Source organism: Arvicola amphibius, chromosome 1 (assembly GCF_903992535.2).
Source record: "Arvicola amphibius chromosome 1, mArvAmp1.2, whole genome shotgun sequence".
Lineage (NCBI taxonomy): Eukaryota > Metazoa > Chordata > Mammalia > Rodentia > Cricetidae > Arvicola > Arvicola amphibius.
Genome location: NC_052047.1, coordinates 107,548,733 through 107,620,653, shown reverse-complemented (window position 1 = coordinate 107,620,653; position 71,921 = coordinate 107,548,733). Strand labels below are relative to the sequence as shown.

General features: G+C 39.5%; 2 protein-coding genes, 1 non-coding gene and 1 pseudogene across 3 annotated transcripts; all 4 read left to right on the top strand.

The window, feature by feature from the left end:
* Positions 1-12,641: 12,641 nt before the first annotated feature.
* Positions 12,642-13,685, top strand: LOC121677037 (annotated as a pseudogene).
* Positions 13,686-51,757: 38,072 nt separating this feature from the next.
* On the top strand, positions 51,758-51,864 carry LOC119806001. Its single transcript, XR_005284058.1, has one exon. It is a non-coding gene; the product is annotated as a U6 spliceosomal RNA (small nuclear RNA).
* Positions 51,865-53,930: 2,066 nt separating this feature from the next.
* LOC119805110 (interferon-induced very large GTPase 1-like) lies at positions 53,931-61,214 on the top strand. Its single transcript, XM_038316965.1, has one exon. The coding sequence runs from the start codon at positions 53,931-53,933 to the stop codon at positions 61,212-61,214; it is 7,284 nt and encodes a 2,427-aa protein (XP_038172893.1).
* Positions 61,215-70,116: 8,902 nt separating this feature from the next.
* Mrpl17 (mitochondrial ribosomal protein L17) lies at positions 70,117-71,516 on the top strand. Its single transcript, XM_038345085.1, has 3 exons — positions 70,117-70,317; positions 70,583-70,651; positions 70,961-71,516. Exons 1-3 carry the CDS (start codon positions 70,144-70,146, stop codon positions 71,246-71,248), a joined length of 531 nt encoding a protein of 176 aa, XP_038201013.1. The 5' UTR covers positions 70,117-70,143; the 3' UTR covers positions 71,249-71,516.
* The last annotated feature ends 405 nt before the right edge of the window (positions 71,517-71,921 follow it).

Sequence of the window (71,921 nt, the reverse complement as noted above, 5' to 3'; positions counted from 1 at the left end):
AGTAATGTTTCTTTTACATAAATGGGTGCTTTTATATTAGAGGCATAGATATTCAGGACTGAGACTTCATTCTGATGAATTGTTCCTGTTATGAGTATAAAATGTCCCTTTCCATCTCTTCTGATTGATTTTAGTTTGAAGTCAACTTTGTTAGAAATTACTATGGCCACACCCACTTATTTCTTAGGTCCATTTGCTAGAAAAACCTTTTCCCAACCCTTTACTCTGAGTAGGTGTCTGTCTTTGTGGTTGTGGTGTGTTTCTTGTAAACAGCAGAATGTTGGATCCTGTTTTCGTATCCAGTCTCTTAGCCTGTGCCTTTTTATAGGTGAGTTTAGTCCATTTATATTAAGTGATATTAATGACCAGTGGTTATTAACTCCAGTCGTTTTTTGTTTTTTTTTTTGTTTTTTTTTTTTTTGGTAGTAGAGTTTGTGTGTTTCTCATCTTCAAGTTGTGCTGGTGAAGGCTCGCTAGATGTCTGAGTTATTGTGGGCATTGTTGGGTTCCTTGGATTGTGATTTTCCTTCTATTACTTTCTGTTAGGCTGGATTTGTGACTACATATTGTTTAAATCTCTTTTTGTCCTGGAATATCTTTTTTCTCCATCGATGGTGAATGCAAGCTTTGCTGGGTATAGTAGTCTAGGCTTGCATCCATGTTCCCTTAGTGTCTGTAGCACATCTATCCAAGACCTTCTGGCTTTCATGGTTTCCATTGAGAAGTCAGGGATAATTCTGATAGGTTTTCCTTTATATGTTACTTGAACTTTTTCCTTTGCAGCTCTTAATATCTGTTCTTTATTCCGAATGTTTTGTGTTTTATTATATGGCACAGGGATGCTTTCTTTTGATCCAGTCTATTTGGTTTCTGTAGGCTTCTTGTACCTTCATAGGAATATCCTACTTTAGGTTGGGGAAGTTTTCTATAATTTTGTTGAATATATTTTCTGGGCCTTTGAGTTGTAATTCTTCTCCTTCTTCTACCCCTATTATTCTTAAGTTTGGTCTTTTCACAGTGTCCCAGATTTCCTTGATGTTTTGTGTTAAGAATTTGTTGGATTTGTGTTGTTCTTTAATCAGTGAGTTCATTTCCTCTATAGTATCTTCAGAGTCTGGGATTCTTTCTTCTATCTCTTGTATTCTGTTGGTAATACTTGTCTCTGTAGTTTTTGTTCATTTATCCAGAATTTCCATATATGAAGGTTTCTTTTGGGCCCAGTATAACTTTAGTAAATGATTCCATTTTCTTTCCTACTTCTTCAATTCTGTCCCAAGCTTTCAAAGCTGCTGCATGGCATAAAGTCAGGGTGTAGTCATCAAAAAGAGATTGCCTTTGTACATTAACATAATATCTCTCTCTCTCTCTCTCTCTCTCTCTCTCTCTCTTTCTCTCTCTCTCTCTCCAAGAATCTGATCTTGGGAGATTTTCATACCTTTAGCCCTCCTTTGTTGTTCAGTGGTCTTGGCTTCCTTTTTCCACAGATCCTCCATTGTAATTGAGGACTAGGCTCCTAGACTGTTGTAACCAAGTCTCTCCAGTCTTGAGGGACAATTCTATTACAAGTTGTCCACGATCTTAACATCTGCTTCCCAAAAGGTAAATGCATGCCATATGAGACTATTGCTTCCCTCAATTTCCTTAAAACTAACATTTCCACAGGAGTCCATTCAGCTCTTGCACAGCCTTGGGGGATATCTATCATTTGGCAGTTGTTCCTGTAAGATTACTGAATAAATTAAAGTTGGTTGTTTGAAAATCTTAGGCTGTTCCTCTCTAACCTGATAATGCAACACTGGAATTGGTTCTTTAAATTCCTCTGTCTGGATCTGAATAACTCTGTGATTTGTTTTAATAAGTTTTTCTAAGGCCTGCATCTTGCCACTCATATCAATCAACTTTTTAAAGCATAAACCAAGAATTATCAAACCAATGACAAAGATCATCAAAATGATAATTAATGGTCTGTCAATCCTGGTTGATTATCCCTTCATTTAATTGTTCCAAATTTAAACCATGCATTGCATAATCATACAGAGACTTAACTCTCTCCATTGTAATAGTATTTCCCATTTTGTAACATGGGAAAAACTCTCTCTTTTAACTAATTCCTCCCTTTAAGAATTCCCAGTTGTCTCACCAAATCTGCCAACAATGACGGTGAAATATGAAGCATAGCAGGTCTGAGCAGAAAACGCAGGCAGTGAACAGCCTGGCTGAGAAAAGCTGCAGCTGCTAGCTTGCTGTGAGCTCAGAGTGGGTGGCTGTTACAACAGTGGAAGACTGATTGTGTGTCAAGGCAGCTACCTAATATGGCAGGGGCCTGACAAGGAAGTTCAGAGAAAGCCCACAACCTCATGGGGGAGAGGGAGTGGCTTTTCAAAACACACACACAGGGGATTGTATGGAAGAAGCACCTGTAGTAAAGTGAGAGGCAGGAGCTGCCTGAAGGCAGAGCCAGCAGTCAGTCTAGAGCAGGTGAGCCCAGTGGCCAACTTTGGAGCCAGCCAGACAGGCTAGAGTAGGAAGTCCAACAGCAGCCTTTGGAGTCCAGGTGCCTCTGGAGTTTGGGGTCTGTGGAGTTTGCTGCAAAGAGGCTTCAAGAAAAAATAAATTCAAAACTCTCTCAGAGGCTTGGGGGAAAAAAGAGAGAAAAACCTAGCTGACAAGGCAGTACCTCCGGCATAGGCTCTGCATGCAGCTCCAACTTGTGCCAAGGAGTGTAAAGCAACAGGCAAGTGGCTTTTTCATGAATTTGTGCCCCAAAAGATGTAGCTGGAATTCTAGTTGCTCTTAATAATAAAATCTCTGAGTCAGATTATCAGAGTAAATGCATGAAAGATCAGAGCAATAAAGGAGCAAGTCACGGCCACCTCTTAACCTAGTTAACTTCTCAGCCAAAAAGGGCTGAGCCCCTGTCTCTGCCCCACCTATCACTTCCTCGCTCTGCCCAGCCATATCACTTCCTCTTTCCTCCTCTCAAGTGCTGGGATTAAAGGTGTGTGCCACCACTGCCTGGACTCTATGGTTAACTAGTGGCTAGCCCCACACTCTGATCTCCAGGTAAGTTTTATTTGTTAGAGCACAGACAAAATATCATCATATAAGTCTTTAGTGTAGCCATTGACTGTTGGAAGGAAGAGAGATAGGGATGGAAGGAGAAAGAGAAGGAGGGAGGAAGGGAAAGAAAGGAGAGGTAGTGAAAAATCAAAGGCAGAACACAGTAGCTTAGGTAAGGTCATTTTACACAGTGAAGCTCAACTCTACCCCAGAGGATATTTTGGCAGCTCTTGGAACTGAAAGGAAATAGCTTTAGTGACAGAACAAAGTTTATCACCAGAAAGCATTACTTACATAAATCCTTGCAAGTAAGTTCCTCAAACTTTGCAGCTAAAGATGGAATAAATAGCATGATGTGATAAGAAACTGAATTGAATACAATTATAAATTTTCATTCAAATATACATATCTTACTACATATTACAACAATATTGGAGACAAAGATGGTAATATAAAGTTTAGAACTACATTGAGAAACTGTGACCATCTTTTTAGCATAATACAAACCTTTGTAAGACCCATTCAATTCCCCACAGACATTATCTATGCTCAAGAATTCTACAAGTAGAACAAAATAGCAAGGAGTCGGGAAGGAAAGCAAATAACTTTGAATCCATAAAGAATATCTAATGATGTGTATGATAGAAGAAATTTAACTTTTACAGAGAGGAATTTCATGATAATAAACAACTCTGGCCAGGTGTGGTAGCACACACTTTTCTAGTATGTATGGAAGGGATAAGGGACACATTTTCGGAGCACTGAGGTTTTGTTTTGTTTTTCAGGAAGACAATCTAATATGATCTCATACTGTGACAGTTAATGTTGATTGTCAACCTCAGAGGATCTGGAATACAAAGAGACAAACCTCCAGTTATGTCTATGAGGGACCCTCTGCATTAGGATTATTAAAATAGAAGAACTCACCCTGAAGTGTGCAGCACTGTGCCATAGACTTCCTCCTAGACAGAATGCTAGGGCATTCTCTGAGCGGGGTGAAGTGTGATCTGCCACCTCCATCTCCAACCATCACAACACCCTTGCCATGACAGACTGTATTTCCTTGAGTTTCCTCCCTCAGATTGTTTCTGTCAGGGATTTGTCACAGCAACAGGATACTAACTAATAAGCACCTCTACCTCTCTCTCTGATTTGCCTTCAAAATATGTCATAATTTCAACCATTCCTGTGATTACCCACAGTGATCTTTCCATTTCAGGTCAGTAACTGCTGGTCCATCATTTCCTCAGGATTCGGCTTTCCAAAATGGAACGCACTTGGAAAGCATTCCTTCTTAACATCCTTGAAGACCTTACGGAGGAAGAGATGGAAAAGTTTAAGTACCAACTGAAAAATATAGATCTTGCTAAGGAATACAGCCACATTAAACGAGGTACTCTGCAGAAGGCAAACACAGTGGCACTACTTGCTGATACACTGATCCAGCACTATGGAGAAGAATACTCCATGACTGTAACCCATGATGTTCTGATAGCCATAAATCAACAGAATTTGGCAGACCTGATCATTTCGCAAATGGGAAAGTGTGAGTCTTAAACTAATCATCCCTCTCTTTGCTAGATATGTTTAAGACATTCCCCAAAATCACCCCAATAATTCAAGAGATGTTGCCAGCATGACATATAAATGGAGCTATATTGCATGGTGCTTTTAAAACAATAATCTAGGGCCAATCAGCTCAGTGGGCTAAACACTTGCCATACAAGACTGACAACCTAAGCTCAATCCCTGAAACCCATGTAAAAAGGTAAAGGAAAGAACTAACTCCATTAAGTTATTCTCTGACCTCCAGATTTATGTATTGCAAGGACAGACACATCATCATCATCTATTTAAAATAGTAATAAAAATTAACTGAAATTCATATAATATAAAGCAAACTATTTTAAAAGGAACAACTCAGTGCCATTTAAATTTAAAGAAAAAAATTATACCAATATAAATTATTCATATATATATCATTTCCTCCTTTAATTGTAAAAGAACATTATGGTGCAAGCACCATCTTTGACTAGTTTCAGAAATTTTTTATAACTAAAAAGCCATACTCAACAAGGGGTTTCTCCCTACTCCTCACTCTCTATTCTTTCTATATCCTAGAAACAACCAATGTTATATGTCTGTGTGTTCATATATTGTGCATATTTCATCCAAATGATGTGTTGTAGTGTGTGTATGTGTAACTCTTTGCTTTTGAGCTTCATGCATATTGTGATATCCATATTTTATAGCTGATTGATATTGTTTGTATATATTTCTAACACTTCATTTCTCCATTCAACTGCTGATGGATATTTAAGTTGTTTCTACCTTTTGCCTATTGTGAATAGTGCTATTATTAATATGCCCTTACAAGTACTGGCTAGAAAGAGGTCAAACCATGATGGGGATACCCACTGAAACAGTTTATCTGAGCTAATGGGAGCTTACCAACTCCACCTGGACAGGGAAGGAACTAGTATAGGTCCAAACTAGAGCCTGTGGATGTGGGTGACAGTTGTATGGCTGGGGTAGACTGCGGGGCCATTGGCAGTGGCACCAGGATTTATCCCTACTGCTTGTATTGGCTTTTGGGAACTCATTTTCTTTGGATGGATACCTTGCTCAGCCTAGACATAGTAGAGGGGCCTTGGTCCTTCCTCAAAGCAATGTACCTTACCCTCTCTGAGAAGTAGATGGGAGTGGAGTGGGAGGGTAGGTGGAGGGAATGGGACCCAGAGGGGAGGGAGTGGAAACTGGAATTGGTATGTATATATGCATGCTTGAGAAAAGAGACCTCAAAGGCCACCTCCACAGTAACGCACTTCCTCCAACAAGACAACACCTACTCCAACAAGGCCACACCTCCTAATAGTGCCACTCCCTTTGGGGATCATTTTCTTTCAAACCACCACATCTAACATATACTATTTTGTTGGTGCTATGGCTCCGTGGGTAAATATGTTTGCAATGCAAGCCTGACAACCAAAGCTCAATCCCCAGAACCTACATAAAGATGGGAGGAGAGAACTCACTCCACAAAGTTGTTCTCTGACCTCCATACATGTACCCTCCCACTGCCCAAAAATGACAAGTAAAATCTGTTTTAAGAAAAAGAGACATATACATACATATATGTATGTATAAATATATATATATATGTTCCTAAGAAAACATCAAACTTTTCTACAGTGACTGAACAATTTTGAATTCTCTCTAGCTACATACAAATTTTTATATTTTTTACCACTTCTCTATCATCTGTTATTTTCCGTTTTTTGATTATAGGAATTCTATATGAGGTGTGAAGTGCTTCCTGATTGTAGTTTTAATTTGCAAGAGTATTTTATGCACTCATTGACCACTTTTTTTGGACAAATGTCTATTAAAATTTTTACCTATTTTTTAAAAAAGGTTGTTTTAGAATTTTATTTTGTTTGCTATCAAGTTATAGGAGATTCTTAAATATTTTAAACATTAACCCCTCCTAAGGTAGTTTGAAAATATTGTCTCTCCTCACATATGTTGCCTTTTTACACTGCTATTTCCTCTACTATTCAGAAGCTTTTAATTTGGGGTAATCTTATTTATTATTATTATTATTATTATTGTGTCATTTTTATGACCCACACCCCTAATCTCATGAGATGATTACTTATATTTCCTAACCATTCTTTGGGGGAGGGTTGGAGTGTTTGTTTGTTTGTCTTGATTTTTGAGACAGGGTTTCTCTGTCCTGGAACTCACTCTGTAGGCCAGGCTGGCCTCAAACTCATAGAGATCCACCTCTTCTGCCTCCCGAGTGCTGGGATTAAAGGCATGCACTACCACTGCCCTTCCTAACCATTCTTATAAAATAAAACATTCACGTATTTTCTTGGGTCACACCTGAGGAAAAAAATTACTATTAAATTTATTTGGGCTAAGCTGATTGTGTCAAAGAGATTTATAGGTAGGTATTTTAATACTGTCTTAATTATGAAATTAATGAACATTATTTTACCCTGAAAGCTGGACCTTCCATGGGAATGTCTACAAAAAAAGGAAAGCAAGAGAAAACAAGATAATGAAGCAAAATCAGATGAAGATAAATGGCCAAAGGTATGTAAATAACTCTGGGCCAAGAATTTTTGACCTTGAAAAAAGTGAAATAGCCAGATTATAAAGATGTCCAGAATCTTAAGAGGCCTGGGACAAACCGAATCCTACAATGTACCAGAGTCAGTCTGTGTTATTGCCAACATGCCTCCAAGGAGTCGGATCGGGAAGAGAGCCAAGTCCTAAAGAAATGTAGCTCTCTGATCATTTGAGTGCCTATGTACATAGTGCTTAATTTTTCTGAGCCATTTTTCCAATGATAATTCAAATTATTTCAGAATAATATACAAAATATGTAATGAATATCTATGATGTGATAGGTTCCTCTTCTCTTTAGATTCAGTTTTAGTCCCATGAACTTTTTCTTTTTATCTGCTACATCAGTTTAGTAAAGTCTTTCTTTCCCTTTGTGTCACAGGAAAATCTAAAAACTACTTTTTCTGTTATAAGTGCAATTTGAATTTGTTGTCATTATGCCTTCACTTGCATAATAGTGCAGGCTGGTTAACCATATACTCATTTAAAACTCTTTTTTTTAAGCTCTTCAATGCTGAGTTCTGAGTTGTTTCATTCCATGGTCAAACCATTGCCTAACAACAAGTGAGCTAGATTTTATAACTAGTAATATATTCATGCATGCATAAACTATAGGATTAAACAAAAGTTTTATTACAGAGTAATAACAAATATTATCAATATTTCTGTTCCTTTTTAGAAGATTCAAAAATTAATTACTTCAATGAGACCCAATGGATCTACGGCTCATCCCACAAAATCTCAAACAATCAATAATATAGAAGAAACAAATAAAAATCAACACTTTGATGACTTGATCCAAAGGCTTAATCTAGAATGTTATTATTCCAAGAAGATGACCAAAATGAACTTTCTTACAATAAATAAGATGTCCTTCCTAGGAATTCAACCAAGAGCTGAGAGGGAGCTACCATATTGTTTTCTGGAGAAACTATTGGTAATGGATTATAATTTAAGATTCCTTGTTTACAGAAAGACAATTTCTAATCTGCCCCAGGCAGGGACTATAGACTCAGAAAAAAAAAACTGTCAAGATTTGAGGATTTTTTCACAATTAAGGAAGGACATTCAGCCTCAGTACCAACTTGCATTCACCCACTAGACATCCAAATGGCAATTTTCCACTGTGCTGACGACTTCACAAGACAGTTTATTTTAACCAAACTTTCTGTTTGCCAATTTGCTCTTCCGTTTTTGGTGCTCAATCCTTGCAAGTCCCAAGTTGAATTCCCTCTTTGGTCTCTTGAACAAATCAGAAAAAAACTGGACGGAGGTGGAAAAAATAGGTTGGGAGACAAAAATTAAAAATTATGACAACCATCTGATTAGCTCACAGCCTATACACATTGTATCATTCATAAGAATTGGAGATTTTGTCTTGACTTCTAAATCACAGATTCTGAATTTACTCCTGAGTAAGGGCAAACATGACCATTTTTTTCACAATAATTTTAGGAAAGGCAACAAAAACTGTCTCTTAATGGCAGGGATGGTGGAAATCTGCTGGTTCTGTCCAGGTGGAAGAGCTGAGGACAGATTTGAAAACTGCATTGCCTTCACCAATCTCCATGGAAATGCTGAATTACATGAAAAACAAGTTAAGTTCTTGCATGAGGTCTCTTCGGTCACTGTACCCCTTCTGTCCGCTTCAGAAAATACTTCAGGAAGTGCAAAATTGATCACACCTATTCTCCATGAATTTTGGAATCCACACAAACCTCTCATCTGTCTGTTTGAAAATGTAGAAAACATTCTGGATGAGAAGTATGCTCCTCACAAAGTGAGAATTGGCATCAAGGATCTAAACAAGGTAGAATTAGCTGATAAAATCACAGTTACATTAACACAGTTACTAAACGAGTCTACATCACCATGTAGTTTGAATATCTGTGCCGACATTGCTAGGAAGTATGGTTTTATTATTGACAAAGACCAGAGACACTTCCAGGAATCAGGGAGGAAAGCAGACAGTATTGTAGAACTCTTAAGAAAAGTGAAATTATCTCAGATAAAAGAAAGCCTACTGCCTCTTCAGGGACAGCTATGGCATGAATGGTGCAAGAAGGACAAGGAATTCTACCAACTTAGAGAAAAGGGGAACAAGAACATTGAACAATACAAAAAGGAGCTTGAAAAGGAAAAGCAAAATATACACTGGGAACAATATCACAAAGTAGTTAACCTTAGTGACCTGATGGAGTCCTTCCATCAAAGTCTCCAGTCACACCCAGAAAGTCACACTGAGCTCTACTTCCTACAAAGGCTGAGTCTGTTAATAGAGCAACTAACCAAGACAGACTTAGAAAACCTGCACCAGAGGCACAGTTTTCTGACGACCCAGGTGCAGAGAAACTGAAGCAATCAAAGACAAGCTCCCTCAGACGTTGGGAGGCTGATCTAGAAGCTGTTTCCAAAGAAATCCATAATTCTACCCTGGGATCTGAGCACCTTCTGAGAGAATTGGGCCAGATCTATGAAGCTCTAGAAGAAACTTCTTCCCAAAAAAAATACACTGTATCTGTCTGTTCCCCAAATGGCTGCAGATCTGATGGTGTCTGGGTTTCCTATTGAGCTCATGGATGGGGATGCTTCTTATGTGCCCTTGAAGTGGATAGCAGCTGTTTTTGACAAGATCGCCGAGAAACTTGGAGACAAAAAGGTGTTTGTTCTTTCTGTTCTTGGCCTGCACAGCTCAGGGAAGTCCACTCTGCTGCATGCTATGTTTGGGCTGCAGTTCAGCCTCAGCACAGGGAAGTATACTCGGGGTGCCTACATGCAGCTTTTGAAGGTAGAAGATGTATTCAAAGAAGAGCTGGGCTTTGATTTTTTGCTTGTTGTGGACTCAGAAAGACTGAATGCTCCACAGCCAATGAACAAAGTGCAGAGTAAGGAAAATGAGCTGGCAACCTTTGTCACTGCACTTGGAAACTTAACTCTAGTCAATATTTGGGGGCCAAACCTATCAGAAATACAAGCTGTTCTGCAAATAGCTATCCATGCCCTTCTTAGGATGAAACAACTGAATATCTCCCCAAGTTGCCTGTTTGTTCATCAGAACACAGAAAAAACCATAGATACAAATCAAAGCATGGCAAGACGACAGCAACTGCAAGAGAAATTGGATGGAATCACACTCGCTGCGGCTCGATACGAACAGTGCTCAGATGTACACTGTTTCAATGATGTCATTAAGTTTGACATCAGAACCCACATCCACTATTTTGCTCATTTGTGGGAAGGCTATCCCCCAATGGCCCCTCCTAATCCCTGCTACAGCCAAAATGTCCGGGAGCTAAAAAGCAGGATTCTTAAGTTTGCCAAGGAAGAATCTAAGGGAAGTATTTTGAAGATATCAGAACTTAAAGTCCGAATACAGGATTTATGGAAGGCCTTGATGAATGAGAATTTCATCTTCGGATTCAAGAACACCCGGGAAGTTGTGGCTATGGATAAACTGGAGACCACATACAATGGTTGGACCTGGGAGCTACAAAACTATGTGCTGGACTTGCAGAATCAGCTAGCCAAACAGATTTGGAATGGGTTAATTCAGGAGATACTGAGAAGTTCAGATGAAAGCCAGATTGTGGAAAAGCATGAAGCCATTAAGCGAGAACTTGAAAAGTATTTTCAAGAAGACCAAGACAGAGATATATTGGCTTCTTGGAAAGGAAAATTTGAAGATGATTTGAGGACTCTTAAAAATAAACTTGTAGTAGAAACCATCAAAAAATGTGATGATTTACTAAACAGAAAGAAAATTCAAGATCTTTTAAAGGTACAAAAAGTAAAAATTGAACATAAGTTGCAAGAAAAAGTCAGAGAAGTGGCCACATTTGTCAAGAGCACTGGATTACAAGAGAAGGAGTTGAGAGACATGTTCAACAAAATCTGGTCAGAGAACATCTCCAGTGTTCTGCCTCCCTCACTCTCATTTGCTGACGACCCTGACATTGATGTTGACCTAGAGAACATTCTGCTGCAGCATTTTAAACAGCATCCTAATATTGTCAGTAAAATTAGATATCGTGGCACAAAGAAACCATTTTCTATCAACTATTCTAAACATGTTATTAGTTCTCAAACATCACAAGTAAATGCACCTTCTGTGGAAGGTTTTGAGAAAGACATCATAATGAACACAACAGCTCACATTATGAAAGTGGTTAAAGAAGTCATAAATATAAGAGAACAAAGTAACCAAGGGTACAGCTCCAGTTACTTCCATGAAATTCTCCAAGTGATTGACACTGAGACCGCGACGGCAACTCAAGGGCTGGCGTTTGTGCTGAGCAACAGATATAAACTAGAGCTTGCCTTGGAGCTGGTCCAAGAGGCAGCAAAGAGTTTTAAAAGAATGTCTATTGCATTCAAACAGGCAAATAACCCTGTCCTCTATCTAGAGAGTCTAAAAGAGGAAATTTTTAATAATTTTAGGTCATCCCACAAAAACTACTCAAACGTTGATTGATTTCCTCTGATACAGAGTTTCTCCTGTCCTACAAATTAGTATAAATCTTAAAATCCTTGACAGTTGCTTGTCAATTTTCTTGTCATCTGTTGTATTCTCTTCTGTGATGAGCATTTTTATAACACAGACAATTAAATCCAACCAACTAAACACAGCTTGGATCTATCCTAGGAGTTTAGAATTAGTTAATCTTCTGTAGGCAATCTCCAAACTACTATTTTACCAAAAGTTCAAGTTAACTGTTCATTAAAATACACAAAATAAGCTATTCACTATTATATCAGACAATGAAAAAGTATAAAGCAAATGTAAATAATAATAAAGGGGCTGGAGAGATGACCCAGAGGTTAAGAAGACCCAAGTTTAATCCCTACCACTCATATCAAATAGCATAAAACAACCTGTGACCTCAGTTCCAGGGAATTCATTGCCTTCTTCTGGCCTCCACAGAGACACACCACACATTCACACACACACACACACACACACAGAGAGAGAGAGAGAGAGAGAGAGAAAGAGAGAGAGAATAAATAAATAAATAAATAAATAACCTAAAAACATAAAATGTTAAGCCTGGTGGGTAGTGTACCCTTTCCACACCAGCAGCACTTTAAGAAGCAGGGGCAAGCAGATCTCTGTAGGTCAGCATATTATACAGAGCAAGTTCCAGGACAGCCAGAGCGACGTACAGAGACTCTGCCTCAAATAAATAAATAAATAAATAAACAAACAAACAAATAAGTCTAGTTTAATTTAAAAATAAAAGTTTTCACACTTACTGCCGCTACCGCTGTGGACTGTGGACAGCGGCAGGCTGTCTCCCAGGCGCTCCCCTCCCCTCTTCCCTCCCTCCCTGTCCCTCCCTCAGCAGCCGCTTGTCAGGGGACTCTGGACCAGGCCTTGGTGTGCCTGCGGGGCGCCGTGGCGGGCTGAGGAGAAGGACACCCGCGGTTCGAGCTTCGCTTCACCCCACTCCATGAGGCAGACGCCACTCACCTGCTCCGGCCACATACGGTCCCATGGTGGATTTGGCCTTCAGCGGCATCACCCCTTATGGCTACTTTCTGATCAGCGCTTGCAAAGATGGCAAACCAATGCTCCGCCAGGGAGATACAGGAGACTGGATTGGAACATTTTTGGGTCATAAAGGTGCTGTTTGGGGTGCAACATTGAATAAAGATGCCACCAAAGCTGCCACAGCAGCTGCAGATTTCACAGCCAAAGTGTGGGATGCTGTCACAGGAGATGGACTGATGACCCTGGCTCATAAACACATTGTCAAGACTGTGGATTTTACACAGTTGTGGATAGCAACTACCTGTTAACTGGGGGACAGGATAAACGGCTGCGCATATATGACTTGAACAAACCTGAGGCAGAACCTAAGGAAATTAGTGGTCACACTTCCGATATTAAAAAGGCTCTATGGTGCAGTGAGGATAAACAGATTCTTTCAGCTGATGATAAAACTGTTTGTCTTTGGGATCATGCTGCAATGACTGAAGTGAAATCTGTGAATTTTAGCATGTCTGTTAGCAGCATGGAATATATCCCTGAGAGAGAGGTCCTAGTTCTCACTTATGGGCGGACTATTGTTTTTTTATAGTGCAGTAAGTCTGGAGTCAATTAAATCCTTGAAGCTCCTGCAACCATCAATTCTGAGTCTCTTCATCCTGAGAAGGAATTTCTTGTTGCAGGTGGAGAAGACATTAAACTGTATAACTATGACTATAACCGTGGAGAAGCATTAGAATCCTACAAAGGTCACTTTGGTCCCATTCACTGTGTGAGGTTTAGTCCTGATGGTGAACTCTGTGCCAGTGGTTCTGAAGATGGGACATTGAGGTTGTGGCAAACTATAGTAGGAAAAACATATGGCCTTTGGAAATGCTTCCTGAGGAGGACAGTGGGGAACTGGCAAAGCCAAAGTTTTCAAGAGACAGTTGAAGAGGAGCTGGAAGAAACTGCTGCAGAGAATTCAGATTCCATCTGTTCTTCAACTCCTGAAGTCAAGGCCTGAGCATCAGCTGTGTGCCATAGACGCCGTATAGTTTGTGGACTAAACAAACAGAGAAAAGCATCAGTCTTCAGAGTGACTCTCTGCCTGTGGCAAGGAAGGCAGAAAATATTGGGGAATATGAATTAGCTCCAGTGCACGAACAACTACTGGGTGTTCCTGTGAGAGAAAGTAGCTGCGTGTACGAGGTGCAGGCAGGAGGGTTGTGCTCATGTAGTGCCACAGCCTGCTGTCTCTAATGAGCAAGCCAACGTACAGTTTACATTTTACACTTACATTTCTTGTAGCTGTTTATGTTTTGGAGAAGAAAAATATATTGGCCTATTTTTGTGACTTCTCCCTTAAAGCAGAATGTCTTCTCTTAGTTGGGAAGAAGAGGAATTACATGATAAAGTAACTGGTTTAGTCTCTTTTATTGTACACTGATTGCTTCTGAGCATCTAATATTTTTTAATTATCTAAATAAAATGCCTCTAAAACAAACAAAAAAGTTTCCATAGGCCCTCTGCATATATGCTACAGTTGTGTAACTTGGTCTTTGTGTGAGATTTCTATCAGTGACAGCAGGGACTGTCTCTGACTCTATTAACCTATTTTCGGGACCGGTTCTTCCTACTGGATTGCCTTATTCAGACTTAATAGAAAAGGAGATGCCTAGTCTCACTGCAACTTTATATAACATATATAACATGGCTGTTATAAATGGGAGGCCTGCTTATATTTGAAGAGCAATAGTGGAGGAGGAGTAGATGGAGGAAAAAAGGAACTAGGAAGAGGAGAGGGAAAGGAAACTTTGGTTTGAATGTAAAAACAAAATAAATAATTTAAATTTAAAAAACAAAATTCATAACTGTGCACATATAGAACAACTACCTAACTTACTTCTTTGCTTTTCTTTTTTTTTTTTTCTTAATCCTCAGTTAGTCCCTACTATGGGGCAGGGATTTGGGTAGGGCTTGAGTTAAAGAGTAAAAAAGGGCACAGCTTCTGGGTGTTACTGTGAGCAAAGGACAGGTTCAGTAATAAAACTCCTATGTGTTGCTCTACTGCCATCTTGTGATCATTTTTTCCTCATCAGCCTCAAGCACCTCTATCCTAATATTCACATGTTTTGTTTAAGCACTGCTAGGAAGAAAGAAATAAAAATTGCTCTGGTGACTAATAATGACGTATAAGAGCTGCTATTGAGATGGTTAACAGTCAGAAGAACAAAGTAGGGCTTAGCTTGGTCTTGCCTTGGAGAACCACCAGAGAATACCTTTCAGTGCAGGAAGGGGAGGTCTGTATCAAACCTAGGAGAATGAGAATTATATAATTTATTATTAAATATATATTAAAATTTCCACCTCCTCCCACTTCCCTCCTCTCCCCCCACTTCCCCTCCCCCTCCCCCTCCCTCTCCAGGCCAAAGAGCAGTCAGGGTTCCCTACCCTATGGGAAGTCCAAGGTCCTCCCTGATCCCCCCAGGTCCAGGAAGGTAAGCATCCAAACAGACAAGGCTCCCACAAAGCTGGTCCATGCGGTAGGATCAAAACCCAGTGCCATCGTCCTTGGCTTCTCAGTCAGCCTCCACCATCAGCAACATTCAGAGAGTCAGGTTTGATCACATGCTCCATCAGTCCCATTCCAACTGGCCTTGGTGATCTCCCACTAGATCAGTCCCACCATCTCAGTGGGTGGACGCACCCCTTGCAGTCCTGACTTCTTTGCTCATGGTCTCTCTCCTTCTGCTCCTCATTTGGACCTTGGGAGCTCAGTCCAGTGCTCCAATGTGGGGCTCTGTCTCTATCTCCATCCATCGCCAGATAAAGGTTCTACAGTAATATGCAAGATATTCATCAGTGTGGCTATAGGACAAGACCAGTTCGGGCAGAATGAGAATTTTTAAGCAGAAGAAAATTTCCAGGACATATGTTGCAATATAAGGTGAAACAGGACGATTGTACATGGGAGAATCTTGATATAGAAAACAACAATGAAAAGAACTTGAGTGTCTTAACTTATTTAGTTGAAAGGTGATAACAGTGTTGAGAAAATGCTGATGAGGACTAAAGACATGTTACTATAAGGGCTTGACTAGGAAAACTAGAGAGTAGGAGTTTCTGCATGAAATTAGCACATGCTGGGGAGAAGTGCAAGCTTGAGTGGCATAACTTACTTCTGGAGACTGAGAAAAGAAATGGGGAGAGGAGAAGGGAGGGAGGGAGAGAGAGGAGAAAAATGGAGTGGAGAGAGGAGGAAAGGGAAGGGAAAGGTAAGGAAGGGAAGAAGGGGAAGGTAAAAGGAAGGGAGCAAAGGGGAGGGAGCAGGGGGATAAACAACAGTGTTTGGGAAGATGACATTATTATTAATAATAATAAGTCAGATATAGTAGCACACATCTTTAATTCCATCTCTGTAAGTTCAAAGCCAGTATGATCTACATAGGGAGTTCTCAATACTCAATTTTTTTAAAAGGGGCAGGGGGTGCTGGAGAGAAGAAATAATAACAATAAGTAAATCTTTAAAATTTAACCTGGTCGCCAGGCAGTGGTGGTGCATGCCTTTATCCCCAGCACTTGTGAGGCAGAAGCAGGCGGATATCTGTGAGTTCGAGGCCAGCCTGGTCTTCAAGAGCTAGTTTCAGGACAGGCTCCAAAGCTACAGAAAAATCCTGTCTTGAAAAAAAGGAAAGAGAGAGAGAGAGAGAGAGAGAGAGAGAGAGAGAGAGAGAGAGAGAGAGAGGAAGAAAAGAAAAGAAAAGAAAAGAAAAGAAAAGAAAAGAAAAGAAAAAAGAAAAGAAAACCTGGTCAAAAGGCAGAATAAAGTTCATTTCTTTCTCATAGGATTTAGCATTTAAAAGTTTATTCACTTAGAGGAAAACTGACAATGAAATCTAGATATATAATTTCCCTGTCTTTGATGGGATTAGTTAACAATGTTTCTTAGGCTTTTTTATTGCTATGAAGAGATACCATGATCATGGCAACTCTTATGAAGAAAACAATTAATTAAGGTGGTAGCTTACAGTTTCAGAAGTTCAATCCATTATCATCATGACAGGGACCATGGCAGTACCCAGGCAGATGTGCTGCCTACATCTTGACCAGAAGCAGCAGGAAGTCAACTGACTGTCACACTGAGTAAGGCTTGAGAAGAACACCATGCCCACCTCCACAGTGACACACTTTCTCCAACAAGACCACACCTACTCAAACAAGGCCATATCTCCTAATAGTGTCACTTCCTTTGGGGGACATTTTCTTTCAAACTACTATATTCCACTCCCTGGCCCCCAAAGGCTTGTAGCTGTATCATAGTGCAAAAATGCATTCAGTCCAAATTAATAGTCTCAACTTATTTCAAAGTCCATAATCTCTTCTGAAATGCATGATAATCTCTTAATCCCCTTGTAAAAATTCAAAATAAAAAAAATCAGATCTCATACTTCCAATATATCATGACACAGGATATACATTGTCCTTCAAAAATATAGGGAAGGAGCATAGTGAGGAAATACCGGACAAAAGCAAAACCAAATCCCAGCTGGGCACACTCCAATCTTTGCATCTCCACGGTTAATGTCAAAATGTTCTTTAGATCTCCAACTCCAATGAGGTTTGCTGCAAAATACTTCTTTCTCTTGAGCTGGTTCCACTCCCTGTTAGCAGCTCTCCTCAGCAGGTATCCCACAACTCTGGCATCTCTAACATCTTAGATTCTTCAAGGCAGTTCAGGCTTCAACTTCACAGCTTCATGCAATGGCCTCTCTATTAGGCCTCCATTCAGGGACACCCCTGACACATGCCTGGCCTCAGCAGCTTTCTTTAAGTGTGGAGAAAAATTCAACAACACATTTCTTCTTTCTTTAACTCCAGAGCCAGAACCATGTTGTTGACTGTGGGCCAATTTGTAGGCAGAGGCTGCTCGTTTGTAACCAACTACCCAGACCCAAAATAATCACACAGAAACTATATTATTTGCAATACTGTTTGGCCAATAGCTTAAACATATTTCTGGCTCACTCTTCTAAAGTTAACTCATTTCCATTATTTTATATTTTACCGTGAGACTCGTGGTTTACCAGCAAAGTTAAGGGTGTGTCTGTCTCCTGTGGTGGCTACATGGTGTCTCATTGACTCTGCCTACTCTCTCTCTCTACATCTGTTTGCTTGGAACTCTCCCCTTTCCCTATTCTGCACTGCAATAGGCCCAAAGCAGATTCTTTATTAATCAATGGTATTCACAGCATACAGAGGGGAATCCCACATCACCATTGTGACCAAAGCTGACAAGTTCTGCTTACTGGGGCTGGAACATGGCTCTCTTGTTCAGTTAAATCTTCACCAGCTTTCTTTAACTGCCTAAGCTTAGCTGTCCTGAAACCCAGTTCTGAGATTAAAGGCATGCACCACCACACCCAACAATAAGCTTTTCTTCCTTGTTTTTTTTCCACAAGTTGGAAATCTTGCCCTGAGGTAACCACTCCCTTTATTCCATTTCTTAATCCATTTATCTCCCTGAACATAGAATTTAGCTCCATTCCACTCTCTGGTGCTTTTTTTCTCCTCAAAGTATACTTTTTGTAATTTATTGTGCTCAGTTTGCTACTTTTCATTATAAATCTTCATTAGAGTTACCACTAATATCCACAAGACAGAGTCTATACTAGGCTGTTTTGAGATTTCTTCTGCCAATGAAATTAATCCAAAATTCTTCACATTAACCTCAGGCAGACTCTTTGGACAAGGGCAAAAGGAAGCCACTTTCTTCACCAAAATATCACAAAAACTATTTCTAGGTAACATAATAAAAATCTTCTCTGAAACCTCTTGAGCCCCTAACAGTTCATTAAGCAGTGTTTAAAGCATTCCACTGCTTTCATAACCCAATGTAGCAAAGTTTAAGTTCCTCCAAACAAACACATGCTCTGGCCTATCACTGCAATATCCTACTTCTGGTACCAACATCTGTCTTAGTTAGGCTTCTTTTATTGCTACAAAAAGACATCATGACCATGGCAACGCTTACAAAAAAAAAATAATTGAGGTGGCAGCTTACAGTGTCAGAGGTTCAGTCCATTATCATCATGACAGGGACCATGGCAGCACCCAGGCAGATGTGGTGCTGCCTACATCTTGACCAGAAAGAAGCAGCAAGTCAACTGGCTGTCACACTGAGTGAAGCTTAAAAAAAGAGACCTCACAGTCTGCACTCACAGTGACACACTTCCTCCAACAAGATCGTACTTCTTGATAGTATCACTCTCTCTGGGGGCCATGTTCTTTCAAACCACCACACAACTGTCAGGTTTTTTTTCCAGTAAAATGCAATTTTGTGTTTTGAAAATGTTAACGAAAGTATTAAGCATTGTATGCCTTATGGGAATAGAATACAATTGAAGAAGACATCCACAGTTCACCTGATGTCATTCCTCTCTGGTGGGTGGAAGCCACGCACAGGCCAACCTGGGTCCTCAAGGTTTGGACTGATAGGAAGACATGGTAGATGCCATTATAATGTGTGGTGGAGAAACGGGAGAAAACGAGAAGCAAAATGGTTCATATACTGTGGAAAGATGGGGGGAAAAAGAAGTGAAGGTGGTGAGGATATAAAATATATAGGGTTGGGAAGCCTGGATACAAACCTTAATTTGCATTAAATGGCATGCTCCTATCACAAGGCTTCATATGTGGTAGTAGAATCCTATAGCAGAGCTCCTATCCCAAAACTTCTAGCAGGAATCTGCCAATGGTCAAGCTAAAAATAAATCAGGCATCTAACTTAGAGACAGCTTTCAAAAAGGGTCAGTCCTCCCAGTCCAGGGACATTCTCCAGATAAGGGCAGGTAGAGAGCAGTAAGTTTTACTGGGGAGGGAGGAATCTCCATGTCACTAAGCTTTTGGAAAAAGCTGCCAGGCCATGATAAAGTACAACCTCTGACCAGCCAACAAGGCCTTCCAGCATCGAAGGGCCAAGCTGCAACTGAGGTCATGCTGATCTGAGTGGCCTGTGCTGCCACCTGGGGCCATGGTGATATCCAGGCGTGGGATTCTGAACCATGTCTGGGTACATAGTCCTACCACTGCCAGTGTCTGTGATGCAGTATGTAGCCTGTGTTGCCACCAAAGGCCACATGGAAGCCTGGGATCTGAGCTGCAAGCTATGGCCTTGTTGAAGTCTAAGGGCCATGCTGCAGCCAGTGCCATATTGGTCTGAGTGACCTGTGCTGCCACCCAGGCCATGGTATCATCCAGGCCCAAGCTGCTGATGAGGGCTATGTCTGGGTCCACAGTCCTGCTGCAGTTGGGGTCTGTGTTCATGTCTATGGCCCATGTTGCCACAGGGAACAATAAGAACCATGTGTGATGAAATCCAAGGACCAGGTTGAGTCAGGCTAGCCCTTTGAAGGCCCTAGGAAAGCCCTGTGTTACAGTAGACACTACAGCAAGAGAGCTGGGCCTGATCCTCGTGGGAGAGCTGGCCCCTACACTCAGGAGAGATAGCCTAACCCCTCACCACAACCATAAGAAAACTGGCCCCGATGGCACGTATATAGCTAGCTCCTCCACCACTCACCTGAGGAAGGTGGCCCAATGGCCCAGACTGACCAGCTCAGTGACCACCCAGGCACACATCCAGAGCTTTGGGTTGATCCATCCTAACACTTACCCCATCTCTGTCATGCTGGAGTACAGAAAGGAACTAGTCGAGTGGAGCAACAGCTGCAGGATCTCCATGACTTGGAGCAGCCTCTAGATATCTGAGAGGAGTTTGGTGAGGATCCAGTGATGATGGTGTACCAGAAACCAGAGGCTTTGAACCAAACCAATGATTCATTACAACAAACATTTGCAATCAAGACTGATCGTACAAAATGGTACACAGTGTGTGGTAGTTTGAATGTAATTGGCCCCCATAATCTCATAGGGGCTGGAACATTTAGGAAGAGTGAACTTGTTAGAGTTGGTGTGGTCTTGTTGGAGGAAGTATGTCACTGTGGTGGAGGGCTTTGAGGCCTCTTATATGCTCAAGACACTGCCCAGTGTCTCAGTCCCCTTCCTGATGCTTTCTGTTCAAGATGTAGCAAGCACCATGTCTGCCTGCATGCTGTCATGTCCCACCATAATGATAATGGACTAAACCTCTGAAACTGTAAGCCATTACCTCATTTAAATGTTTTCCTTTATAAGAGCTGCTGTGGTCATGATGTCTCTTCAAAGCAATAGAAACCCTAACTAAGACATTGTGTGACACACTGTGGATCCCAGTGTCACTAAGATAAATGAAGAGGTGTTGGAGAGGCAAGAAAGACAGAAGAGGGAAGAGGTTTTATGTTTATTTGGTTGGTTGATTTGATTTGGTTTGTTTTTAATTCTTTTAATTTTCTTTTGCAGGGGATGCTGAAAGAATAAAAGGCAGATATGGGACTACTAGGAGATGAGCAGAATTGGGGTGTATGATGTGAAATTCCCAGAGAATCAATAAAGCAATTATGTTAAAAATTTAAAAAGCACAACTGAAGATACTAGGAAAGAGAGAAAGACATATTGGCAAATATCTAGGAAGGTGAAAATGTTGTGGATACTGTTAGCCATGGCATACCATCTTGTAAAGCACCTCCATTTCAGTTAAACAACTTTTCCCTGAGATAACACACTGCTTCGCACAGCTTTCCTTCCTAGCAGAACTCCCTGCTCTGATCAAGTCTAACTTCTCTAGGTGACACCCAGTTCCTTTTTCTTTGGAGGAACCCTGATTTTCCACTCCTATACCCCTGGTCCAGGGACACTAACACTCACTGATGGCCATTCTTCACTTCCACATGGCCAGGCACCTACAGAGCTAAAAGCCTAGGAACCAGCCAATGCTTCTCCCATGGAAAAAACCACAGTGCCTCCATGTGTATTGCCTCCAGGCCAAACTTCCAGATCAGAACAAACACTACATCCTCAATCTACACAAAATGGTTAAGTCTATATTTACTCAACCCACTTCATTACTGACTTGTAACTATTCCTTAGAGCCTACCCTACCTGATTAATTCCTTGGGTTAATATTTTTTTAAAGCTAAATTATGTTCAATACTCGGACTTCAACACAACTTAAACAGTCAGCAAGAATTCCTTCAGCTACACTCTTATCCATTCTTCTCCTCACCACCAAAAGAGAAAAATCCTACCCTGCCCACATTCTTCCCTTGCTCTTCCGCTCTCAGTCACAAGTGAAGAACAATATTAGTGTGCCATGAGCAGCAAGCCAGTTAGTACCACTCCTCCATGGTCTCTGCATCAGCTCCTATCTCCAAGTTCCTGTCTTGTTTTGAGTTCCTGCTTTAAGGATGAATACTGATGTGGAAGTATAATAAGCAAAATAAACCTTTTCTAACCCAAGCTAGTTTTGGTCATAGTGCTAAATCTCAACAATAAAAACCTTAACTAAGACAACCTATAAGAGGAATATCCATTCTCCCATGGGGCCCTGATCTCTCCTCAGAGCCCTCTCCATGGCATTAATATCTCTTCTAACAAATCTCTTTTTAAAAAAAACAGCAAAAAAAAAGAAACAATTCATGAGCTGGGCACAGTGACACATGTATTTAACCCCAGTCCTCAGAAAGCATAGGCAGGCAGATATTTTTGAGTTCAAAGCCAGTCAGGCTTATATAGAGAAATACTATCTCAAATATTAAAAATAATAATAATAAAAGGCAGTCCATTTTAGTATTCTCCTTGAAATCTAAACCTGAAATCTTTCAGATATGTTAACATCTTTCAAGGCTAATTTTAAAAACTTAAAGAAAAATTTTTACACAAAGCTTTCCTTTAGATATTAGGTTAATGTTCACTTTCTGAATTGAAGCTGTTTCTTAACTCAGTTATTCAGCAATTTATCTAAACTAAAATTTGTCTATGGAAAAATATAATGTCTATATTCTGCTCATCTTTCAGCAAATCAATCTCTCTCTCTCTCTCTCTCTCTTTCTCTCTCTCTCTCGGTTTTTCAAGACAGGGTTTCTCTGTAGCTTTGGAGCCTGTTCTAGAACTCACTCTGTAGACCAGGCTTGCCTCAAACTTGCAGAAATCTGCTTGTCTCTGCCTTCCAAGTACTGGAATTAAAGGCATGCGCCACCACCGCCCAATTCAGCAAAACCTTCTTAAAGCACTGCAAATGGTCAACGTTGGTGAGTTATTAATAAACAAAGTGTTAAAACACTAAATTTAGGATCATTCACATAAACATCAAAGGTGGAAGTGAGAAGCTCATACTTGTAAGGACGATTTATACCCTGATCTTTGAGCATAGCACATAAAACACTTAACTGCTAATAATTAATGAAGAGATAAGCACATTTTCTTCTTCTCTGATGAAAATAACTGCCTTTTAGAGTTCTTATCTAATTCAAATTTCAAACCGTTAAAGCCAATTAAACTGCTTCATATGCCTTCTGGTGAATAATTTTTAGCCTTGAGATCAATAATCACACCTTTCTCTCATATCATGCACAACAACATTCAGAAAATGTCTGATGTATTTTAGATACTCAGATAAACTCTATTTCTAATTTAAAATTTTCTCACTAATTTTTAAAATATTTTCAAATCCTTCCCTTATCAAAGCACTAGTCTTCTGTTACTTAAGAAGGTCAAAGAATACTACAATAAACACTTCAATGCTGGCATGGTATTTGTATATAATCAAAGCTGCACCACCCTTTTAGAGTAATTTTATGTTTTGTTTGTTTTACTGTTAAATTTTAATGATCTTTGGTCCACCATAATTATTGTATAACAATACAGTTTTGTTAAGAATCTAAAATGCTACCAGAGCAATGAGGCACATTTTTTAGTTGATTCACAAAGGCATCAAAAAACTAAAAGGTACAAAGATTGCTCTTTCAAAAGTTCCTTGGTAAAGGAAAATGGGGGGACTTTTTTAAAACAAATATGTAAAAGGTTTAGTAATCTAGGAAGGCAGCCACGTTCTCTCTATCCGCAAAGATACTTTGGATCTAAGTACCCTTGGATCAATGAATCTTGTGTCACTGTGCTCAGCACATGCCTAAAAACCATTGACGTGCAGAAGAATCAAAGCCCAGCGCCTTTGTCCTTGGCTTCTCAGTCAGCTTCCACCGTCGGCCACATTCAGAGAGTCCGATTTGGTCTCATGTTCCATCAGTCCCATTCCAACTGGAGTTGGTGATCTCCCGTTAGTTCTGTCCCACCGTCTCCATGGGTGAACGCACCCCTCTTGATTCTTCTGCATGGACGGGCTCTGTGGGAGCCTTCTCAGTTTGGTTGATCACCTTTCTGGACCTGGGGAGTTGGGAGGACATTGGTCTTAACATATCAATGGAAAGGTCTGCCAGAAAATTAACAGAGAAATAGGGGAATTAACAGATGTTATGACTCAAATAATCTTAACAGACATAGAACATTCCAACCAAACACAAAAGAATATACCTTCTCAGCACCTCATGGAACTGTCTCTAAAATTGACTACATACTCGGTCACAAAGCAAATATCAATAGATACAAAAAAACTTGAAATAACCCCCTGTATCTTATTGGATCAGCATGGAGCATGCCTTAAAGTTAGAATACAACAACACAAATTGCAGAAAAACCTATAAACTTATGGAAAATGAATAACAATCAACAGAATCTCCACTGGGTAAAGCAAGAAACAAATTAAAATTAAAGACTTCCTAGAATTCAATGAAAATGAATGCACAACATATTCATACTTATGGGACACAATGAAGGCAGTGCTAAAAGAAAAGTTCATAGCCACATAAAGAAAATGGAGAAAACTCACACTAGTGACTTAACAACACACCTGATAGCTCTAAAACAAAAAAGAAGCAAATTCACCCAGGAGAAGTAGACAACAAAAAATAATCAAACTGAGGGCTGAAACCAATAAAATAGAAACAACGAAAACAATACAAAAAATAGTGAAACAAAGAGTTGGTTCTTAGAGAAAATCAACAAGATATGCAAACCCTTATCCAAACTAACCAAAAGGCAGAGAGAGAACATCCAAACTAATAAAATCAGGAATGAAAAGGGGGATATAACAACAGACATGGAAGAGTGACTGTACAGGGTGGGGGCAGGTCAAGGTCATGATGTGAGAACCCACAGAGACCTAGGTCCTGTGCATGTGTGTGACAGTTATGTAGCTTGGTATGTTCGCCGGATTCCCAGCAGTGGGGTCTGCACCTGTCCCTGGTGCTTGAACTGACTTTTGGGGACATGTGGGTTGCCTCACCTAGCCTTGATGTAGGGGAGGAGCTTGATCCTGCCTCAACTAGGTGTGTCACGCTTTGTTGACTCCCATAAGAAGCCCTCTTCTTTCTGAATGGAGATGAAGGAGAAGTGGATGTAGGGGAGGAGTAAATGGGAAGTGGGGGAGTGCAGGAGGAGAGGAGGAAGGGGAACCTGTGGTCAGTATTTAATATAAATGAAAAATATGTAATTAATAAAAAAGCTGTCATGGTTATAGTGTGTCTTCACAGCAATAGAAACAAATCCTAAGACAGTGTCATTTTACTATTTTACAATTAAAATGAGTACAAAACCAAAAAACAAATGATTTCAAAGTCATAGTATTGATGGCAACTAATTATTTTAAAAACAAAAGATTTAGTATTAATGTCAATTTAATTAGTTTCAAATAAATTGTTTTTATTTTTAACATTTCCTGAGTGAGTCATATTTTCCTTGGTTAATTGCAAGATGTTTGCCCGAATATTACAGAAGAATTTAGAGTCAGTTATTTCTGCTAAACTAAGTATTCCCTAGAGTACTCATGGATTCTAACTGGGAAATTATGAAAGATTTCCTTTATCTCTGGGAAGATAGCCAGAGAAATAGAGATTGTGCTTCACCAAGATAATTCCTATGCTCCTTGTTATCTTTGTTAGATTTTGATTACTTTAAAAACAAAGTCCACTCTATTAAAACAATAACAACTTGTTTTTAAAACTGTAAAACTTTTTATATTTGTGTTTGAATTCTCTAAATAATTATTTCAGTTAAGTAAATGAGTATTATATCACAGAAACATGCAATCTTATTAGGTTGTTGCTGTGCTATTTCTTTTCTATTATCTTATTTTGTTTATCTAGTTACATAGTTCAGGCTGAAGTGAAATATATAAAGTGTTTCAGGCTGGGCAAGAACTAATCATCTTCCCACCTCAGCTTCATGAGTGCCATATTTACAAATGTGTACCAACAACTCCTTGTTAGTTTTGGTGTTTTGTTTTGTCTTATTCTATTCTTTTGTGCTAGATTAGTTTGGTCAAGTGGTTTTTTGATTTCTTTTGTGCTTGTTTGTGTATTTGTTTGTTGTTTTGTTTTTTGAGACAGGGTCTCTCTAGATAGCCTCAGCTGTCCTGAAATGCACTATGCAGACCAGACTGACCTCAAACTCTGCTTCCCAGGTGCTGAGATTAAAGGCATGTGCTACTATGCCCCACTGGGTCAAGTGCTTTCAACCCTTGATATTTTTGCCAAACCTGCTACCTAACATCAAATTCTAGAATTAGCAGCTACCTTTATGTGATATACTGAACAAGAGGAGTTGGGATAACAAAGAAAAGACTCTTTTTTCCAAAAGAGAAGCAATGAACAGTTTTGGAAATCACAAAGGAGTGTGAGAACAGCTGCAAAGGGCAAAGGAACAGAAAGACGACTGTGAAAAGAAGTAAACAGCACACCGCTCAGCAGGAAGCTCCAAGTGAAGGGGGAGAAACAGACATCTTGTTCACACGAGAAGCATCATGGCAAAAGTGAAGGTATCCTAAAGAGAGACTGTATTCAAAGCTATCAGACTACTCAAACAATGGACTCCAGGAAATTGGGAAGTCCCCTCAAATCTAATGCTGAGGCCCTGGTGCCAGACAGAGGAGAAACAACCTACTAGACCGCCATTCAGGGCAGACTGGAACAGGAGCAGTGACAGGTTAGTAATAGGTGGGACAATTCCTTGATCATGATACCTAGTTATTATAGCTCTTGCCTTCTATTTAAACCTAAACTTACTAAAGGTACACGAAGATGGGCTTAAGGCAACCACTAGAGTTCTTTGTCCCTATTCCCAATGTGGTCCATTGAATAAGTCTTCTTTTTCTGCTTTTCACTATTAATTTGGCTCTTTCAAGCTACAGGAATCGCCAAGGGTATTCTGGACGGAACTCCAACAGTTCAGGAACTAATTCTAAGATTATTTCCATGATATTAAAATTTCTGATAGCAAAGGAAACAACAAACAGAGTAAAAAGAATCTAGTTCTGGAAAATGGCTCAGCATGTAAAAGCACTTGCTATGCAAGCTTGACAACTTGAATTTGTCTCTTCAAAAGCCATGTGAAGGCAGGACACAGTGGCATGTGTCTTTATTAGCTTAGCATTCCTACGGCAAGATGGAAAGAGGAGATTACTAGCCAATAGATCTCTATACATCACAATGTGAGACAGACAGAGAGAGAGAGAGAGAGAGAGAGAGAGAGAGAGAGAGAGAGAGAGAGAGAGAGAGAAACCCTATCTCAAACAAGGTTGGAGATAAGAACTGGCCCTCAAGGTTGACCTCTGACTTTCACACATGTATATTGGAAATGTGCATTTTACACATGAACACATATACATACACATATTATATGCACACATACATAAAAATCAATAAAACATTTAAGAAATAGTCTACATAATAGGAGAAAATTTTGCCAACTGTACCTTTAACAGAGGATTGTCTACAATCTATAAAGAACTCAAAGAATTAAAAACACAGAATGACAAATCATCCAATAAATAAATGGGTAAATAAATTGAACAAATAAGTGTCAGTAGAAATACTAGTGGCCAATAAATATGAAAATTTGTTCAAAATCTTTAACCATCAAGGAAATGCAAAACTGAAGTAGAAGGAGATTTCTTTTCACTCCAATCAGAATGGGAATCATTAAAAAATAGTAATGATTAAAAATTACAACGAATGCTGGTGAAGATGTGGGGAAAGGAACTTTTCTACACTGCTGACAAGATATACACCAGTGTAGAAACTATGGAAATTGGTTTAGAGGTTTCTCAAAACACTAAAAACATAAAATAAAGCCTCCAAATGATCCAGCTATACCACTTCTGAGTACATATGGAAAGGAATCTAAGGACACCACACATCCATGTTTATTGTTGCGCTTAGTCACATGACAGGGTACCAAACTAGATGCCCACCAAGAAATGAATAAATAAAGAAAATATGGAATGTATAGCCAATGGACTTTTTATGAGTGTTTTGCTTACATGTATTATGTGTACTACATGCATGTCTGGTGGCCACAGAGGCAAAAAAAAAGGTCAGATTCTTTTGGTTTTTTTAAATATTTATTTATTTATTATGCATACAATATTCTGTCTGTGTGTATGTCTGCAGGCCAGAAGAGGGCACCAGAACTCATTACAGATGGTTGTGAGCCACCATGTGGTTGCTGGGAATTGAACTCAGGACCTTTGGAAGAGCAGACAGTGCTCTTAACCACTGAGTCATCTCTCCAGCCCCCGGTCAGATTCTTTTGTAACTGGAGTTATGGAGAGTTATGAGCCACCACGTGGGTGCTTGGGATTAAACTGGGGTCTTCTAGAAAACTAGCAAGAGCTCTTAACTACAGAAACATCTCTCCAACTTCAATTTTATTTTTCTTCATGTCTGAAATAAAACTCCATTGGGTAAAGGTTATGAGCATTGACTGCTTTTCTGGAGGACCTGGGTTCAGTTTTCAACACACATATTAATGACTCATAATATAACTACAGGGGAGCTCTTCTGACCTCAACGAGCACCTGCACACAAATGGCAAAGACACACAGACACTCATATAAACACAAAAACACAAATAAAAATAAATAATAAGAGCCCTTTTAGTTTGTGTTGGTTTTTTGAGACAGGGTTTCTCTGTAGCCTTGAAGCCTGTCCTGGAACGCTCTCTGCAGATCAGGCTGGCCTTGAATTCACAGAGATCCCTCTGCTTCTGCCTCTGTCTCCCAAGTGGTGGGATTAAAGGTGTGTGTCACTGCCGCCTGGTTAATGAAAGTCTTTTTTAAAAAACATGTAATCTAGCAGTCTCACTACTGGATATATGAAATTGCATTCATGCATTGAGAACACATTTGTGTTCCCATACTTGTTACAGCAATATCCACAGTGAAATTAATCTAGGAGTCCATTGGATAATGAGTGGATAAAGAAAATGTAATATTATATATATATACATATATATATGAATAACATACAGCCATAAAAGAGGATAAACTCCTGCTATTTGTGACAATATAGATAAAACAGCCAGTCATTATGTTGAATAGAATAAACCAGGCTATCCTAAGAAGGATAAACTCGTGGCTCAGAGGTAAAAGAATTTCCAAACCAGACGTGTTATAAATGTTTTAATAAAGAACACACTCTGTAGACAGAAATACAGCAGTTGGATGCGCAGAATCATCCCTCTGAGTGGGTATGAAATCCTTAATTAGCAGGGTTTTGATTGGGGGGGTTCCAGGTTTGGTTTAGTTTGGTTTTGAAAGGTTTTGAAAGGCTACAGACTTTTAGTCATAGACAGTCTTGGAAACTGTATATTGTATTTGAAGACATCCCATATTCCTCTATAATTACATCTGTAAGTATACAAATAATTAAGCATTTGTGTTATGCCTCTAAATTAAATCCAGAAATACCGCTTTCCATTATATGTGGTTGTGCTTCCTTACAGCACACTACAAAAGGACCACAAAAATCCTGGGAATGGAGCAGGGATTAAAAGTACTTGCTGCTTTTGCGGAAGACCAGGGTTTGGTTCCCAGCACACATCAGAATGCTCACAGCTACCTCTAACTCTAGTTTCAGAGTACCCAATGCCCTCTTCTAGACTCCACAGGCACGGGGCATGCACATGGTGCACATACATATATGCAGGCCCTCAAATATACATATAAAATAAAAATAAACAACATTTTTTTGCTAAGTTTCTTCCTAGACCTTGTTTGGAAGCTACACAAACATGGGAGAATTGAACAGACCTCTCTTTGAACAGCACTAGATGACACTCTTTTCCATCCCCCAGGGACCTACATAGGGCCTGGAATAATACTATGTTCTGCACCCTTGCTGGTTGGAAGCTTGGAATTTGGACTGATTCACTCCTGCCTTTGGAAAGTTCTGAAAAGTCCTTGAAATTCTCCCTGATACCTCTATAAACATGCTTAACAACTGAAGTTAATTCCTCAAGATACATGAAAGTATGAGTATTTGCACTGAGGAAGTGTCCAAGTGTTCACTTTTGCCAATAGTGATATTTTAAGTTAAACTGTAAACTGGGACGGTTTAATAACATAGCCAATCAGACCTGCTAGGAGTTCACAGATAGAAACCACCTCTAAAAGGAAGATCAACAAAACATTAGCTCAACAAAAACATCCAATGAAACATCACAAAACTTTAAGTCTTTTTTCTTATGTAGGGGGCATGTGTGTGATGTTGAGCAAAATTAATGGGGCACTCCCTTCTGATTTTTACTGCTTACAGAAAGCTTAACTTTCAAGTTGCTGGTGATGGTGTTTCTCTACATATTGCATCTACACACACTAAGAAAATGTCATACAGGAAAAGAAACACACAGAATGCATTTACAGGATCGGAGAACAGCCTGGTTGCAGGAATACTGGCCAGTAGATAGTACACTTGGCTACTCAAACTCTTCCAAATCTTCACATGTTTAGGAGATCTCCAGATTGGGTTATTCTGACTTGTGTTGCCAGACTAACTAGAAAAATGTAAATGTGTATTTATATCAGGTCATTTTCTTTGGAGCTATTATTCTGAATTGCAATCATGGCTCAAAGAAAGCCCAGGACCAGGTGGGCTCAAATTCTGTTATGATATCTTTATTGCCTGAACTTTGAGTTGTTTGAATTAGATCAGTTAGGTTTATAGGACACTTGTTAAGGTGTGTACTTGAACTTCTTGATAATTTTTAAACCTAAGAATCACAATAAAACATAAGCACATCGCAATGAAACCTTTCATAAAAATTAAGTCAGTTTTTTTTTTCGCCCTGCTCTGAGGATAAATTCGGTCCCCTCTCACACAAAGAACCAAACCCTGAGCTGAAGCCGTAAGTTAGCAGCCTATCAGCCTTGGGAAAAGAACCTCCTCTCCATGCAGGTCTCTTGGGAGCAACATGCCACAGGAATTTGGCCTCAAGGAGACAAGTAGGTGAAAAGAATATGGGAAATGGGGTAGACAGAGATACCACAGACCTAGAGACTAAACTAGAAAAAGCAGCTGACTAAATGATCAAAGAGAACAGTCAGAGACACATGGAGATTAAGACATGCTAAAAACACAAAGATGAAACTGCCACAATCAATGATATTTAAAAAAAAAAACTAGTGGTCATGGCAGAGGCCTTTAATCCCAGCACTTGAGAGGCAGAGACAGCTTGATCTCTAAGAGTTTGAGGCCAGCCTGGTTTATAGATTAAGTTACAAGACAGCCAAAATTACATTGTAAGACCCCATCTCAAAAAAATTGCAAATCAGGAGAAGGACAAATAGTTTGGTAATTTGGCATATCAAATGAAAACAAATCCAGAATGAGAAAATTTTATTACAGGGGAAGGGGATTGCTGGAAAAGCGAGAACAATCCCGCTATAAGGGTTTTTAATAGCTTAAAGGCTATGAAGAATAGGATTTTTTTCCTAGGGGAAGCCTCGACCAGACATTTTCCAAAGTGCCTGATAAGGGGCAGTGGGATCATCTGGGAACTGGCTTTTTTCCCAAAGCCAGCAGATTCCTAGGGATCCTTAAGAGGGCTTTCTATAATGCTTCAGAGAGTAGTAAGTCAAACTTCAGAATTCTAGAGGAAAAAATTTAACCAATATTTGGACAAGTTAACCAAGAGTGTGTTTCTACTGTTCTTGAAAAATGAACAGTTCAGCTAATCTATGAGGCAAAGAATGTGGACTGGAAGATCCTGTGATTGGCCTATTGCTAGTAATAAAGGGAGATGTCACATCTAAGTCATAGGGGACTCTGCAGTAGGCACTTTATCAAAACACAAAAGGAGAAGTGGATTGTTTCTTACTATAGTCATTTTCCAGGAACAAAGGGTTCAAATGACTTTTTATTGCAGATCAGATGAATGGCAGAGACTATTGTTGATAGCACAGAAGAGAGCCAATCATAGGGCCAGTAAGGCCCATGAAAGCTATCACAAAGAGAAACTTACACTGAGATAGGAATATAGAGCCCTAAGCAAAGAAAGCATGAAAGTAACCATGCAATATTGTACAAGGTCAACAAACACCATGAAAGAGGAAGGAAGATGACAAAGTTTGGCATATACTATTGTAGCACCTAGCCAAAAGGTCTGGCTCTGGATATGAAAATTCACCTGCATTAAGGGGAAATGAAATATTATATGTAGAAGTTGAAAAGTGAATTTATGTACAGTTTAGCAAAAACTGGGGATGTCAGGAGTAATAGCACAAGGCAGTCACCAGCATCCTGATGAGTTCCCTTAACCTTACTTAGGTAAAGTTGGATCCTTAACTACACTACACAAAAGACTTCAGAATGAGCCAGAGTAAAACAAAATTAATGAGCTTATCAAGTATTGAGACTTGAGACATAAGAAAAGGACAGTAACATGTCCCAACCTCCAGACAAGGATGTCAGATTCCCAAGAGAATACCACTCTTAGGTGTCTTTACAGTGACTATATACACCATCCTAAGGCTAAGTTACATTTCTCAAAGGGTAACATTTACACCAAGGTTTAAGATTAAGCTAAGTTTACCTTTTTAAAAAAATATATAAAAGTTAAACACATATAAGCTCATTTACTTATTTTTATCTTAAGAATTAACTTTCAGTTATGTAAATGAAATTGTATTCTTATGAGGTACATTCTTCAAATGAGAAGAGAAGTTATAATTAGACAAGTTCAAAATTAAAAACATTCTGGCCCTAAGTAAATATAGTTTATTTGTTAATGTTTTTATCCTGTTTGAAATCTTCAGGAAAACAGATTTTATGTATAGTTAATTTTGGCTTTTTCAGTTATATTGAAGTTTTTTATTTCTCAATCATTAGAAAAGTCAAACTAGATCCCAAGGTAAGAGACGTCTTTGTTTTCTCATAGTCCATTAATTTTTCTTGGCTTTTTATCTTCCCTCTATTTCCCCTTGTGAGATTTTGATCCTTTAATTTTAGGAATTGGCAATAATCAAAGATCCATTTTCTAAAGCTTGTTCAGGCTGAATGTTGATCCTGCCTATAAGGGATCAATAAATCTGTCTGCCTGATCTAAGGAAAATATGAGAGATCTTGAGCTTAGAGATCTGAAAATCTTCGTTTGATAGGAATATGAAAGAAATGGTGCCATGACTTGAGATGTCAAAACAATCAAGTATGCACTATATTGTTAACTTTAATCCTTTTCTCTTCAGGCATAGTAATGACAGTAGCTATTTTCTAGACTAAGTTATGATATCACTTAACAATTATTTTATTTTAATTTTTATTGTCTGTTTGGGAAAATAAAACATGTTTCCCTTGAGTTCAACGGCCACGTTTAGCCTATATTCTCCTTAGGAGGCCCATCTCTTTTTGGTGTGTGAGATGTGCTTGTTCTTACTTTGGGGATAAAAATATTTCTGTTGTGTCCTGGGGTGGTGCCTGTGTAGCACATACACTGTTCATTTGTTTCTGAGTGGTGAGGAAATCTTCTTACTGGAGTGAAAATTTCCAAAAGTATGTCTGTGCCTAAAATAAATATCAAAAACAAAATACAAGCAGAAGACATTCAGTGTTAAGTAACCATACATAAGAACCGTTACAGAGAGCCTACAAGGGATGACACAATTGATAGCAAATGGAAAGTCTTTTTTTCCAGACACTTTGGGGGTGGCAGTTATACAAGCAAGCAGTTTGACAGAAGCTAAGTTAGTAGGGACATCTTGGTCTAGGGTCCTAGAATAGAGGTGGGTAATTTTCCATGGGATTCTCCATCAAGGAGATCAAATTCTAGTTAAACCTGAAAAGGTGTCGTCAAGAATACAAGATGGTGGGGCATTGGTGGCACAAGCCTTTAATTCCAGCACTTGGGAGGCAGAGGCAAGCAGATCTTAGTGAGTTCATGAGGCCAGCCTGGTCTACAGAGTGAGTTCCGGGACAGCCAGGACTGTTAGACAGAGAAACCCTGTAGATGGAGGGACACCAGCACTGTCTTGCCCAGTCCCAGAATCACATTCCACAATCATTTGGCTTTAGTTGCTTTTGGAAGAGCTGACACAAGTGACTCCACTTGTGTTGTCGGCTTTGAGACAAAGTCTCAACATGAAACCCAGGCTACAAACTCATGATCTTCCTGCTTTAGTTATCCTAGTCAAGGTGTAGTCCTCATCAATGACCCATAATTGTTTATGCTCCAGTCTCTCCAGCAAGGTGATCTGGGGAAATTCCAATTCCTTGGAGTGCCTTGCTTAAACAGTCTAGATAACCAGAGTAGGGAAGCATACGTTCTGTGCATTCTGATTACAAAACCTTTTGATGTTTTTACTTACACTATAGTCAAACTGATACAGGAGAAAGAGGTTGGGGGGGTCCTTAAAAACAACAAAGGCTCTCTTACCTCAATGAGTAACCCCTCTAGGGAATAGAGTCCCTAATAATTGTAGGGGGGAAAAACTTCCTAGAAGCTATGCCCTCAAAATAAAACCTGAAAGGCTCATTAACTGATTATTATTTCAATGACTGTGGAGAGTGTGAAATGTTTCAGGTTCACAACCTAATTTTACAATTTACCTTGGGCTATCTTTAGCCCCCTAAATAGCCTTTCCCACCTCTATGCCAGACCCATTGGAATGTGTTAACAAAAACTAGCTTCTACCAATCAAAAGGTTGAGTTACCAGGTAGCATCAAGAGACCTACAGCTGAGATTTCTCCATTTTGCTTTCACTGCCTATTTTATGTTTCAACCAATGTATTTGAAAATTGCCTCTATGACCTTCTTTGTCCTGTTATAAAAACTTCATAAATTTGGGGTAACCATGTTCCCAAGCAATAATCACTCATATTGGTGGGGGTGTGCATGCTTTGGGGTGTCTTAATCAGGTTCTTTTCTCTGCCAGTTAAAGAATTAAAAAGTAGGAAAATTCAAAACAGGTAGCAGAGAGAACAGTTAAAAACACCTCAGACATAGTAGACAGAATCAGCAGTTGGAGAATGGTGTTTATTGGGGGTGAAGAAATGCATGCACACAGGAGGGGGGAAAGACCCTCTACAAAGTAGAGCGGGGACTCAGAAAGACAAAAATTCCAATCTCTTCTTGAGGGATTAAAGTTTTCTAAAGCCTCTAAATAGTCTTCCTCCCCTAATTTAGGGTTGGTCAGTTGAAGAAAATAGGACAGTCGATTGGCCCAGAATTGTAGTGTAACAGGTCCTGATCCAGCCTTGAACTTGTTGAGCCAGTCCACCAGCACAGGCCTGTTGGGGGGGAGACAAAAGCCTACAAGGCCTTTTTTTTAAGCTGCCAGGCTTTTGACTCAAAGGACGATTATGAAGTCAGTCAATTTGGAAATTCACCACGTTTATTACTTTATTACCAGGAAACTCTAGTTTACCTTAGTCCTGGAAACCAAATTACTGAAGTTATGTGAATTTTCACAGTTCAACCAAAATGGAAGTCGTTTTACAGAACCACATGGTTCTGGCTAATAAACAAAAAACAAAAATGTAAGTCAGTACCCCTAAATATTTCTAACACTTTTGGCCTCTGGCAAGAACAGAACCCCATATGCTATCTTTTTACTTAACAAAATCTGTGGTACACATTATTCTGAGTTCCCCCCTTATAAATCTGGAATGCTCCTTTTTCCAGATTCACCTTTCTGTAGTAGCCATTGTGGACACTGCTGTGCTAGATGTTGCCATTTTCCAGGATGGTATAGCCCCCGTGCTCAGGTGGTTAATTTTCCTCCCTGGACACCTGAAAGAGCATATTGCATCCCCTTATCTTTATTTCCACACAGAGTTTTAAAGATAAAATAAAGTTAGATAGCATGCCATTCTGTACTTCCTTATCAAGCTTTAAAGATAAGAGTAGGTATAATTTAAATACAGTCAGTCAGGTACACAGGGCCACCCAGCCCTAGAGATATAACTTCCCACCACCTCTGCTTTACCTGAAGCATTTATAAAAAACCAACCAGAAGAATATGGTGGTATTTTGCAAGTCTGGGCTTGGAAAAATGAGACAAATTATTTGTCTCAAAGAAATGCATTTATATTAGTGTCTACAGGAAGGAGGGGGTTGTTGAATTGATAGGTAGAAGAGACGTGCTTAGAGAATTCATTGTCTTTGATACATTCATTGAAGGATATGTAGGGCAGAAACTGAATAAAATAAAATGAAACAAAAAGACATTGTTGGGTCCAGGGGGGTCGCGCAAAGATGGGAACACCACCAAGTCTAATAAACCAGAAGCAAACTTTATTCCAGTAGCCAGATCCCAGGAAAACCAGAAGCAAACTTAAAAACAAAAAAAGTAAAAAGTAAAAAAACCACCGCAGGGCACAGAAGATTATCAGCTAACTGAGACCACAGCCAGAGGCGGTGTTTGTTAGGCTGTGGCCAAAGGCCCGTTTCTGAACTCACTTTTTATAATACGGGCACCAAGTATTAGGTCTGAACAAAGAAATTTTACGATCTTGCCCTGACCAGTCAATGTAGACCCTAAGGAGGGGAGTGAGTTCTAACGTCAATGGGTAACTAGGCAGCTATCATTAAATACGTTTCAGAAGAGATTACAGAGAAAGTCACTAATTGCAAGAAAACAGGTGTCTTTAGCAATTAATCAGAAAGGGACTGCTAGTAATACCAGAAGGATAGTAAATTAGAATTAATTGGTTCTTAGGCTGGGAACTTAGAAGATAGCAGAAAGCTTCTCACACTATCTCAAGGTAAAACTCAGATACAGACTGCCATACTTTATAACCTCCATTATCAGAGCTCATTAGTTAAACCAGGTGCTTGCATGTGTTCACTGTTTCTCCTGGTACATCCAGGCATGTATACTGAAGCCCCAAGCCTCCCCTTCAATGGTGCCAGTTTCCCATAACAGAGACAGTGTTTAACCCAGAGGTCACGTATCTCTGTCTCCTAAAGGTTAACTCAACTGAGTTAGTTCATATCTGTCATTTATCAAAGATGACCAGGAAACTACTCTCAGTTTGCAGAGAGAAGCATGACTGTTCCTAGGTATTGTGGAGGAGAAAGTTTATTATAGATATGATGGAAGAGCATAGGTAGAGGCAGGAACATCTGGGAGAGTTCAGAGTGGACTGAGCTGGGGCATGTGGGGAGTAGAGTAGGGGAGAGGGAAGCCAGGTGTAGTAGCCAGGATGCCAAAGGAATAAAAAGGACTGGTAACCAAACTATCTACATTATATAGGGAAGAGCCTCTGGAAGAAGCTCAAACCCTGGACTGGAGAGTGAAGGGTAGAGGATGGGATATAGTAGCCATACCCAGTAGCAGGTAGGGACTGAGGGATGCTGGGGGAACCTGGAGGCCAGGTCTGCTTTGATAAGTCCTGCATTTGAAACTTAACAGAAACTAACTTTATCTTTCTCTTTGAAATTCACTTTCAAGCCTGATCTCTCAAACTCTGTTAAAATACTTAATTTTTCATGTTAAAAACACCAATGCTTGCATAAAGAAAGAAGCAACTATCACAAGTCTCTCTTTCTGAGAGTTAGAGCCACCTAACAAGGGTTGATTGTACACCTAAGGCAACAGGGAGGAAGGTCTGGCTGACAGGATTTTGTTTACACTGTATATCAAAGGCTGACAAAGGAAAGGCTATTCTCTGATAAGGTATGGCTCCTATCTTATAAGTTTATTTTTATCTCTGTAGTTTTTAGTCTGTTCTGTTACTTTTGGCTATTTCCTACTGAGTAGGGAATCACAGCCAGAATCAAGGAGGAACAGAAAAAAAAACTGCAAGATTAAAGTCAATGGTATAAATGTTTAACTATCAACTTGCAAACAAAGGAAATGCCAGGCTTGTAACATTTCCATTATAAAAAGGCATTCTTCTACTGTTGCCAATTTCAAGTTCCCAGCTCCATTGGAAAGTTGGGAAGGAATGCACATTAGCACCTAATTCTATGTCATATCCATTATACATACAATAGACCAAAGTGAGCTCCAGAGCACAGCTAATAAGTCCTTGGGAAGCAATAGGCATTAAGTTTATTACATTTGTTTTACGAATACTTAATTACACATCTGTAGAACTTAATTTCATTGAAGTGAAATTTATATAACATAAAATTAATGATTTTAAGTTGTGTAATTCAGTGACATTTAGTATATTAATAAAGTTGTGTAACAACCATCTTTAGCAAATTCCAAAATATTTTACTTACCACAGAAGAAAACCTCACACTCAAATGCGGCCCACTCCATTTCTCCTCCTATTCCTTGACCTTTATTAATCCCTAGGACTTACTACTAGAGATTTTCATACGGTGCTTGACATTCTGGCTTCCTTCCCTTACAACAATGTTGCCAAAGTCCATCCATATTGCACCACATCAGTATTTTATTCATTTTTATGACTTTTTATTGATATTTATTGAGCTCTACATTTTTCTCTGCTCCCCTCCCTGCCTCACCCCCCTCCTCTTCAACCCTCTCCCAAGGTCCCCATGTTCCCAATTTACTCAGGAGATCTTGTCTTTTTCTACTTCCCTTGTAAATCTCTCTTAGTGTCCTCCTTGTTGTCTAAGTTCTCTGGGATGTGGTTTGGAGGCTGGCTTTCTTTGCCATGTTTAAAAACCACCTATGAGTGAGTATGTGTTATAATTGTTTTTCTGTGTCTGGGTTACCTCACTCAAAATAATGTTTTCTAGCTCCATCCATTTTCCTGCAAAGTTCAAGATGTCGTTATTTTTTTCTGCTGTGTAGTACTCCATTGTGTAAATGTACCACATTTTCCTTATCCATTCTTTGGTCGAGGAGCATTTAGGTTGTTTCCAGGTTCCGGCTATGACAAACAAAGATGCTATGAACATAGTAGAGCACATGTCCTTGTGGCACGATTGAGCATCCTTTGGATATATTCCCAAAAGTGGTATTACTGGGTCTTGAGAAAGGTTGTTTCCTAATTTTCTGAGAAATAGCCACACTGACATCCAAAGGTGCTGTACCAGCTTGCATTCCCACCAGCAATGCAGAAGTGTTTCTTTTCCCCCCACAACCTCTCTAGCATAAGTTGTCATCAGTGTTTTTGATCTTGGCCATTCTTACAGGTGTTAGATGGAATCTCGGAGTTGTTTTGATTTGCATTTCTCTGATTACTAAGGATATTGAACGTGTGTGTGTATGTGTGTATATATGTGTGTGTTCCTAAATACATAGTTTACAAAAAATACATAAATACATCACTTTAAGATTTTCAGTCTATATTGTTACTCTTATGTAGGTTTTCAGGACTTCAGGACTACCCATTTGGTATCAGATAACCAACTAGTGTGCTCTTCCCTGAGTAAGACTATTTCTCCTGCTATCAATATTCTATAGTTGCTTATAGTTCTATGTGTAGAGTCAAGGACTTCTCTCTTTCTCATTAGCATGCATTTTGTTGTTCTTGTTCAGGTCATGTGTAGGCAGGGGCGTTGGTAAGACTTTCTAAGTATATTTTCCTAATAGACACAATCTCACAGCAAACTCCTTGTTTCTTTAGATTTTACAGTTTTTCTGTCCCCTCTTATGCAATGGTCTCTCAGCCTTAGGTGCAGGAGTTGTATTGCAGATGAATCTTTTGGTACTGGGCTCCACAATACTGCATTTTGATTTGCTGTGGTTTTCTGTATTTGTCTCAGACTGTTGCAAAGAGTTTTCTTGATGAGGAGTAAGACTACACTTATCCATGGGTATAAGGATAAATATTTACAATGTAGTTAGAGATTGTGCTGGTTTAGTAAAGTGTCAGTTGTAGTTTCTCCTCCTAGATCCATAACTTCATTAGCACTGAGTAGTTAGCTAGGTTTCCAGTACCAGTCATTATTTTTCTCTTGTTGAGCAATTCTTAACTTCAAATGGAGAGCTATTGGTTATTGCCAAGCAAGGTATTTGTGACACAACTGCAGCCTTCATGGCACACAGGTTGTTGTTGTGATCCATAGGGATCACAACTAGGTAGGACTGTTGTTGTTTCTATCCTTCGGAAGCTTGCATAGTTCCATCTGCTAACATGAAAGCTAGTTCTCAGGAAGGAATCTTTCAGGTCAGATCTAGCTCAGATATTCTGGCCTTGTGTCTGAAGTGCATGGTATCTTTAGCAATAGGGAATTATCTTCTACCTCTAAGGGTGTGGAGAACAACCAAGAGCAATAGAAATAGCACACAATGTTTTGGGAATCTCTTGAACAACCTTGATTTGAAGGGGGCTTTTCAGTTTCTTGTACCTTTTGTTAGGGTTTTTATTAGATGGTCTATAATTTGGAGGAAGCACTGCCAGCCCAGATAGGAAATTTTCATTTAAACTATACATGTGTATTTATACACTGACATGTATTTTATAGGTATTTTTGGTAGATAGTTAATAGTATGATTCCTTGTGACTTTTTCAGGCATCAATGCTGTTATTTTACTTTTTTCTGTATTTATCTCCTTCCCACCTCCTTAGTTAAAACCCCCACCCATTTTTCTCATTTCCTCCTTTAGGTCACCTATGCCTTGTTTGTTATCCCCTTCTCTATTGCTACACACACAGAGAGACACACACATATACAAACACACACATACACACACACACACACACACACACACAGAGAGAGAGAGAGAGAGAGAGAGAGAGAGAGAGAGAGAGAGAGAGAGAGCTGTTTTATTTTGCTGGTTCAGCAGTACTTCAAATTATATACTCAATCTGAAGATTTGGATTTGAAACTAGGAACCTCAGATGAGAGAGAACAAATGTTGCTTGTCTTTATGGGTCTTCCTTTTTTTCTTTCTTCCTTTCATTCTTTTGTTTTGTTTTGTTTTTGTTTTTTGTTTTGTTCTGTTTTTGTTTTTTGGTTTGGTTTGGTTTGAGTTTTGAAGACAGGGTTTCTCTGTAGCTTTGGAGTCTGTCCTCGAACTCACTCTGTAGACAAGGATGGCCTTGAGATCAAAGAGATCCACCTGCCTCTGGCTCCCGAGTGCTGGGATTAAAGGCGTGTGCCACCACCGCCCATCTTTATGGGTCATATCTTGCTTGATACGATATTTTCTAGCTCCATCCATTTACCTGAAAGTTTTATTATTTCATTTTTCATTAGAGCTGAAAAGTATCCCATATTGTATATGTACCACATTTTTATTATCTATTTGTTGACTGAAGGATATTTAGATTGTTTCTATTCCCTAGCTATTGTGAACACAGCAGCAATGAACACAGTTGACCTTGTGGAGTAGGATGTCAAGTCCTTCAGACATATGACAAGGCAAGACACAGTTGTATCATATAGATAGATTTTTTAATTTTTGAGGATTCTCCACACTGATTTCCAAAGTGGCTGGAATTTGCAATCCCACCAAAAGCAAATGGATTCCTTCCCTCCCCCGCCCCCCGTATTCCCACTACCTAGCATTTGTTGCAAGTTGTTTTGTTGATCTTTGCCATGTTGACTAGGATAAGATGAAATCTCAAAGTTGGTAGTTGTTTTGTTTTCTGTTTTTTCCTTTTATCTTTGAAATTATAAATCATTTCCAGTTTCCCTCGTTTTCATCTAAACCCTTCCATATATCCCTCCTTGCTCTTTTTCAAACTCATGGTCTCTTTTATCATTGTTGTTAAAAACATGTATACAACAATCAAAGTCGTTCTGATTTGAGTCTCCGCAATTGCCACAGATGATGAACATTTTTGAGTTATTTTTAGTCATTTTATTATTTTGAGAATTCTCTGTTCTCATTTTTTGAATGGTCATTTGCTTTCTTGCCTCAGATATACAGTTGGAAACATTCTTTTCCATTCTGTGGGCTTCCACTTCACTTGATAGATTGTTTCTTTAGCTGTACAAAACTATTTTAGTTTTATAAAGTCCCACTTATCAATCGTTGCCATAATTGTTGGACAAATGAAGTCCTATTTAGAAAGTTTTTCTTTTTTTTTCCCCTTTTTTCTTATTCTTACCTATATGATACAATGTGCCGCCTATGTTTTTTTCTATAAGTTTCAATGTTTCAAGTTCCACCTCTGTATCTTTGATCCACTTGGAGATAGTTTTATGCAAGGTGATAAATATGAGCCTAATCTTTTTTCTTTTTATGATTTTTTACTTATTTTTTAAATTTCATTTTACACCCCAACCACATTTCTCCCTCCCACCCCTCCTTGTCTCTCCACCAGTTCACCTCCCATCCACTCCTCCCAAAGGGTAAGGGCTCCAATGGGAAGTCAACAAAGCCTGGTCCATTAAGTTGAGACAGGGCCAAGCCACTCCCCCACTGCTTTAAGGCTAAGCATGGTATCCCATCATAGGGAATGGCTCCAACAAGCTAGCTAGCTTATGCACCAGAGATATATCCTGGTCTTACTGCCAGGGGCCCCACAAAAAAACCAAGCTACACAACTGTCTTCCACATGCATAGGACCTAGTTTGGTCCCTTGGAGACTCCACAGCTGTCAGTCTAGAGTTTATGAGTTTCCAAGAGTTTGGTTCAGCTGTCTCTGTAGATTTTTCCACCATCATGATCTTGACCTCTCTTGCTCATATATTCCCTCCTCTTTATCTTCAACTGGATTCCCAGACTCTGGCCTGGTGCTTAGTTGTAGATCTCTTCATCTGATTCCATCATTTACTGGATGAATGCTCTATAACAACAGTTAGGGTATATGGGTCTAATTTTATTCTTCTTCATGTGGACATCCAGTTTTTCTGGCACCATTTATTGAAGATGCTTTTTTTTTCTCTCCAGTATATGTTTTTGGCATCTTTATTGATTATAAAGTCTATAAAAGTCTTTATAGTCTTTATAGGCTGTAGTTGTATGTACTCATTTTGGGTCTTTGATTTTGTTCCCTTGGTCTTCATGTATGTACTTGTGGCAGTCCTGTATTGTTTTTATTACTATGGCTATTCAGTGTCTTTTGTGGTTCCATATGAATTTTAGGATAGTGTTCCTATTTCTGTGGAGAATAAGATGGGGATTTTGAATTAGGATTGCACTGAATCTGTTAATGACTTTTAACACAAAATGATCATTTTCACAAAATTAATTTTACCAATCCATGAGCATAGGGCATCTTTCCATTTTTCTAGTGTCTTTATCTCTTTCTTCAGATATTTCAAGTTTTCATTGTCAAGGTTCTTCACCTCCTTCTTTAGGTTTGTTTCTAGATATTTTATTTTCTTTGAGGGTATTGTGAATGGTAATGTCTCTATGATCTCTTTGTTGTATGTTTGTTGTTAGTATACAGAGAAGCTGTTGAATTGTGCAAGTTGGTTCTGTATCCTGCCACATGGCTGAATTATTTTTATTGTCTCTAGGAGTTTTCTGGTAGAACTTTTGAGATCTCTTATGGATAATATCATGTCAACAGCAAATAGGAATAATTTGACTTCTTTTCCTTTTTATGTCCTTTTATTTTCTTCTATCTTATTGTTCTAGCTAATGCTTCAAGCATGATATTGAAAAGGAGTGAGGACAATTCACAAATCTGTCTCATTCCTGACTTCAGTGGGATTTCTTCAAGTTTTTCTCCATTTGGGATGATGTTGGTTGTGGGTTTCACATCTATACCTTTTATCATATTGAAGGGTATTTCCCCTAGTTCTAATCTCTCTCAGACTTTTATTGTGAAGGCATGTTGGATTTTGTCAAAGGCTAATTCTACATCTATTGAGATGATCGTGTGATTTTTGTCTTTAATTCCTTTTATATGGTTTGTTACAATTATTTACTTGTGAATGTTGAATCATTTCTGCATCTTGGTCATGGTGTATAATCTTTTTTACATGTCTGTATTCAGTTTACAATTATTTTATTGAGCATTTTTTAATCTATGTTCGTCAGGTACACTGGCCTGTAGTTTTCTCTTTATTGTTGTTAGTGTTGTGAAACTGGTTTCACAGAAGGAGTTTGTGAGTGTGCCTTCTGGTTTTTTGTTGTGTGTTTGTTTATCTGTTTTAAATAGTTTAAAAGGATTGGCTGTAGATCTTCTTTGAACATCAGGTAAAATTATCCTGTGAATCCATCTAGCCCTGGACTTCTTTTTAATTAAAAGGCTTTTTATTGCTATTTTATTCTACTCATTTGTTATGGGTCTGCTTAGGTTATTGACTACTTCTTGATGTAATTTGGTGGGTTGACGGAGTATAAAAAGTCATCCATTTCTTTTAGGTTTTCCAGCGTAATGGGAAACCTAAAAGTATTCACTTATAATACTCCGAATTTCTTTAGTGTCCATTGTAATATTTCCCTGTTCATTTCTGATTCTATTAATTTGGGTACTCTCTTCCTTTCTTTTGGTTAGTTGGGTCAGTGACCTGTTAATCTTGTCTGTCTTCTCAATTGTTATATTTATGAATTCTTTGCATTGTTTCTTTGTTTCTATTTCACTGATTTCAGCTCTAATTTTTATTACTGCTTGCTATCAAATGGGTTCAGATTTGGTTTGTTCTTGTTTTTCAAATCTTTTTAGTTGTATCATTATTTATTTGTACTCTTTCTGGTTTTTTTTTTTTAGAAAAGGTATTCAGAGCTATAAATTTCCCTCATAAAACTGCTTTCAGGATGTTGCAGAAGTTTTGGTGTGTTCTTGCATTTCCATTTAGTCCAAGAAATTTCTTATTTCTTTCTTGATTTGTTCTTTGACACATTCATCATTCAGCAATGAGTTGTTTAATCTCCATAAATTTGTGTATTTATTAGAGATTTGTTTTATGTCAATTTTAAGTTTTATGGCTTTGTGGAAAGATAGGATACAAGAAATTATTTCAGTCTCTCTGAAATTGTGAAGATTTGTTTTGTGTTCCAGAATGGTGTCTGTTTTAGAGATTATTTCAGGTGCTGCTGAATGTGTATTCTTTGATTTGGGGTATAATGTTCTGTAGATATCTGTGAAGCCCATTTAATGTACTATGTCACTCAGTTATGATGTTTTTGATGTTTCTGCTTATTTTTTCTGACCAGATGAGCTACCTATTGGAAAAAGTGGGGTGTTGAAATCACTACCTACTAATAGGATGATATTAGTCTGTGCCTTTAAATCCAGTAGTACATTTTTTTATGAAACTGGGTGTACCAGAGTTTGGTGAACATATACTTAGGATAGTAATGTCATCTTAGGTAAAGGTTCCTTGATTAGAATAAAGTGTTTTTCTTTATCTAATCCTATTATTTTTAATCTGAAGTCTATTTTGTCAGATATTAGGATAGTGACACCTACTTTCTGGTTCCATTTGATTGGAACACTTTTGTCCATCCTTTTGCTCTAATGGGGTGCCTATTATTAAAACAGTGATTTGTTTTGGGGGGGTTGTTTTTTTTGAGACAGGCTTTCTCTGTAGCTTTGAATACTGTCCTAGAACTAGCTCTTGTACACCAGGCTGGTCTCGAACTCACAGAGATCCGCCTGCCTCTGCCTCCTAAGTGCTGGGATTAAAGGCGTATACCACCACTGCCCAGCAATGATTTGTTTTTTTAGACAACAGATAGATGGTTTTTGTTTCTTGATCCATTCAGCCAGACTGTGTATTTGGATTAGAGAATCAAGGTCCTTGATATTTAAAGTTATATTGAAATGTCTGTGTGTTGGCTGTAGTCATTGTGTTGTCATTTCTAGTAGTATTATGTTCGCAATGGTACTTTACGTTTTCGTAATTATTTTTTTATATTCATTTTTATAGCCTCTTGAATATGTCCATTCCTCCCTTCAGCCTGAAATATTGCTTCCTATATTTTCTTTTGGTTTGGTTTGTTCGATATAAATTTTTAGGGTACTTAGATCATGGGAAGTTTTATTTTTCCTTCAACTATGGCAGGTAGGTTTGCTTGATATATTAGTCTAGGTCGGCCAACATGATCTTTTAGGACTTGGAATACATTGCTCCAGACTTTTCTGGATTTTGAAATTTCCACTAAGAAATAAACTGTTATTCTTATGGGTTTTCCTTTATATGTGAATTGTGCTTTTTCTCTTGCAGCTCTCAACACACTTTCTTTGTCCTGTATATGTAAATGTTTTAACTATGATATGCCACGGGAATTTTCTTTTCTGGTCTTGTCTGTTTGCTAATCTTTGTGCTTCTTGAATTTGTATGAGTGTGTATTTCCTTAGCCTTTGGAAGTTTTCTTTTGCGACCTTGTTGAAGACTTGACCTATGCCATTGACCTGGGATCCTTCTTCATCTGTGACTGTAATTTGAAGATTTGGTCTTTTTACGGTGTCCCACATTTTCTGTATGCTCCTTTCCTGTACTTTTTTATTTTTCATATGTTTTATTGTTTTTAGTGAGCTATATATCTTTCTTCACTCACCTCCCCTCTTCCCTTCTACTCTCTCCTGTGACCCTCACAGTCCCAATTTACTCAGGAGATCTTGTCTTTCCCACCTTCCTATGTAGATCCATGTATGTCTCTCTTAGGGTCCTTTTTGCTGTCTAGGTTGTCTGGGGTTGTAGACTGTTGGCTGGTTTTTCTTTTATGTAAAAAAAAAAACACTTATGAGTGAGTACATATTGTATTTGTCTTTCTGGGTATGGGTTACCTTACTCAATATGGTTTTTTCTAGATCCATTCATTTGCCTGTATATTTCAAGATGTCATTATTTTTTTACCTCTGTGTAGTACTCCATTGTGTAAATGTACCACATTTTCTTTATCCATTCTTCAGTTGAGGGGCATCTAGGTTATTTCCAGATTTTGGCTATTACATATAATACTGCTATGAACATAGTTGAGCACATGTCCTTGTGGTATGACTGAGCATCTTTTGGGTATATACCCAAGAGCAGTATTACTGGGTCTTGAGGCATATTTTTCTCCTAATTTTCTGAGAAATCTCCATACAGATTTCCAAAGGGGCTGTACAAGTTTGCACTCCCTCCAGCAATGGAGGAGCGTTCCCCTTACCCCACATCATCTCCAGCATAAGTTTTCATCAGTGTTTTTGACAGGTGTAAGATGGAATCTCAGAGTTGTTTTGATTTGTATTTCTCTGATGGCTAAGGATGTTGAGCATTTCCTTAACTGTCTTTCAGCCATTTGAGATTCATCTGTTGAGACTTCTCTGTTTAGGTCTTTTTAATTTTTTATTGGATTAGTTGTTACTTTGATGTCAATTATTTTCATGTTCTTTGCTTATTATATACAGATTATCTACTTCAAGTTTTGATAATCTGTCTTCTGGTCGACTGATTCTATTTATAAAGCTTTCACTTTAGTTTTCTCATCGGATTATCAGGTTTTTCAATTCCATCTTCACTCTTCTTCAATGTTTCTATCTCTTCATTTAATTCCATTTTCAAATACTGGATTGCCTTTGTCATTTCCATCAATCCATGTCTGTGTTTTCTTGGGTATTACTCAAGTGTTTATTCTCTTTTAATTTTTTTCCTCTTTGAGTTCATTGAGCTACTTCTTTATGTATTCTTTAAATTATATGAATTATTTTATGATGTTTATAATTGTTCATTCAAAATCTGGGTTGTGGGGTTCATCTAATTAACTTTCATTGACAAAATTTTCTACAGGAGTGGTGGGGTTTTGGGGGACTGGGTGGGCAGGAATAGTGCCTTCATCTCTCATACCGTTTGTATTTTTGTGAGGAGATTTGAGCATGTGGATTTCTTTACTAGTTCTTTGTCCTATAAAAAAGCAAACTGGGGAAGAAAAGAGGATGTGCAAGCCAGGTTGAGTCTAAAGGATAAATACACTTTGGTGGAATGAAATCCAGTGGACACAGGAAACTGAGTTGGAATACAGTATGTGTATCCTGGTACTAACCTAGATTTTAAGAATAGATCTGGGAGTTGAGAAGGGTGTGTGGAAGGAAAGATCATTATATTTACATGGCAAGACTCTGGAGAAGGATGTGCAAAATCTGGCTGACTGGAGAGTTTGGAATGTGGAGTAAGAAAGGTCTGTGGGTCACAGGCAGGCAGAGCGGGGCCTGGTAAAAGCCTAGAGGTCAGTTGTGACATTGATAGAGTGGTCAGGCTAGATCAGGGCACAGGATCTGAGACTCAGGCTCTATCAAGGATGGAGAGTGCAAGGAGGAGGAGAACAGAAGAACTCAGCCTACTAGACCGTTGAGAAGAATGTACAGGATCTGACTGGACAGAGAGGTTGTATCCCATACCCAGCTTTTACACAGGTGTTGAATATTTGAATTCAGGTCTTCATACTCTTACCAATGCACCAACCTACTAACCAAAGACTCTTGTTTGTTCCACCCCTTCCTCTAGTTCTCAAACTCTGACTCTGTAACTTCTAAAACTCACCCTTTGTGGTTCATAAATATCAGTATTTGAATTCATAAGACAAGAACCAGAAGTAATTGTTTCAGGTTGGCTTTGATGGCTATCTAGTTTTCCAGGACCCTAACATTCCCCTCCCTAGCTAACCCCACCTGATTTGAGAAAAGCTCTGTTTTTGAGGTCTGTCAAACTCAAAATTATCCCAAGTTTTCCCATACCATAACTTTCTAATAAATATTTTAGTCAGAAGGACAGTCTGACCTATTGTTCCTCTTGAACCCTGAATCTGAGACCTTACAAGAATCATGATTTAGAAGATGGCTTGGATTATGTTTTAATCAGGGAAGGGTTCTTTTTTTGAATTTTTTTATTATTATTAAAAATTTCCATCTCCTCCCCTCCTCCTCCCCCTTCCCTCCCCTCCCTTCCATCCATACTTCCACTCCCTCCCTCTCCAGGCCAAAGAGCCATCAGGGTTCCCTTCACTATGTTAAGTCCAAGGTCCTCCCAACTCCCCCTAAGTCCAGGAAGGTGAGCAACCAAACTGACAAAGCTCACAGTGAGCCCGTCCATGCTGTAGAGTCCAAGCTCATCGCCATTGTCCTTGGTTTCTCAGTCCTCCTCTACCGTCAGCCACATTCAGAGAGTCCGGTTTGGTCCCCTGTTCCATCAGTCCCATTCCAACTGGACTTGGTGGTCTCCCGTTAGTTCTGTCCCACCGTCCACATGGGTGAACGCACCCCTCACGGTCCTGACTTCCTTGCTCATGATCTCCCTCTTCTTTAAAGTAATAGAATTTATAGAACAAATATATATGGGATTTATTAGAATGGCTTATAATTTGTATTACAGCTAGTTCAACAATAGCTGTCTACCAGAAGGTCCAATAAACAAGCAGTTGTTCAGTCCATGAGGTTGGATGTCTCAGTTGGTCTTCAGTATATGCCAGAATCCCAAAAATATAGGAATAGACTTGCTAACTAGAGCAAGAGTAAGCAGGCAAAGAGCAAGCTTCCTTTTGCCATGTCCTTTACATAAGTTGCCAACAGAAGGCATGGCCCAGATTAAAGGTAGATCTTCCCACCTCAAAAGAGATATATTAACAGTGCATCTTTCCACCTCAAAAGATTCAAATTAAAAATGGGTTTTCCTGCCCATTGTGGTGGTACATGCCTTCAATCCCAGCCCTCAGGAGGCAGAGGCAGGTGGAACTCTATGAGTTTGAGGCCAGCCTGGTAAACAAAGTAAGTTCCAGTACAGTTAGACCTGTTACACAGAAAAATCTTGTCTCAAAAATAAATCAAAGACAAACAAAAAAAAGTAGGTCTTCCCCCTTTAAATGATTAAAGAGAGAGAGAAGTGTCCAGGAATGTACATGACAAACACATTTGTAAAGGTCGGAAGACAACTCATGGGAGCCAGTTCTTGAAGTCTAGATCCTAGAGATTAAGTTCAGATCCTTGGGCATAGTGACAAGGATTTTTATGCACTGAGCCATCTTACAGTCCCCCTATTGTCTACTTTTGAATTAAATTATTTTCTCTTACCATTGAGAATTTCTAGTTCTTTATATATTCTGGATAATACTGGTGTTCTCTGGTATATCATTTTCAAGTATCTTATAGTCTGTTGATTGTCAGTTCACTTCTCAAGTAATTTCTGGGTATATATCTTACTCCCAGAATGTATGTAGTTTTATAAATTCTTATAGACTGGGCTGACATTCTACTTATGCACAAAAACTCTTTCCCCAGTCTTTAATTATAGGTTTCTAGCATGTCTATAGTTTGCTTCATAATCCCTTTCTATGTAGAAATGGGCTGTTCTTTTGCCATTTAAAAATATTAGGAACAACCCTTCACATAGCAATTTTATTTTATGTATTTATTGGTCCTGAGATAAATCTAAGTTAGGCAGAAACATCATTTGGTTGTTATCCCTCTAGAATCACATATCAAGGACCCACAATAGAAATGTGGGCTATCTTCAAGACCTCTGCTGAGCAAAGGGAGGTAAACCAATTCCACAGTAAGCCCTAACCATTTTTAAGCTGCTTTTTCTTGAATCATCGTTTTCTTCATTTCTGTTTGTTGACTGGTTGGTTTGATTTAGTTTGTTTTTTTTAAGTTTGTTTTTTTTTTCTTTAAAACAAGGTCTTACATTGTCTTCTAGAAGGTCTGGTCTAGAAACTAAGTAGCCCATACTGGCTTCTTATTTGTTATTTTGAGAAATATTTTGTTTGATTATTTGTTAGTTTGTTCTCTGGGGTTGTTAACATAGATCATCTAGTAACAAAGACATTTTTATTTATTCATTTGTAACATGTGTACCTTTTATTTTTCCTTTCCCCAGCATAGGATCCCCAGGAAATTTTCAATTCTTTGGGGTTTGCTGAATAGGCTGGTAGCTGAAGAAAAAGACACAGGTGTCCCTTTCGATTAGCTCCTCTCCTTTCAGTGCGATTTTACAAATGGTTTAGTTATTATTCATGCTGCACATCTCTTCTACCAGGCATTCTTCACTAGCTCACAAACTCTTTGAGATTTTAAAGATCTTATCTTATTTTTACATTTATTTATTTATATATTAATGTCTGTGTATTCATGTAGTCTGCCAGTGCTACAGTACATACATGAAGGAATAAAACTTGGGTTATGAAGCTTGTTAGCAAGTGCCCTTAACCACTAAGCAATCTCATGAGCCATTTATCTTAAAATTTTTTCAAGTTAATTTATGTATCTTCATTAAAAGGTTGTTCTCAATGACTGAGTACACCATTATAGTTGATATGCAAATTTTAGAGACACAGAAAATACAGGGATCACAAGATGAAAATAAGAATGTGTTTTAAAACTTTTTGTGTTGTATTGGCAAATACCTGAGAGTACATACATCATTTGTAGTAAATACATAATTTATAAAGTGTGGAGAATATCAGTAAATATTTTTTCATGTTATTCAAAGGGAGGATAAAGAGTAAGAGGGATTGGCACACACCAAGTTAGTAATGCATTTGAAAGCCAGGACAGAAAAGTAATGCAGTAACATAGTGCAAATATAAATAAATTGGCTTCCAATTCTGGAGACAGGGAAGTCCAATATAAAAGCACTGGTTTATGGTGAAGACCTTCTTGCTACCTCATCACATTAAGAAGAGAAGTAAGAGTGGAAGAGTCTGAACTTGCGCTTTTACACAGCCATTAACCCCATCCATAATGTATCACTCTCATGCCTAATTTCCACTTCTTTCTACCATAACAATGGCAAGTAAATCTCTTTTTCCTATGACTTTGAAAAATAGAATGTGGGTCTGCATCAATACCACCTTGAACATGATTGATCTCATCTGAAAAACAAAATTTAGCTTCTTCTATAATACTAGTTTCTTTATCAAATGGCTGTTGTACTTCTTTTTGTTTGGATTTCTTTCCTAAATATATTTCCTTAGTCTTTATACAGGTAGGCTAGGAGTTTTCTAAATCTTTAAACTCTCTCCTTAAAATGTATCCTTAAATCACTTCTCTTTTTACATTTTAAAATATGCAGTTAAAAACAAGCCATGTGTGCTCACTTCGGCAGCACATATACTAAAATTGGAACGATACAGAGAAGATTAGCATGGCCCTTGCGCAAGGATGACACGCAAATTCGTGAAGCGTTCCATATTTAAAAAAAACAAAAAACAAAAAAAAACCAAGCCATGTATCATGTTGGATGTATTGTTGGTTAGGTGTTTCGTCAGTCAGATATTCTAACTCATCACTCTTAAACTGTGATTTAATAGTGTCCTAAGGCCAAGGCATGGACACAATTCAATCAAGTTCTTAGCCACTTTAGGACAAGTAGGACCTTGACTCTTGTTTCCAATAATATTTTCTCATTTTTGTCTGAGATCTCATGAAAATTGCTTTAATTGCCCACATTCTGATCATAACATTCAAGTAATTTCTAAGAATTTAGACTTGCCTTGTAAATCTTTTCTTCTGAGCTATCACGAGAATTTTCCTCTATACTTTTATTCATGGTAAATATAAGCTTTCATAGCCTATGCATCCAATTTCTTCCAGCTTCTATTATCCAAATCCAAAGCCATCTCTAAAATTTGACATTTTTAATATAACAACAACCAACTCCCCACTTCTCTGATATCAATTTTGACTTCATCCCATGAATGTTTCCATAACAGAATGCCTTAATCCAGCCTAGAGGTTAAGAAGTCCAAGATCAGGGTGCCAGCATCAGGGTACAAAGAAGCAAATGAAGCTAACCTAGCTCTTTTATAGCAGCATTAATCTCATGCCAGGTATGATGCCACACATCTTTAATCCCAATGCTCAGGAGGTAGAAAAGGCAGGTCTCTGAATTCAAACCTAGGTTTATCTACATAACCAGATACAGATCAGCCATCTTAATATTGTACAATGTGAGCTTGGGGAAGGACAAACATTCAAACCACAGCAAATGGGTTAACTACGACTGCAACACAACAAAAACACAAAGAAAGAAAAATCTAAAGTAGACATAGCAAGGGGTACAAAATGAAATGAAATTGAAGGCATATTTAAGAGAGTAAATTAAATATTATTAGTATACTAAATTCATATTCAGAGAAAAATAAATAGGGCACTTTCTGTCCTGGACATATGGTAGTATAATTCAGTAGGGCAAAAATGGTAGGAGGAAAGGAAATTTCAACAAATATAAAATTTAAGTGTGCAACCTTATCTCACTGACAGCTTTGAAAGCAATGAGGGAAAGGTTTCCATAAAATTGATAAAATCCTAGACACAAGGGGGTATTTGGGTCTACATACATAGATGTTGATATTATTAATAAATAGTTCTTCATGTGATTCAAAGATAATATTAAGAAAAAATGATAAAGAATAAGAGTAACAAGTACAAAACAAATGTTTCTAAATACCAGGAAAGATACTTACCATTATAAAAACAACCTACAAAAAAGTGGCGGAGCCAGGTATGGTGATTCACACTGGTAATCCCAGCAGTCAGGAAGCCAAGAAAGGAAAACCATGACTTAGAGTCCAGCCTAGGCTAAATAGCAAGTTCCAGGCCAGCATGAGCTGCACAGTAAGACCTTGTCTGAAGAGAAAGGGTGAAGTGACAGAAACAGGAATGGAACCAGCCAGCAATGATTTCATAAAAATTAATAAAGAAAACATAATCAACTGATATCACTTGTTTTAAAAAATTCAAACCAATACATGTATGTTATTAAAAAAATCCTTCAGGTTAATTTCTTCAAAGCAATTGATTCTGTGCAAGAGAAAGCTTAAAAATAGGGCACAGTGCCAGGTGGTGATGGCACATGCCTTGAATCTCAGTTCTTGGGTTGCAGAGGCAAGTGAATCTCCAAGTTTGAGGCCATCCTGGTCTACCGAGTGAGTTCCAGAACAGCCAGGGCTGTACAGAGAAACCCTGTCTTGAAAAAAAGAAAAAAGAAAAAAAATCAGGCAAAGTGGCAACTGACCATAGTAGTCTCTAACAAGACAAGATAGGCAGGTCATGCTGAGAGTACCCACAATGATAGGCTGTACACACACACACACACACATACACACACTCACTCACACACAGTTGTTTTAAAAGGCATGGGAACAATTACAGGAGATGAAAAAGACTAATATTAATATTTCACCCTTTTGACCACACAGCTGATACTTCCTAAGGTCAGGACACAGCCAAGACTAACTGCACATCTGCTTTTCACAGAACCATGGAAACAACGAAGGGCATCCCTCACGAGCCTCAGACTAGAAGACAAGATCTCCAGGAGATACTGACAGATGTGGGGTTGTCTGTTGACTACTGGTTGCCTAAGCTTCAGGAAGACGTGGGTGTGACCTGTGCCCAGGCCTTACAACACTTAGAAGAAAAAGACCTCCAGAAGCTGAAGTCCCAGACACAGCACACGTGGGAGAAAAAGGCTCTGGAGAAGCTGCTTGACATCTCACAGCCAAACAGTGTTGCAGAGTTCCAGGAGACTCCTGGGGAAATGATAAGGAACAGGCAGCAGCAAGCAGAACAGTCACTGCAGGAACTGAGGGCCTTGCAGTCAGAAGGGAAACACAGACAGGAAGAGGAAGTGAGGAGGAAAGAAGCAGAACTGAGGCAAGCAATGGAGATTCCAGAAGAGTGCTGGCCAGGGCCTGAAGTACCCCTCAAAGATATCACTGAAACAATGGAGAGACATCTCAAGGATATGGAGCAGAAAATTTCCTACAATGGAAACCTCTCAGATACAGACCTGGTAAGATGGGCATCTGGAGGGCTGGCCCTGCAAGGAATTTATAAGACCAGCCACCAAAGAAGCCTGATTCAGAAGAAAGAAGAGCTACTCAGTGTCCCTACAGAGTTCTCACTTGTTGGCCCTGAGCATGGCACATGGATGGAAACAAAGGAATTTTCCTCTTTTCAAGAACAAGCCATGTTCACACAGACTATGGAGAAGCTGGGTTTCAGTTCAGCCTTCTCAGCTAAAGGCGAAGGCTGGGGACTTAGTCTAGAAGGTGGTGTGGATAAAAATAAACATACAGTATCTGGGGATACCCACCAATCACATTCAGAGCAATCTTATTTCTGCTCAGCCAAATTCAGCTACATTCCATTGGCTACCTGCCACTTTCACATCCATCAGCTTCATCTCTCCAAGGCTGCTCTCCAGGAGCTAAAAAGTATTGAAGAACTCCTAGGTCAAACTACACACCCAGACGGATTCCCCTTACTGAGACACAGGGCTGAAAACTTTTTTCACAAGTTTGGCTCTCATGCTAACCAAGGCCCACTGCACCTGGGGGGAATCTACTGTTGGAAGGCCATTTCAGAGGATTTCAAAAGTGAGCAATTGGCTGATGTAAAGCAGCAGGTGGCAGAGTCCTTGAATATTTACATAAAGGGCAGCTATGGTGGCTTTGGAGTTAAAGCTGGTACAAGTGTAAACATGTTAGACCCACATTCAAAAACAGCATCTAACGGTAGAACTCATCAAAACTTTCAAACAAAGGTGAAACTCTCTGTCGCCCAGATAGGTGGACCAGCAGAAGCAGATAGTATTGCCCAGTGGACAGCTGGCCTTGTTGCTAGCAATCAAACATGGTCTGTCATTGACCGGGGACTTCAGTTGGTACCTATTTGGGACATCATCCTCTCTAGCCACAGAAGTGATTTTAAGGATGTTCTTCAGGTGGCAAACTGCCTGAAAGACAGTTATACTGCTCTGACTGGACTCCCTGCCCAGATTCAGGAAGGAGAGGAATTTCTTACTGCTGGAAAAGAAGCCAGGCTTTTCCTAGAGGATGTGAAATGTTGGGAGGTTTCTGATCCTGAAAAACAGCTTAATAAGCTGATAGACTTCATGCAAACATTGAGTCAAAAAGTAAAAAGTTATAACATTTGGATTAATACATGCCTCACAGATTGGGATCTGCAGAATTTTCTAATAAACACTGTAAGCTTTTGCAAAAATTCACCCACTTATAAAACTCAGTTTATTAAATCTCAGTTGTGCAGCCTTCTAGAACCTCATGTCTACAAAGTGACAAACTTTCCTCAGGCACAATCCATCATACAGTGGATCAATCAGTCAGAGTCAGAGGAAGAACAAATCAAAATCCCCTCATTTTCTGAATTCATTGAGACCTTAAAGAAAACCCACAAAAACCTGATGGAAGTGAATATAAAAAATGAGTCCCCAGAAACAGTGGAAGAAGCTAAAAGAACGGCTACATATGAGGTGACCACAGCTCTTGGTTCCTTCTTGAAGTACCTCAGAGAAACAGAGCAGCCAGAGATGCAGCTGATGCTACTCTCCATTGCAGCTGGTGCAGGATATCAGTTGGTAAACAATATTTTTCAGCATCTTCTGGGGTGTAACGAGTTAAGCTTCCTTGTGGATCAAATGCAAACTATCCATCACAAATACCAAGATCTTAAAAACATCTGCAGCTACAGAGCCCAGGCGTTCCTGGTGCTCACAGCTCTCAGAGTCACAGTCGATATTACAGATATTTCTACAGAAGAGAAAGGACAACGCTTGACATTAATAACACAACATATGGGACACTTGTTGTCTGAAGAAGTTGCACATGTTCTCACAAAACATCGAACACATCATGATTGGGAAAATCTGGAGAACGATTTAAGATCACTGATTAATGGGGACTATAAAGCCACAATCCCTTCTTTGCAAATGGATGAGGTAAAAAAACAGTTGCAAAGTCTCTGCTATGAAAAGAAAGAGATCTATAAACAACAAAGTAATGAAAACAACAAAAAGGATATGATAGAAAAAGGACCTTTCCTAGACTTACTCCAGCGTCTAGGCCTCGAACACCACTACCCAAAAAGGATGAGCAGAGCTGACTTCCATCTGATCTATAAGACTTCTGTGTACAATACACAGCCAATATCTGAACAGGAACTTCCCTTCTATTTCCTACAAAAGTTACTGATGCTAGACTGTGGGTTCAGACATCTGGTCTTCAAAGATGACAAGAACATAGAAAACCAGAATTCTGTAGTTTCTTGCAGTCAAGAAAATGAAGATTTTGATCCATATGAAGATGCCATTAAAGAAAGTGATAGTCTTACTTACCTCTCAGCCACTGAGTCCCAGCCCCACATTCACCCAATGGACATCCAGATGGCCATTTTTCACTGTGCAGATGATCTTGCCAGGCAGTACATTTTGTCCAAACTTTCCATTTGTCAATTTGCACTTCCCCTTGTGGTACCAAATCCCAACAGTTCTCAGATTGAATTCTCTCTCTGGTCTCTCAGACAAATCAGGAGAAGTTGGCAAGAGTCAAGCAAGTCACCACGGGACAAGAGCTACAGTCACAACAACCAGCAGATGTGTCGTGTTTCTACCCCCATTGTGTCCTTCATTAGAGTTGGAAATGGCCTCTCTGCTTCCAAATCTCAGATCATGAACTCTCTCCTCAGTAAACATAAACATGATGTGTTTTTTCACAGGCACTGCAGAGGAAACAGCAAAGACTGTCTCCTGATGGAGGGAGTGGTGGAGATCTCCTGGTTCTGTCCTGGGGGTCAAGGTGAGGACAGATTTGACAAGTGTGTGACCTTCACCAATCTTCGTGGAGATGCCAAAGACCATAGGCAACAACTCAGCTTCCTGCAGGATGTCTCTTCTGTCATTGTGATCCTCATGTCAGCTTCTGATGACAATAAAGAAAGCCAAAAACTTGTCAGACACCTCTGTCAGTCATCAAGACCTCTAATCTGCTTGATTGATGACAAAGAAAAGACTATAGCCAATAATTCTGGTAAAAGAATGAGAATTGGCATCAGGAATAGAAATGAGGCAGAATTAACAGAGGAGCTCACAAATGCCATCAAACATTTTCTAGAGCTCTCTAATACTGCTCTCAGTTTAGAGGGCTGTTCACAGATGGCTCAAAAACAAGGATTCCTTATTGATGAGGACCAGAGAAACTGCAAGGAAGCCAAAGAAAAGGCACAGACTATAATGGCCCTCCTGGAGGAATCCAAGTTATCACAGACAAAAGAAAATTTACTACCCCTTCAGGGACAACTTTGGCACCTTTGGTGTAAGAAGGATAAAGAATTCTATCATCTGAGAGAAAAAGGGAATCGGAGCATTGAACAACACAAGAGTGAGATTGAGACAGATAAAAGAATAATTCGATGTCGGCAATTGGAAAGAGCCTTTCCTCTCAATGATTTAATGCGCTCTGTTCTTGAAGTTCTCCAAGAATGTTCAGAAACTCATAATAAACTCTACTTTCTGCAGTGGCTAAGTCTGTTTTTTGACAATCTGACTACAGAACACCTGAAAAAGTTGCATGAAAAGCAAAGATCTTTGTGGTTAGTGGTACAAAGAGAAAAGCAGAAAGCACAGAAGAGTAGCTCCCTGACACTCTGGCAGAAGCAGATAGAAGCCATCTCTACTGAGATTCTTAACTGCACTTTAGGAATTGAGCACCTTCTCCGAGAAGTTGGCCAGATCTATGAAGCTCTGGAAGAAATTTCTTCCTCTAGAGACAGCCTTTTTCTCTGCCTCCCCCAGATCGCAGCAGACCTGATGGTAGCTGGTGTTCCCATTGAGCTGATGGATGGGGATGCTTCATATGTGCCTCTAAAGTGGGTGGCAGCTGTTTTTGACAAGATCTCAGAGAAAGTTGGTGACAAAAGACTGTTTGTTCTCTCTATCCTTGGCCTGCAGAGCTCAGGAAAATCCACCCTACTGAATGCCCTGTTTGGGCTGCAGTTCACAGCCAGTGCAGGCAGGTGCACCAAGGGGGCCTACATGCAGCTCCTGAAGGTAGAAGAGACATTCACAGAGGAACTTGGCTTTGATTTTGTGCTTGTTGTAGACACAGAAGGACTTCGGGCTCCAGAACTCAACAACAAATCCCAGAATTGGGACAATGAGTTGGCAACATTTGTCATTGGCCTTGGAAACTTGACTCTGATCAATATTTTTGGGGAGAATCCCTCTGAGATGCAAGACATCCTACAAATAGCTGTCCAAGCCTTTCTAAGGATGAAACAAGTGAAAATCTCCCCCAGTTGCCTCTTTGTCCATCAAAATGTGGGAGAAGTTACAGCTAAAGACCAAAATGTGGAAGGACGAAGGTGCTTAGAGCAGAAACTGGATGAAATGGCAATAACAGCTGCAGAACAGGAAGAGTGCTCAAATGTATCCCACTTCAGTGATGTCATTAAGTTTGATGTCAATAATCATGTCTATTACTTTGCCCACCTCTGGGATGGAAATCCCCCTATGGCCCCTCCTAATCCTCGTTATAGTCACAATGTCCAGGAACTAAAGAGTACAATTATTTTGACTGCCAAACAGGAATCCAGAGGTAGCATCATGAAGATCTCAGATTTCAAATTTAGAGTTCAAGATTTGTGGAAAGCCCTAGTAAATGAGAACTTTATTTTCAGCTTCAGAAACACCAGAGAGATCATGGCCATGAGCAAGCTGGAAACTATGTATAACCATTGGACCTGGGAGCTAAGGAGTCACATGCTGGACTTTCAGAACCAGCTGATCAATCAGATTCAGAATGGGAAAGTTCAGGCACTCAAAACAAGCATATTTGAGGCTCCAATAACAGAAAAATATACAGCAATTAAGCAAGAACTTGAAAAATATTTTAATGAAGATCCAGACAATGAAATATTGGTTCAATGGAAATCAAATTTTGAAAATAAGCTGATAATCCTTAAAGAGACACTTATATCAGACACCAGAAGGAAAGCCAATGAACTTATTCATTTAAAAAAAAATCAAGAAAGGCTGGATAAGAAAAAATCAAGTTATGCAAATGAATTATTGGAAAGGAGCAGAAAGTTGGCTTTAACTGTAAAGGGTAAAGAATTAAATGAAGAAGAATTACATGAAAAATTCAATCAACTTTGGAAAAAATGGGTTTGTGACGTGTCCTCAGATCTTCCTCCAGTCATAGAACCTGACATTGACACAGATTCTGAAAACATTCTTTGGGAGTATTTCCAAAAGGAGATAAACATGGTGGACATACTAATGAGAAATTCTGAAGATAAATTTCAAATAAACTATGATGAACATGTAAAAATGAATAAAAAGTATAACTTCATGACTAGGACATTAAAGGTCTGTGATAGGGAATCCATTAATATGACTACTGACCATATTATCTCAAGATTTAATGAAACTATCAACAATATTCATAAGCAACAGTGTGATTACAATACAAGTTATTTCCATGAAATTCTGAGAATAATAGAAGAAGAAGTAAAATCTGCACCTACTGAGGAAAGATACACATTTACAAGCAAATATATCATTGAGTTGTCGTTATGCTTATTCCAAAGAGCATCTAAGAGTTTTAAGGAAATGCATAAAGCATTCAAGAGAGCAAATGACCCTGTGAACTATCTGGAGAGGAAGAAAGATGATTTCTTCATGAGTTTTAAGATTTCCTGCCAAGGTGCCACCTCCATCAAAACATTTGTTGATTTTCTTTGGCATAAGCTCACCCCTGCTATCTCTGCAACCATAAGGGGGAAAATGGTCATTAAAATTGCTGGAGCCATGAGAGCCACCTGCCCAGCATTCAATGGAAACAGGGCTAACCTGGAGAAACATATTCTCATTTCTCTGGCAGAAGAAGAAAATTTTGATAAATACTGGGAGTACCTTCATGATACAAAATCCTTTTTCAGGAGGTATATTGAAAGCCATATTAAACAATACTGTTCAGATGAAGGAAATAAAAATATAAAGACTTTTTTAAAAATAAGTTTAGGTGACATCAAGAATGCCGTCCTCTCTGCCATTCATGAGTCCACAGCAGTGGCTAAAGATAAAGGCAGCACTGCATCTGGCTGGTTGGATTTGTTCTGTGATCACCTAGGGAGCAACCTGATCTTTCCAAGAAAAGACCTGATAAGCATCGAACACCAGGAGATAAAGGACACTGAGTTTCTCAAAGAAGCCATGAGTGCAGCTTTGGATCCTGCAATGAGGAAAGTCGAAGAGGACTGCTCAAGTAAGCCCATAGATGAAATGATTCCTGACATTGAGAAAATTCTCTCTGAGCATCTCTGTGGCTGCTGGAAACAATGTCCTTTGTGTAATGCAATTTGTACCAACACCATTCCCCAACATGAGGGAGACCACAGTGTGCCATTCCACCGTCCTCAGGCTGTCAGTGGATGGCATAAGCACAAAACAGACCACTTTGTCATTGACTGCTGTACTAGTTCAGTAGCAAGTGACCGCTTCATGCTTTTGGGAAATAAACGAGAAATCCCATATAAGAATTACCGGCAGGCAGGAGGAGATTATGCCACATGGAGTATCACTCCAGATTCATCCACTCAGTCATACTGGAAATGGTTTGTCTCACATTTCAGATCAAAACTAGAGGAAAGATACCAGAAAAAATTTACAGGCACAGGTGAAATCCCAGAGGCATGGGCCAAAATCACAAAGGAGGATGTGCTCAATGATTTGAAAGAACAATAATATTCAATAAATAATCCAAGATCAGACAGAGTCACAGCATACCTAAATCATTCTAAAATTCCTCATTTCTAAAAGTCTCCATCATTTCCATTTATAGGATGAAATGTGTGAAAGCTTGGAGCTTTCCCTATAAAATGTCTTTAATCTTTTTGTCTCAGTTTCTTCTTGTTTAAAATCAAATTATCATAGCTAGAAAGATGGCTCAGAAGTTATGGGCAGGTGTTGTTCCTGTAGAGGACCTGGGTTCAGTTCCTGACATCCACTTGGCAGCTCACAGCCATCTCTGTAACTCCAATTCCAGGAAATCTGATGCCCTTTTCTGGCCTCAAACATGATATATAGATATAGATATAGATATAGATATAGATATAGATATAGATATAGATATAGATATAGAGATACAGATACAGATACAGATACAGATACAGATACAGATACAGATACAGATACAGATACAGATACAGATATATGCAGATAATCATAACATAAAAAATCAATTACCAATATATGTGAATATATAATAAAATAAAATCTATTTAAGAGACCTAAGTCATACATCAAATCATGGTTATGAATATTTTATAGTATATAAGTTTAGGGATATTCATGTCAGTTAAGGCAGAGATACCAGGAAGGGCAGGAAAAGAACCACAAGATCTGTACACATGAAGCTAGCACATCTGTAGCATTCTATAACATTGAATCTCATAAGATGTCATTTACTCACTAAAAATTAGAATATACAGTATATAGAAGTAGATAATATAGTAGCAGCTATCATGGGCTGGGGGATTATAGGAGGAAGGAGACATTGTTCAAAGGGGTAAAAGTCTCAGACACAAAAAATGAGTTCTGCTGATCATGGTTAATAATGTACATTTTGAAACTTCTGACAGAGTCAATTTTAAATGTTCTTGCACCAAAAAGTGCTTAGGATGTGAGGTGATGGGTATGCTTATTTCTTCATATGTTTGCATGCTTATTTGCTAATTTTATAATGTATAAATATCACTGGATTGGACCCATGAATAAATATAAATATCAATAAAAGCATTAAATTTCAAAAATATGAACATATGGGTTTCTTAAATGAAGACTGACAATTGTACCAAAAGGGTTTTTTTTTTCGCTTTGAGGGGCGTGCTTTTGTTATTGGCTTGTTTGTTTGTTTGTTTTGAAACTGGGTCTCATGTAATCCAACCTGACCTCAAATTCAGTGTGTAGCCGAAGGTGACCCATAACTCTTGATCCACCAGGCCCAATTTATGTGGTGCTAGGGAACAAATCCAGAGTCTTATTGTGCTAGAATTGCACTCTACCAATTGAGCTACATCTCCAAGATTATACGGATAAGCTTTGAAAGAATTCCTTTTCTTAGGTGTATATGAATACAAAAAAGGTCTAGGGGGCTGAGATTTGTCTAAAAACTACCTCATCAAGCTTAAGAATGCTTTTCATTTGGATTATGGAGAAAAACCTGTAAAGCACACAATTTTTATTTCACCTTCTCCTCAAAGTTGCATTTTCCTTCATTGCAACAACTCAGTTATATCTAAGAAAATAATTCAACACTTTACGTTAATTACATGACTTGACAAGAGAGTGAAGGGGAAGTGTGATATTATCCAGATACTGTCATAATCACTAGTACTGCTCTCATTGTAAGAATAGTGCCTGTGGGAACATAGTCACTGTGCCCATGCAGATACCTTAACAGTGAAATAGATTCCTCGTGGTTTTTGAGGGAATAAATTAATAAAATAAAATAGAAACAGTTTAACACAGAGAGCGAGTATATATAAGAATAAGTTATTACATTGCAGTGCCTCTCCCTACTCCTTTCCTTTCAAATAACATTTTATTATGACACACTGATAGGCTTAAACGGCCTCTCCAACCCACACCAGGAGTAGTATTCAATATGATACTGGACAATATAGTTAGTCCTTAATAAATGTAATTATAACTTATTAGTTCAAATACACTACAGATTGTTGAAGTCTTTGGAAATTTAGTAGTAGTTACAATGATTCCAAAACTAATCAACTAAACATTTAATAAAGTCACCTCAACAATTATTATCAGTATAGAAAATGCTGTCTTGGGTTCCTCAGAAGCATAGTTTTACATACAAGTGATTTATTAAGGAAATGGTAGGCAAGAAGAGAAAGGAACCAGGTATGGTGATACATGCTTATCCTAGCACTTAGGATGCTGAGGCAAAGGGATCCAGTGTATGTAGTAGCCTGGACTACACAGAAAAAATTTTAAACATAAAGCAAAGAAAACCAGCCTACAAACCACAATCCCAGAGAACTTAGACAATGAGGACACTAAGAGAGACTTACATAGATCTAATCTACATGGGAAGTAGAAAAAGACAAGATCTGAGTAAATTGGGAGCATGGGGACCTTGGGGGAGGGTTGAGGGGGGAGGGAAGAGGCAGGGAGGGGAGCAGAGAAAAATGTAGAGCTCAATAAAAATCAAGAAAAAAAAGAATCTGTCTCAAAAAGGAAAAGAAAGAAAAGGCGAGGAGGAAAGAAAGATGGTACATGAAGTTGTAAAGTTGTAGGTATAACGTATGTGCTGAGATCTAGGGAAGCTACCTTACACTTCTAATTAAGAGCACTAAATTCTGAATTTAGACTGCTTAACCACACATATACTCTCATTAGTCATGTGACTCTGAACGCATCTCTGCTTCATTTTCTTCATCTACAAAATGATAGCACTCCAGGTATGAGAATGACTTAATAAAATATATATGCCTGGCACATGACATGTGATTTAAGGTTAGTAGTAACTGGTACCAGCAAGACGAATAGCAAAGTCACATTAGCACAATTACATAGGGTTTTAACTTTAGTATTGTTGTTGCTGTTAAGCTTTAATGTGTTTATGTCTATATAATACACAATTATAATTCATTAAAAAGCAGGTCAAAATTCTACATTTGGAACCAAGTAATGAAACTATTATTTTCTCTGTCTTTTTTCCTCTCTAAACATTATTTCTTTTAAAAAATAGAATTAAGCCGGGCGGTGGTGGCGCATGCCTTTAATCCCCGCACTCGGGAGGCAGAGGCAGGCGGATCTCTGTGAGTTCGAGACCAGCCTGGTCTACAAGAGCTAGCTCCAGGACAGGCTCTAAAGCCGCAGAGAAACCCTGTCTCGAAAAAACAAAAAAAAAAACAAATAAACAAATAAAAAATAGAATTAAAACTTTCAAGTTTAAAATGGGTGTGAAGAATGGAAGAAAGCTTTTTTGAGAGCAACTATCAAATAACCCCTAATGTTATCAATACTCTTACTATAATCCAAAAGATTTGTATTTATTCTAAATTGGAAAAGATGAGCACCAGGGCATGTCCTCCTGTGAACAGCCCCCTTAATAGTTTGCCTTTGGTATCTTCCTTCAGAATAATTATGTTTACTTAACAGATCAGGCTGTGGTTCCTATCAACTCCTCAACAGTAAAACAAAAATGCTTCTCCAAACGTTTACCTCAAGGAAGAACTTGCTGGCCAGCTAAGGAGAATGCAGTAAGCATCCACTCTTCAGGTTTCACGTTGTTCAAATCTGCCTCAAACACACAAAGTCTCTTCACTGGAGGTCATACCCTTCCTAGGACTCTCTGTTCCCACTGAGCAAGACACAAAGACCCAACCATGAAACCTAACACAGGATGCTCTGACGGTTTTCACCCACCCTAGAGCTTCTACCTGATTCAAGAAAGTTTGTGAAACCTGCATCACCATTCAGATTTCTCCTTTACCAAAACTTCCTTCTGCCCTCTTTGTTCACAGGTGTTGATCTCTAACAAATATCTCTCACAAATATTTTAGCACCTCCCTCTCCATAAACCAATTTGTGGCATCCTTAAGGACCTAGTAAAGACTGCTAAATACAGATAAATCTGAACAACTGTTGTGGGTTATAAAGATATACCGTAAAAAGAAAATAAGGACAACCTAATATTCTCTTTCCAAAAGGTGGGAAGAGAACCTACCCTTTCCAGGCCTCTCACAAGTCACCACCAAGCAGGAAAGTGAGTAATAGGCCTATGTTAGCTTCTCACTGATGTGACAAACACCCAAGAAAACAGCTATAAGTGAGGAAAGAGGATGGCTTTAGGACTCAGTTTCAGGAGTTTCAGTTCATGGTCACTTTGCTCCATTCTTTTGGACGTGTGGTAAGGCTGAATATCTTGGCAAGGAGGATAAGACAAATCAAGGCTGTTTGTTTAATGCTGGTCAGGAAGCAGAGTGAGATAGAAGGGTTCAGGGACAAAATATATCCCTCAAACATTGGCCCCAGTGACCTATTTACTACAAATAGCCCCCACCTCTTCACATGTTGTTCAGCTACAAATTTATCAATGAAACAACTCATTTATGAGGTTATTACCTTCATGACCTAACAACCTCTCAAAAGAGTTATCAAGAAAACCAAAATAAGCCACCTGTCCCCTTTAAAGTATTAGAGAGGAGCACAAGACATAGTGACTGGGTACGAAACACATCAGTAAATGATAATTAGAAAACAGAATTTTGAACTACAGTTAAAATCATGTACAAGAACATTTTTCTCTCTCTATTCTATAATCTGGTGTCTGGCCCAAGTCCCCGTGCACTAATTAACAAGAGAAAAAACACTAGCTGTTCAATCTAGCTTAAATTTAATTCACTCTGACAGCTTGGGTGTATATATTCATGAATGGATTAAGTTTCTATCCGATAAAATAATGTTTGTTCACTCAGACTCACCCTTTTCCTGCTCTCTTTGGGACTTGGAGAGAGTGTGATCTGTGCAATCTCCTGGCCCTAAGAGGTGCAAATCTTCTGCAATCCGTTTACGTTGTCAGAGCGCCATCTGCTGGGCACTAGGCCACAGCTCTTTTGCCATCTAAGTATCCCGCAGGACACCCCTGCTGAATTGATTAGCATGGTAGCTAGGTCACTACAGAAAGGATTATACTGGCGGCAGGACCCCAAGTTTATTGCTACATCCCCCATTCTACAAATGGGTCCATCTGCCCATACCACTTGTGCCGGCTAGTTTTATGTCAACTTGACACAAGCTAGAGTTATCTGAAAGGAGGGAACCTCAACTGAGAAAATGCCTCCATAATATCTTGCTGTATAGCATTCTCTTTATTAGTGATTGACAGGGAAGGACCCAGACCATTGTGGGTGGGGCCATCCCTGGGCTAGTGATACTGAGTTCTATAAGACAGCAGGCTGAGAAAGCCACCAGAAGCAAGCCAGAAAGCAGCACCCCTCCAGTGCCTCTGTATCAGCTCCTGACTCCAGGATCCTGCCCTGACTTTCCTCAGTGATAGACTGTTACCTGGAAGCATAGAATGAACTAAACCCTTTCCTCTACATGTTGCTTTAGGTGTTTCATCACAGAAATAGTAACTGTAACTGGGACACCACCATATAGCTGAGTCAGCTCTGTTATGACAGGCCAATAATAGCATATGCAAAGTCATTTTTTCATGTAACATAGTTATAGACATCTTTAAAGATCCTTATTAATAATATCATACTCAGAGAATAACCTTCATGGGCCAGAGACTACAAAGGGTATAGATATTTTCTTTTATATTTGTAACTAAAATACAATGGTTATAGTGAAAGTAATATGCAAATTCTACATGTGCCATTCAGTGAGTTTGTGACAAGTCAAACACTCCAGGACCATCCAGGCCAAGCTGTAGAGCATGACCAGTACCTCCAGGTTCTTATCCCATGCTCTCTTCTAATCACTTGTCCTTTGGAATTTAACACCACAGATCAGATCTGGTTTTAAACAGGCAATTGAATAATACAGTATTGTCCTTTGTACTTGACTTCCTTTACTGTATATTATGTATGTGTTTAACCATGTTATTATATGATATCTGCACTAGTTCATCTGCATTGATACATAATTTTCCATCATATGATCTATATGTTGATGTTTTGCATTGATTTTAGCAATAATTAGCATTTGGGTTGTTTCCAACCTAGAAAAAGTGTCACAGATACTTTAAAAACTATTATCCTTCACTAAAGTTGGGCATATGTATAAATTATGCCTAGATCCCTGGACTGGATAATCAGCCATAGCTTCTCAGGCAAAGTAGTTCTGTCTGCAATCCCAGTACTCTGTACTCTGTAAGCAGAGGTAGAAGGATTGCCAATTCAGCATCTCGAGTTTGAGACAAATCTGGATTCCAGAGTGAATCTTGGAGCAACCTGGGTTACAGAGTAGAAAGACCTTGTCTCAAAAGAAACAAACAGAATTTATTATCTTTTCTGATGTGTCTGTTGGCCAATTTGCAAGGCAGTGAGATAGCTCAAAAGATAAAGGTACTTGCCCTGAAGTCTGACAACTCAGATTCCACGGTGGAAGAACAGAACAGACTCTGGAACTTCGTCCTCATACATCCACATCCATACCATGACATGTGAGAACCTGACTTCAAAACAACACACATGCACACAATTTATTTTAAAAGGTTATCTGTCTGACTCAAAGATTTCTAAAATGGGTCAGTAGGGAATAAAGGAAAAACCCACTTTCCAGTGGTGAAGAAATACATTAGCAAGGGTGAGAGAAAGGATTGAAAGCAAATCAGAGAGTTTACAAACAGTTCAATCAGTGACACTTCTGAATTGGAAATAGACCTAAGAGCCCTGGTTAATAATTTAGACCCAGCAATGAAAGGCCATGTACCATATAAAGGCACAACAATGAAATATTTGATATTGAGGTATGATGAAAGCTAACAAAAAGCCTAGCTAAATAAGATATTTTCTTTCAAATGAAAAATGAAAAGATAATTCTTCTAAGTAAAGATGAAATTATCAAGGGACACCAGAGAAATTTTTGTTTTTGTTTTTGTTTTTTGAGAAAGGGTTTCTCTTTAGTTTTGGAGCCTGTCCTGGAACTCACTCTGTAGACCAGGGTGACCTCGAACTCAGAGATCCACCTGCCTCTATCTACTTCCCAAGTGCTGGGATTAAAGGCGTGCACCACCACCGCCCAGCTCACCAAAGAAATTTGAAAATAATGCGTTAAAAAAAAAACCCAATAAGTTTTAAGAGAGAAAGAGAAAAACAGAGTACTGGCTTGATGGTGGAGGCAAGAGAAAGAAGACCACATGCATGAATCCATTCCTTTATGACCTTGAATGACCTTACAATTTCAGCAACAGGGAGTTCGCCTCACTAATAATCCATGGACACTAAACAGGGAGGGGACAGAACACCATGAAGTGCAAGTCAAATTAGAAACGGCTTGTCAGTGTTTCCAAAGTGAAACACCATGGGAGGGGTTACGGTGATCCCATCAAACTCCAGTCCCTCTTTAGCTCTGGGCCACCTCAACTTCATATTGTATATGACCAGAAACTTATTTTTCTAAAATCAAACAATCTTAAATTTTACTTCTTTCCATTGGAAATGTATTGTTTTATTTGTTACTGCTGCCCTCAGTTTTCTAGTAACTCCAACTGCAGCACATTTATTTTAAATAACCCCTAATATGATCATTATTTTGTTAGACATTAGAGCTAGACTGTATTTTCACCCAATTCCTCCCATCAACCAGAGAGCAGGAAGGATGTTGAGTTAGCATGGCATATGGGAGAGAATACACACAGAAAGAAAATAATTTTGTTAAGAAAAAGCATTTACCTGCCCAGAAACCTGAGGTAGAACCAAATATAACGGGGGGGGGGGGGGGGGGGTAGGGGGGCGGGAGATCAATGAAAAGATTCCTAATGATATTCTGCTGTATTCATTGATCAGTGATTAATGTAGTCATCATCAAAGAGGTTGCAGAGACCCACCCGCAAACATTAGGTAGACAGAGAACCCAGGAGGCCTCCATTGGGCCCCGCCCCTTGAAGCCTCTGGAACCCAGAGAAAGACAGGGAGGAAGAATTGTAAAAGGCAGAAGGGTCGAAGACACCCCGAGAGAGCATGGCCAGAATCAACTAAAGAAGACTCATAGGGGCTCACAGACTGAAGCGGCAATCATGGAGTCAGCATGGGTCTGCTCTAGATCCTGTACATATATGTAAATAACCTGTTGGACTAGTGGTCTTTTTTCTTTGAGGGTGGGGGATCCTGACAGTGAAAGTGGAGGCTGTTTCTGACTCTTGACTGGTCTTGAGATCCTTTTCCTCCTACTGGGTTGCCTCGCCCAGCCTTGATGTGGGTATTTTCTTACTGTATCTTCTTGTGCAGTGTTTGATGTTCCTAGGAGAACTTTTTTTTGGTGGGGGGGGGGGGGATTTGGGAAGGAGAGGATGTTGGGGGTCTGGGAAGAGTGAAGGGAGGGAAAACTGTGGTCAGGATGTACTGAATAAAAGAAGAATAAATTTTTTTAATTTTAAGTATTTATCCATTACTTTAGCTTTTAGTACTAAATAGCTAACTTAAATTTTTATTTACGTCAATCAAATGTGAAATACCTGCGACTTTCACTAATGAAAGCTGGGTTTTAAAGTAACGTTCTCAGAAAGCCAGCAAACCAGCAACGCCTCAGACAAGAGGGGTGCAACCCAGCGAGGCCCCACCCCTCAGACGTAGTTCTCCTCAGATACTAACTTTCCCAGAATGCTCCGCCCGGAACGGCCTATCGGCTGACGCAGCCCAAAAGAAACCCGCCAGAGGGCGCCGAGGTCCCCGGCTCGCCACCGAGCCGACCCTGAGGCCAGCCCAGCTCGCCCGCCCAGCTCGCCGCCCTAGAATCGTCAGCACGCCCGCTCCTCCCTCGCGCAGACTGCCAGCTAGGCAGACTCAGATGCGCATGCGCAAACACGCCCGCCACGCGCCGAGCTACTGCGCAGGTATCCTCTGAAAGTTGACTCCGCCCCCTTCGCTGCCGTAGTTTCCTCTTCCGGCCCCCCGAGAGGTGGGGCTAAGGTGGCAGCATGAGGCTGTCGCTCGCAGCTGCTGTCTCCCACGGCCGCGTCTACCGCCGCTTAGGCCTCGGCCCCGAGTCTCGCATCCACCTGCTGCGGAACCTGCTCACGGGCCTGGTGCGCCACGAACGCATCGAGGCATCATGGGCACGCGTGGACGAGATGAGGGGTTACGCGGAGAAGGTGAGAGCCGGAACCAACTCCAGAGGACCGCGCTGGCCGTGTGGGGGGGGGGGGGGGGGGGTAAGGGCCATGCTGGCAACCGTCTCCACGGAAGTGAATCCAGTGGCACCCAACTGAGCACCTTACTCCCGCGCTGCAGATGAAGGCTGCTTAGGGTTGCGGAGTTAGGAGCGTCCTGAATTAGCTTAGCTAGTGGGATGGTTGGACTGAGGTGGGTGACTCGGATCTTGGACGTGTTGTATCGGTGATGTTTTGTTCTCAACAGCTCATCGACTATGCGAAGCTAGGAGACACCAACGAGCGAGCCATGCGCATGGCTGACTTCTGGCTCACCGTGAGTGCTCCCTGCCTGCTGCTGGGGAAGGAATCCTTAGAGGACCGGGTGCCAGGCAGACTTAAGCCAAACGGTTCGCTTATGTACCAGTGTCATGAGCTACCTTAGACGAATGTCTCCCTTATTTCAACTGGAAAACAATGTGCATCCGCACAACTACCTGTAAATGGTTCTGTTTAACTTGGTAGATGATTGGGTGGTGGGGAAAGCCTGTGAAAATGGTTTGAACCCTACCTCTGGGAATAATTGAAAGTTTAAATTGCCTCTGCCGTTGTGACTGTTTCCTTTTGATTAATTCTCCCTATCTAGGAAAAGGACTTGATCCCAAAGCTGTTTAAAGTACTAGCGCCTCGGTTCCAAGGTCAGAATGGGAGCTACACCAGAATGCTGCAGATCCCAAATCGGAAGGAGCAAGATCGGGCCAAGATGGCAGTGATCGAATATAAAGGGAACTGCCTCCCACCCCTGCCTGTGCGTCAGAGAGACAGCAACCTTACTCTCCTAAACCAGCTGCTACTGGGACTGCAGCAGGACCTGCGCCATAACCGGGAAGCAAGCCTCCACAGCTCCCACACAGTTCAAACACCAAAGACTTAACCGGGGCTGGAGAGTGCCCACCTCTCATAAGTGTGCACAGACCATGGAGCTCTTGCAATGTGTGAGAACTGGAAGTAGCTTTGTCAAGTGGAACGGCTGTATGGGGCCCAGACCTTGCTGGTTCATCGTCCTCTCTGCACAGTAGATAAATTTTTGATGTGAAAATATGAAATTGATTTTCTTTTCTTCTCCTAGGATTTCTGGAAAGTGAGAGGCATCCAGATGCTCAACCACCTAAGATAGTAAATTTACAGTTTGTGTTTCTGAATCTTGGGTCCAGTTTTGCTTTGCCTTTTGGTGGGGAAGGGGAGTCTTGAGATGTCCAGGCTGCATCCAGCATGCAGCAGTCCTGTCCCTGCCTCCCTAGTGCTGGGCCTTTGCTTATCTTTTTATTCTTCTGAGGCAGGGTTTGCTCTGTGTGACCCTGGCTATCCTGAAACTCATTCTGTAGATCAAATTGGCCTGCCTCTGTGTTGTGATTGCTGGGATTAAAGGCTTGTGCCACCACTGCCTGACTTGGTTTGCTTATCTTAACACTTATTTCAATGGGCCCTGTATCTCTTGATTCCAAACTAGCTCCTGTGATGACTATGCTTGATATCCAGTTTAGAGACCCACCCCTTGGGATTTCTCTTTTTTGTTTGGGGTATGAGTGCTCTATCTGCATGCATGC

What these genes read in the sequence shown, in the direction of transcription:
- LOC119805110 (XM_038316965.1), top strand. Translation starts at nt 53,931, where the DNA reads ATGGAAACAACGAAGGGCATCCCTCACGAGCCTCAGACTAGAAGACAA.
- Mrpl17 (XM_038345085.1), top strand. Translation starts at nt 70,144, where the DNA reads ATGAGGCTGTCGCTCGCAGCTGCTGTCTCCCACGGCCGCGTCTACCGC. An exon ending in TGAGGGGTTACGCGGAGAAG is followed by an intron (nt 70,318 to 70,582) that starts GTGAGAGCCGGA and finishes TGTTCTCAACAG; the next exon opens with CTCATCGACTATGCGAAGCT. An exon ending in TGGCTGACTTCTGGCTCACC is followed by an intron (nt 70,652 to 70,960) that starts GTGAGTGCTCCC and finishes CTCCCTATCTAG; the next exon opens with GAAAAGGACTTGATCCCAAA.